Source organism: Arachis stenosperma, chromosome 1 (assembly GCF_014773155.1).
Source record: "Arachis stenosperma cultivar V10309 chromosome 1, arast.V10309.gnm1.PFL2, whole genome shotgun sequence".
Lineage (NCBI taxonomy): Eukaryota > Viridiplantae > Streptophyta > Magnoliopsida > Fabales > Fabaceae > Arachis > Arachis stenosperma.
This window is the reverse complement of record NC_080377.1, coordinates 13,955,600-14,016,547: the sequence shown is the minus strand read 5'-3', so window position 1 is coordinate 14,016,547 and position 60,948 is coordinate 13,955,600. Positions and strand designations below refer to the sequence as shown.

General features: G+C 37.3%; 7 protein-coding genes across 12 annotated transcripts; 4 read left to right on the top strand and 3 right to left on the bottom strand.

The window, feature by feature from the left end:
* Positions 1-365: 365 nt before the first annotated feature.
* LOC130963704 (pectin acetylesterase 8-like) lies at positions 366-3,902 on the top strand. Its single transcript, XM_057889809.1, has 12 exons — positions 366-621; positions 1,270-1,391; positions 1,798-1,880; positions 1,973-2,102; positions 2,198-2,277; positions 2,375-2,461; positions 2,528-2,652; positions 2,727-2,787; positions 2,862-2,915; positions 2,993-3,070; positions 3,140-3,245; positions 3,329-3,902. The coding sequence occupies exons 2-12, from the start codon at positions 1,271-1,273 to the stop codon at positions 3,598-3,600; spliced, it is 1,197 nt and encodes a 398-aa protein (XP_057745792.1). The 5' UTR covers positions 366-621; position 1,270; the 3' UTR covers positions 3,601-3,902.
* Positions 3,903-7,890: 3,988 nt separating this feature from the next.
* Positions 7,891-11,466, top strand: LOC130963681 (pectin acetylesterase 8-like). 3 transcript variants are annotated; one of them, XM_057889784.1, is made up of 13 exons: positions 7,891-8,104; positions 9,188-9,334; positions 9,458-9,540; positions 9,661-9,790; positions 9,867-9,946; positions 10,029-10,115; positions 10,196-10,320; positions 10,391-10,451; positions 10,547-10,600; positions 10,672-10,749; positions 10,828-10,933; positions 11,008-11,153; positions 11,224-11,466. In XM_057889784.1, exons 2-13 carry the CDS (start codon positions 9,211-9,213, stop codon positions 11,350-11,352), a joined length of 1,203 nt encoding a protein of 400 aa, XP_057745767.1. In that variant the 5' UTR covers positions 7,891-8,104; positions 9,188-9,210; the 3' UTR covers positions 11,353-11,466. The 3 variants fall into 3 exon arrangements, with proteins under 3 accessions (XP_057745767.1, XP_057745782.1, XP_057745775.1); XM_057889799.1 differs by lacking the exon at positions 7,891-8,104 and adding an exon at positions 8,164-8,556; XM_057889792.1 differs by lacking the exon at positions 7,891-8,104 and adding an exon at positions 8,692-8,736.
* Positions 11,467-13,090: 1,624 nt separating this feature from the next.
* Positions 13,091-15,007, top strand: LOC130941324 (pectin acetylesterase 11-like). 3 transcript variants are annotated; one of them, XR_009070618.1, is made up of 9 exons: positions 13,091-13,197; positions 13,318-13,603; positions 13,686-13,772; positions 13,853-13,977; positions 14,051-14,111; positions 14,206-14,259; positions 14,331-14,408; positions 14,486-14,802; positions 14,868-15,007. XR_009070618.1 is itself a non-coding variant. In XM_057869794.1 (8 exons), the coding sequence occupies exons 2-8, from the start codon at positions 13,412-13,414 to the stop codon at positions 14,603-14,605; spliced, it is 717 nt and encodes a 238-aa protein (XP_057725777.1). In that variant the 5' UTR covers positions 13,091-13,197; positions 13,318-13,411; the 3' UTR covers positions 14,606-15,007. The 3 variants fall into 3 exon arrangements, 1 of the variants encoding a protein (XP_057725777.1); XM_057869794.1 differs by having other exon boundaries at positions 14,486-15,007; XR_009070620.1 differs by lacking the exon at positions 13,091-13,197 and having other exon boundaries at positions 13,315-13,603.
* Positions 15,008-16,099: 1,092 nt separating this feature from the next.
* On the bottom strand, positions 16,100-21,500 carry LOC130962684 (rop guanine nucleotide exchange factor 14-like). 2 transcript variants are annotated; one of them, XM_057888872.1, is made up of 8 exons: positions 21,284-21,500; positions 20,525-20,664; positions 18,418-18,810; positions 18,150-18,304; positions 17,984-18,058; positions 17,632-17,901; positions 16,959-17,312; positions 16,100-16,572 (listed from the first exon to the last, which is right to left on the bottom strand). In XM_057888872.1, exons 2-8 carry the CDS (start codon positions 20,604-20,606, stop codon positions 16,201-16,203), a joined length of 1,701 nt encoding a protein of 566 aa, XP_057744855.1. In that variant the 5' UTR covers positions 20,607-20,664; positions 21,284-21,500; the 3' UTR covers positions 16,100-16,200. The 2 variants fall into 2 exon arrangements, with proteins under 2 accessions (XP_057744855.1, XP_057744848.1); XM_057888865.1 differs by having other exon boundaries at positions 20,525-20,667; positions 21,284-21,453.
* Positions 21,501-23,488: 1,988 nt separating this feature from the next.
* On the bottom strand, positions 23,489-24,313 carry LOC130946200 (NDR1/HIN1-like protein 12). The gene has a single exon (XM_057874877.1). It carries the CDS (start codon positions 24,206-24,208, stop codon positions 23,591-23,593), a length of 618 nt encoding a protein of 205 aa, XP_057730860.1. The 5' UTR covers positions 24,209-24,313; the 3' UTR covers positions 23,489-23,590.
* A 1,006-nt stretch (positions 24,314-25,319) lies between these two features.
* Positions 25,320-28,880, bottom strand: LOC130962961 (pentatricopeptide repeat-containing protein At1g77360, mitochondrial-like). Its single transcript, XM_057889137.1, has one exon. The coding sequence runs from the start codon at positions 28,622-28,624 to the stop codon at positions 27,149-27,151; it is 1,476 nt and encodes a 491-aa protein (XP_057745120.1). The 5' UTR covers positions 28,625-28,880; the 3' UTR covers positions 25,320-27,148.
* An 8,750-nt stretch (positions 28,881-37,630) lies between these two features.
* LOC130975738 (uncharacterized) lies at positions 37,631-38,341 on the top strand. The gene has a single exon (XM_057900482.1). It carries the CDS (start codon positions 37,631-37,633, stop codon positions 38,339-38,341), a length of 711 nt encoding a protein of 236 aa, XP_057756465.1.
* The last annotated feature ends 22,607 nt before the right edge of the window (positions 38,342-60,948 follow it).

The window sequence follows — 60,948 nt, the reverse complement described above, 5'->3', positions numbered from 1 at the left end:
ACACGACTTTACAGATGTCAATCCAGCCATAGGCTAAGAAAAGAAAAAGGATATGCCAAAATAAATAAACAAATCAAATAAGGAGAGGAGAAAAAGTAAAAAAGTGTGGCAAAAGTTCCACTCATGCTAGATTTGTAAAAGACGTTTGTGAAATCTAAGAGAAAGATGCCTAGTTTGGTATCATTATTAGCACGCAAATCCATGCAACGAAAGTCGATTCACCTTATTATATATTTAAAAAAAAATGCTAACACATTTTAAAATACATAATAAAATTATTATTAATAAATTTTTAAAATTTTTTTAATAAGCATAAAACAAGTATATTAAAAATTTAAATTTTTATATTTTTAATATAATTTTTTTAATTTATAATCATAAATTTTAATACATAAATTAACTAAACCGTGATTAGAAAAAAGGTGTTTCCAATATGTCCTTTCAACTTTAAAAACAATTAGATTAGAGAGGCCCACTTTTTAATTTGATTTTTCCAAAGGGTTGTCGGTTGCCAATGCAAAGCTAGCATGTTAGAAGGGGCATCAGGGGGCTCAACATTATTATTGCAACACACCTTAGCTTGTTCCAAGCCATTCATCACTCCATCTTCTTCCATTTCAGGTACTGACATCAACTCAGCTTCATACCCATATACTTTCTACATTTTGTTATTGCTTTTCACTTCTCCTATTTGTTGTTTTTAATTGTGTTTATTTTGGACATCTATCTGTTTGCTTCTGGAAGGAGAGTTTATGGCTATTTTTGGGAATTTTAGAATAGAGGAAATGTTGTTGGAGTTTAGCTCCCTTGTGAACAAGATGGTTGTTGATCTATAAAGTACATGCAGCTGGGTTGGAATGACATCAATGATTTGGTTTCTTATATAAGTTTTGAGGGGATGGTTGCAAGTTTATATCTTTGCTTTTTTGTGACCTTTTATTTATTGCCTCATCTATTTCCCTATGAAAATGCCATAGTTTGTGAGCTTTTCTATTTTAGGTACTATCAGTAAAAGGGTCATTGATGTGCCTCAGCTAAACTCAGTAATATAATATTTTTTTTAGTCTAATAATAGTTGACTCAGTCCATCATGATTTCTGGTATTGTTTATTGAATAAATTAATCTTTCAGGCACCAACAAGATAAAAATATAGTTCACTGATTCTAAGATTGTTATATGGATATACCCCTCCAAAAAAAGAGGGGAGAAAAAGGATTGTTATATGGATTTAAAATATATATTTCATGTTCCATGTGGATTTGATGCAGAATGAAGGGCACAACAATGGCAAAATGGTTAAGTCTTCTGGTTTTTGTAGTTCTATTGCTTAAGGCAGAAGGGGTTGATGTAGGACTCACTTATGTTCAAAGTGCTGTACCAAAAGGCGCTGGTGAGCATTTTTTCTTTCTTTTTGTTCTTTGGCTGTTAAAGGATCATCTCTATTTGTTTTTTTATTTTCACCTGTCACTATTTAAGATATCTCCACATTTATATGTCAAATAAAAGGGATCATAAGGAGTATTATTTACTGCACTAACATCTCTTAAAATTTAGTAATATCATATAGAACACCCCCGTGAGATTTATGCTGTATGACACTATATATATATCCTAGTATTTCATAATATTCGACATTAACTTCCCTTGTAAATATAACAGTGATTATAAATCAAGAGATGTCATATGTAACAAGTAATAGCACACAATATCAGAGGAAGACACATGAAGTTTATAGTTTTAGCTATATTGAATTGTTTATAACAGTTGGAAGATTGATGTTTAAACATTGTGTGCAGTTTGCTTGGATGGAAGTCCACCAGCTTACCACTTTGATAAGGGGTTTGGAGCAGGAATTAACAACTGGATTGTTCACTTTGAGGTTGCAAACTCACCAAATAAAACCGTGTTTCCTTCTTTTGATTTCTTTGATCTCTTCTTGATATTGATCTTCAAGAGACATTTTCTTTCCAGGGAGGAGGTTGGTGCAACAATGCCTCTGTTTGTCTCGATCGCAGGGACACTCGCTTAGGTTCATCTAAGAAAATGGATCAGACAGCTTCCTTTTCTGGATATTTAAGCAACAAGCAAAAATTTAACCCAGGTATATTCTTCACTAGTCACAATTTTGATTCTTTCTCCTCATTAACACAAACATTTTTTAATTTTATGGATCTTAACAAGTGCTGCATATTTCAGATTTCTACAACTGGAACAGAATCAAGGTTAGATACTGTGACGGTTCATCGTTTACCGGTGACGTGGAAGCAGTTGATCCTGTAAGTATTGCAACATTGAAAATTCTGTTCTAAGTGATAAGATTTGTTATTTTGTAATTTCCATTCTGATGAGATTTGCACATGATAAATAAATCAGAAAACCAATTTGCACTACAGAGGAGGAAGGATTTTTGTTGCTGTCATTGAAGACTTGCTGGCAAAAGGAATGAGAAATGCTCAAAATGTAAGCCACATTATTTATTTATGTTCCAAATGATTGGGATTCACTAATTGAAAATTGTAAGTACAGGCTATTCTTTCAGGATGTTCAGCAGGAGGATTGACAGCAATACTACAATGCGATCGCTTTAGATCTCTAATTCCGGCAGGAGCTAAAGCCAAATGCATTTCAGATGCTGGTTATTTCATCAATGTGTATGCTTCCTACTTGAACTTCTCTTTCTATTTATTCGATGGAAACTTGTTACCTCATTGATTGAACATAACAGAAAGGATGTCTCTGGAGCACAACACATTCAAGAATTCTACAGTCAAGTTGTTGCAACACATGTATGTTTCTCGATTGACTCCCATGAACCATTTACTCCGACAGGGTTTGATTGTGATTTTGTTGATTATCTCAGGGATCGGCGAAGAATTTGCCTGCCTCGTGCACTTCAAGACTGAGCCCAGGGCTGGTTAGTTTGTGACTCATTTATTTTTCATTTTGAGCGAGGGAGAGTCATTATTTCATGCATATGTCTTTATGATGCAGTGTTTCTTCCCAGAGAATGTGGTATCACAGATCAGGACACCAATTTTCTTTGTTAATGCAGCATATGACTCATGGCAGGTAAGATTGTTGTTATTGTGTTGTGGTGAAGAAGGAAGCGTTAATTAATTAGGATTATTGTGTGTTCAGATAAAGAACATATTGGCACCGGGTGTTGCTGATCCGCACGGGCAATGGCGCGATTGCAAGCTTGATATTAAGAAATGTTCTTCTGCTCAACTCAGTGTAATGCAAGGTGAACATACATAAGAATTGTGAGTGATGTTAAAATGTATTACTAAGAATAATAATGGTGATGATGGTGATGATGATGATCAGGGTTCAGGACGAACTTCTTGAGCGCATTGAGTGGAGTGGGGAGCACGCCAGCTCGGGGGAAGTTCATAGACGGATGCTACGCTCACTGCCAAATGGGAACCCAAGAGACATGGATGAGAGCTGACTCGCCTGTGTTGGCCAAAACAACAATCGCCAAGGCTGTCGGAGATTGGTATTATGAGAGAAGGCCATTCCATGAGATTGATTGCACTTACCCTTGCAACCCCACCTGCCACAACCGTATCTTTGATAACAACCGCTCAGATGATTAGACATTTATTAAAAGAAGACTTACGTGTAGTTGTGAAGTTGATAGTTCAAAACTGTTAGATGATTCTAACGTTTTTAAATATCAATAAAGATAACTGCACGTGAGTCACCAATTTATTATTATTGCACATTAAAGTGAACGGCAAAATATATCATTTGTAATTTATTAAACAAGTCAGCCAAGGAAAGGCGGCACTCTCCAGTCTCCACGCATAGTAATGACTAGTTGAATGTCACAACTACTTATAGTCTGCTATATATACGCTTAATAAAATGGAACAATAAATTTGGGCCTCTTCATATTCTTACTATCTTTTTTATTTTCTAACACACATGCCCTAGTCTCATGGATTTCCCATCAAAGCTAGCCCATACTTATCCATACATAGCTTATATTGGCCTCATTTCTAGGATTAAAAACTTTTTGGTTATGTTCTTTTAAAAAGTAGGTATTTACTATTTAGGGTGAATGAGGTCCCCAAGTTTTCAATGATGAGTTGATGATGAATAATAATGCAATATGTCTAGTCTGGTGAGTGAAGATTAGAGGCCACATAAGTTAAGCAACATTGCGGGGCCAGGCCACTAATCATGCTTTAATTTATTTGGACCACTTTCTACAGGCAAATCCACTTGCATTCCTTATCTTAATTAGATCCCCGTATCCAGTAAAACCTACTGTGTGTATGTTGTGGAGGAAGTGAAGCAAAATATATTTAGTGGACAACACAATTATGGTGGCAGTGCTAATCCCATTTAGTAATCTGATTAATATTATGTATGCTTCAAATGCAAATTGAGTCATAATCCTATATTATCTGGTCACTATAATTCAGTCGCTACAAGCTATATTCGAAATATTAAGTCAAAAAAATGTTAGAATTTTCATTACTCATAAATAACCAATACTCATGTTGTTACATATGACTTGGTAATATTATTCGATAACTGTCGCCTATTACTAAGAGAACAAATTTTGATCTATTACCTATAATTTGGTCAATAAAATTTATACATTGGCCCCAAAAAGTTATAACTCAACCTATGACTCAAAAATATGATAACACTTAATACAATGGCATGATGATTCTATCACACGCCATCACCAACAATTCAATGAAATTAGAATGAGATTCGCGCGATACGCAGGTGGTAAATTAATGATAATATATAATAAATATTAAAAATTGTTATGTTTTATAGAAATAAATTAAATATGTGTAAATTAAAGTTAAATTTAAAAGGTATTTTATTTAAAATAATTTGTAGTACAAAAAATTTTGATGTTGGAGTTGTACAAAGTGACATTTTTATTTGGTGGTTTAATTTTTAGATTTGTTTTAGTTGATGGATTTAGTCTTTTTATGTGACGCTCGTCTTCCTTTTTTTTATTGGTTGTTGTTAGAGTTGTTACTTTCTTTTTTTTGTCGTAGGTTCTTTATGAATTATTGAGTTTGATACACTTTCTATTGTGTTGTTTGTTCCATCTTTGTATGTATGTTCTTCTTCCGAAGATGTGTCTTAAATTTGTATGGTTTTCGTTCTCCTTAATCTCTTGATGGAGTGGTGCTTCAATGTCATTATTTTTTCTGAAATGTCATTAGATTTGAAGAAGTTGTGCCTAATAAGTTTTTTCCTTCGATCAAATAATACAAAAGTTGCTGTAACACTTTGATCTAAAACCTTTAATTGAATTCTAAACCTAAAATAAGTATTGGGTTAGTAACTAATAATTTGATAGATGATATTATAAAAAGTATATAGAGTTATTTTAATGTTGAATATTGTGATATTTGATTACATGTGCTACAAATGTAGTTATTTTTTTTATATGCTTTCTTTTGACACTTTTTACATTCAACATAGTTCTATCCAAATTTGTTATTAATTTTGTTTATAGTTGCTAAAATTGTAAAGATCTTTTCCTATTCCAATATTCAATTTATGTTATCATTAGGTATATGGTATTTGAGTAAGTATGAATGTATGATGCATGTTGTGAGTTTTTTTTTTTTCATACCTGATCATCAGATTCTCATTGCATGGCCATTAGATCTTTGATAGTTATTCAATTTCTAATCATTCTGCTATGAAAGAATGATGCTCTATTGAGTAAGTTTGAGATGTGTAATTCGGAAATAAATTTTTTGTGCTAAATTTGATGTTATTTGAAGGAATAGTGATAAGAGACTTATATAAGTAGTTTAAATAGTGTGGAATTTGAATACTTATAACGTAAAATTTATTATGATTAATAATATTATTATTATGACATTTGTAATATGGATGTTATTTATAAAAATTAATAAATTAATTGTTGGGGTTATAAATTTATTGTATTGTTTATAACGTTAAGATATAATAAATATAGGAATATGAATTCAATGTATTTGTAGGTTATAAATTTATTGTATTGTATTTTTTAGTTTTTTATTTGCATATTTTATTTTTTGCTGATTTGGAAATAATAGTTAATTTGACAAAAATTGAATGGTTAATTCTAAAATTTTGCTAAGTAAACAATATTGCTGACATGGCATTAGTAGGAGGAAAGAAATGTCTTAAAAGTAATGTGGATAAATTTATGCACCTACTTTTATATATTAAGAATAGATAGTCAAAACAAATGTTGAGAATATCACGATAACCACACTGTGATTTTCACCACAACCGTAACTTATGATTCGCTAACTGAGCATATTCGAAATATTTATTCTCTATTCAGTCTATATAAAGTAACATTAGGTTAAGAGAAAGGACATCTGAAAACTTAATACTCACTCAAGTCACTCTCACTTTTTTCTTTAAATTATTACTGATTTGAGCGTCAGAATATCTTTTGTAGGTATCCACCCTGTTTAGTGTTCTTTGAAGTCTAGCGTATACCTCATCCATGGAGAAGATAGGACAACGTCTCCCCTTCTGTGACGAACTATATATACCTTGACAGACCCCTTTAATAGCAAGAACAATATATATATATATATTGGAAATAAATACCTTCCACCACTCCAAAAGTTTTTTTTATTAAATCTAATTATAACGTTATTTATATTTTTTAATGATTATAAAAACCAACTTCACGAATAGTAATATCATCAAATGAAAATGACATACTAATCAAGAGATTGAAAAAAAAGTAAACAAATTCAAAGTATATATTAAGATGAAAAACTCAAAAACATACGTATAAAGATGAAACAAAAAAACCAATACTAAAAAAATACATACAAATTAATAGCTCAGACAATACATCTTCACAAAAATATATGACAAGAAGAAAAAATAAATAACTTCAACAACAATCCAAAAAAAACAAACACGAATAAAAAGACTAAGTTCGTGAATTAAAATAAATATAAAAATAAAAATAACAAATGAAAATATAATTTTATATAATTTTAATATAAAATTTTTTTGCATTATAAAATATTTTAAATAAAAAATATTAAATTTAATATTAATTTATATATTTTAATTAATATAATACTTATTAAAATATATTATATATTATATACTATCATTAATTTATCACTCTGCATATTACATGAGTGACACTCTAGTGCTAATTAATTAAAAGTCATTCACTCCACTTTTGAAAATAATATTCTACTGTCTATAATTTATATAAGTATATATGTTGTTTTACACCAATAATGTTATCTTTTTTCTTCTTCATTCAATGAAAAGAATAAAATCTGAACAAGCTAAGTTGTTGTTTTCATAATCAATATTATTAAGAGTATCTTAGCTTGTTGAGTGTTGACAAATATGTACATTTGTTTTGTATACATTTTATTCAAATATGCCCTTATTTAATTGTAGATTGTAGATAACAAGCAAATATGTATGGCACAAAAGTACTCAAAAGAAGCATGCATGGGTCCATGGCAAACCCACTTGCCTTCGTTTTTATTCGGCGCCGTTTACATAATAACAAGTTAATAACCCGTCAGAGCTAAGAGCAGTTATATTCTGTGCATGCTTTTTCTTTGCTTCTTCCCATACATGTTATTGTTTTATACACAAAGATAAAAGGATGCCATCAAAAAATAAAAATGTGAATAAATTTGTTTAGAACGCCCATTGAGTTTAATAAATTATATTAAAACTTTGTTAAAGGAATAAAATACACTACTGTAACAGGAAAGCATTAAATAACACAATTATTTTAGTGGTTTGTCTGTGGTAATGAATGTTGGGCACTTTTGGTTTGGGCAAAGTGAACTGAGCAGTGAGCAAAACATCACCTTTCAGTTTCACACTTGACACTATACACTCACAGTCACAGCTCAACTCATAAGAAAGAGACAAAATCCAAAACCAGAATCTAAGCCCAAACACTCCCTCCAATTCCATTAAACTTTGCCTCACAAGACCTATTTCTTCATACTGCATTAACCATTTGCTTCAATAAGCATTCAGTTCCACTCTTTCATTGTTGGAGCACTATATAAAGTCTCCACCCTCACTCACATTGCTCCACAACCCCATCTCCCATTTCAGGTCCATCTACTTGCCTACCCTTCATACAATATTCATGCTCATATATATGCTTTGCTTTCTACACAATAATACTTCTCTTTCTCTTTTTCTTTCTCTAGTTGATATTATATTAATATGGTTGAAAGGAGTTTCTTGTTTTTGTTGAATGGGGTGCACAAACATTGATAATCTTATTTATTTAGCTCCTTTGGTGGTAAACTGTCGATGAAAAGAAATGGGAAAACAAAACTATATTTGCTTTTAGCATATGTTAGGAGGTTGCATGCAGGGGCAGGGTGTGATAGTAACTCATATTATAGAAGAAATGGCTCTATCTTGTGTATTTTCCATTGGTGGCAAAAAGGTGGCAGTTGGGGTGCCTCTATTAACTTGCATTAATATCATTATCAATGGAGCCTATGTTTTCTGGGATAGTTTTTTTTCTTTTCTGTACTCAGTTGAGCTGAACTTTGGTTGGTTCTTAGATTATCATATTGATTGATATGATTTTCTTTTTCCCGTGACATACTAATAGGAATTTAAAATGTATAATCTTCATTTGCAAACAAACAATAAAAGGAAAAATATACTGTAGTTATCTTCTTGTAGGTGATTCTTCACAATATCAATATTGTCCACAATTCTCTTTCCCTGTATGTTCTTTTATTCCTTTCTTTCCTTTATATTTAATTTGTATCTGTATATCATCAATAAAAAAATTGGAAGTGTAGGTAATATTTTCTTCCTTTCTGTTTCCATGTTCTGTAATCATCAAGAAAGCTGAAGGGGGATTTCTAAAATTCCAGAACAAAAAAAAAAAAAAACAAAAAATCTTTCTGCTAAGTGCCAACTATGACGGTTCGCTATTCATATATGTTTCAAGGATGTCCTCAATGATTTTTGTTCTATATAAATTGGTTGATTCATTGGTTTCTGACATTAAAATGAGAAAATTTTGATTTTTTGGTAAAGGGTGAGCAGAAGAGAATTGCTGAAAAATGATATAAAATTCACTTTGGCCAAAATCGTTTGGTCTTATGTTAATTATATATGTGTCATGATACTTGTACTTAACTCACATTGTTTTTGTTTTCAAATGCATAGGTTTTGTTATTTGATTTTTCTGAATGGAGATATCAAGAATTTGGCAATGGTTAAATCTTCTAGTATGTGTACTGTTATTAATAAAGTCAGATGGATCTGGTTTTGTTCCAATCACTTATTTGGAGGATGCAGAGTCAAAAGGAGCCGGTAAGAAACAATGTTTTTGGTGATTGATTATAGGGATCATCTTGATCTTGAGCATTTTACTGTTTTTAATTTTCAGTAGTATTTATTTAGTTTGGAAAATTCAAGTTAAGCATTTCTGTGCAGTTTGTTTGGATGGTAGTCCTCCGGCATACCACTTCGATAAGGGATCCGGTGAAGGTGTTAACAGCTGGATTGTTCATCTTGAGGTATATCCCTTCCGAAAAAATTGAAATGTTAGGGTGCTTGGAGAATAGGAAAATGAATGCATGATTTAAGTTGAAGTGAAAGTCTCATACTTTAAAGCAGTTGTGTTTTGTTGCTAATAGGGAGGAGGATGGTGCAGTGATGTGTCTTCTTGCCTTGAACGCAAGGACACTCGCTTAGGTTCATCCAAACAAATGGATACTCAGGCTGGCTTTTATGGAATACTTAACAATCAACAGGATTATAATCCAGGTTGGTGTATCCAGAGTTACACTACACATGTTTCATATTCATATTGTGTTATGTTATGTTATGCATTTGTTTCCAGATTTCTACAACTGGAACAGAATCAAGATTAGGTACTGTGATGGATCATCATTTACTGGTGATGTGGAAGAAGTTGATCCAGTAAGTGTTTTCAAAATTTTGAATGTATTTGGAAAATCTATTACATTTTTATGACATGATATTATTTATATTGTGAAATCAGACAAACAATCTGCACTTCAGAGGAGCAAGAATTTTTGAAGCAGTCATTAAGCATTTACTTGCAAAAGGAATGGAGAATGCTGAAAAGGTAAAAGAATGACACACACATTACATTAAGGCTATTCCTATTCTATGATTCACTCACTCACTCAATTACTTATTACACAGGCTATTCTATCTGGATGCTCTGCTGGAGGATTGGCTGCTATATTGAACTGCGATCGCTTCAAATCCTTCCTACCAAATGGCGCTAGAGTGAAATGCGTGCCGGATGCTGGCTATTTTATCCATGTGTATGACTCCTTACCTAGTTTTGCTCTGCTTCTTCATACTTGATACTTGCTTAAATATGTTGTGTAACAGACCAGATGTCTCCGGAACAAAGCGCATTGAAAATTTCTACAAAGGAGTTGTTGAAACACATGTACTCTACTCTACTCTTGGCCTCCTTTAACTTTTCAATTTATTTTTCCTACTTTTCACCATAATGAGTATGATAAGAAGTGTCCATTGTTATAGGGATCAGCAAAGTATTTGTCTAAATCCTGCACTTCAAAATATGGTGCTGGCCTGGTAAGTCTATGATTGATTTGTGTAACTGTGCAAGCAAGAAGCAAGCACTGATACCTCTGCTTCTAGTGCAGTGCTTTTTCCCACAATATGTAGTACAAGATATCGCCACGCCCATTTTCGTTGTAAATGCGGCCTATGACTCATGGCAGGTGACATGATCATATTACTCTGTTACATTGCTGATCATAGTAGGAAGATCCCAACATTATCCGTGTGATTTCATTCAGATTAGAAACATTTTGATACCGGGCATGGCGGATCCACATGGCAGCTGGCAAAACTGCAGGGATGACATAAGCAATTGTACACCTGATCAACTAGATGCTGTGCAAGGTGAAAAAGAATAGAATCAATGAATGTGTGTATGAGTGTATGTTAATAATGAGTAATGTGTATGATTTGTTCAGGTTTTAGAGAGGATTTCATAAAGGCATTGAGTGGGGTGCAGAACTCTCCATCAAAAGGAATGTTCATAGATTCTTGCTACATCCACTGCCAAACGGAAATGCAAGAGTCTTGGTTCAAAACCGATGCACCTCAGCTTGCAAACACTGTATGTATTACTAACACTCACTCACTCTTTCTTTTTGCTTTGCTTTGCTTATCTTATTATTAATTTGCAGACTATTGCTAAGGCTGTTGGTGACTGGTTTTATGATCGAAAGCCTTTCCAACACATTGATTGTGCCTTCCCATGCAACCCAACTTGTGGTAAACCCGTCTTAAATGTCAAAGTCCACCCTGAATTCTAGATATATATGATCTTATATTTCATACAGTTGTGGAAATAACGCAATGTAATGAGTAATAACTGTTATTATTGTTGTAATCTTCTCTTAATGATATATCATATTTTATGTTTGTAATCATCTTATCTTTTGTAGTAATGTTTCAATCATCTTCTTGTTTTCGACCATAGCTTACAGTGATCAAGAAATTAAAGTAAGTTAGCCTTTTCAGCATCCAAATATTCCATAGTTAGCATTATTCTTTCATTTCACTAATAAAAAGACAAGCAAATACAAAACATAGGGATTAGCTATATATTTCAAAAAGAGTAAATAAACAAATCAACTCGGTGCTGCAAAATCTCTCTTCTTATAAGAGGAGAAACGCAGAAGACAAAAGGATTCCATCTGATCAAATATAGAGAGAGAAGACACAGGATATGTAATTAAATTAAATTAGTGATCCATCCATTACCACTTACCAGAGCACAATTGTATGCAACGACTAATACAATTTTAAAGTGTAATATACCGACTTAGAGGTCAATGTATTATTTCCTTTCTGTTTTGTAACGTTTCTCTTTTCTCAACTACATACATAGTATTGCTCCTTTAACTGCATTCGGTGCTTTGCAATAATTGCATGCAGCATGCATGCAACTAATAAGCAGAGAAGAAGAGAGAGGGAAGGAGGGGGTGTTTAATTACTTTGATTCTGCTTATATAACCATTGTTGAGTTGTCATGTTTGCAACATCTCCCTATATAAACAGAAACATGTTCCGTTTAATATTTATCTAACCTCAGAGATGATCAGTTTAATTTACACTTAAAAAGAAAGAGAAAAAGATTGGATTTGAGTTATAACCAGTTAAGTTTATCATTCCTGTCACATTACCATGGAATTCAACTATTTTACTGGAACCATTTTTGTATTTCAGAAAATCATTTTGCTTTTGGTCCTTTAGTTTTTTAGTCAACTCTCTAGTAATATCTTCCAAAGTATTAACCAAACTAGAGCATATTGCAGAGTATGGAATGGGTTATGGAGGCGTCCAAAGAAGGTGACATGTATAGCTTTGGGATTCTTGTTCTGGAAATGCTGACTAGACTGCATGTATTATGCATATCATCACACCATTTCTATTTTTATGCTTTTTCTACTTGATTTGATACGTCTTTCTCTTTCATTTTTTCTTTTACTTAAGGGTAAACTTGCAACAACTCTAGAATATGCTTCCAAAATGAAGTAGAGAAAGAAGTAGAGAAAGATTTGTGTGTATTCAAGTTGTGTGTAATGATTCAATATACAAGGATATTTATAAGTGGCAAGAGAATCGAAATAATAAAAACGTAATATCCTATAATAAATATTAAGATATGCTAAATAATTAGAATGAATGTTAATTTATCATAACATATTCTAACAGGCCAAAATCTTTTGGTATTATGTTAATTATGTATGTATCTTGATACTTGTACTTAACGCGCATTGTTTTTGTTTTCAAATGCATAAGTTTTGTTATTTGATTTTGCTGAATGGAGATATCAAGAATTTGGCAATGGTTAAATCTTTTAGTATGTGTACTGTTATTGGTAAAGTCAGAAGGATCTGGTTTTGTTCCAATCACTTACTTGGAGGATGCAGAGTCAAAAGGAGCTGGTAACGAACAATTGTTTTGGTGGTTGATTATAGGGATCATCTTGATCTTGAGCATTATAACTGTTTTTAATTTTCAGTTGTATTTATTTAGTTTGGGAAATTCAAGTTAAGCATGTCTGTGCAGTTTGTTTGGATGGTAGTCCACCGGCCTACCACTTCGATAAGGGATCCGGCGAAGGTGTTAACAGCTGGATTGTTTTTCTTGAGGTATATCCCTTTCCAAAAATTGAAATGTTAGGATGCTTAGAGAATAGGAAGATGAATGCATGATTTAAGTTAAAGTGAAAGGTTCATTATTTTAAAGCAATTGTGTTTTGTTGCTAATAGGGAGGAGGATGGTGCAATGATGTATCTACTTGCCTTCAACGCAAGGACACTCGCTTAGGTTCATCCAAACAAATGGATACGCAGTCTGGCTTTTATGGAATACTTAACAACCAACAAGTTTATAATCCAGGTTGGTATATCCAGAGTTACACTACACATGTTTCATATTCATATTGTGTTATGTTATGTTATGCATTTGTTTCCAGATTTCTACAACTGGAACAGAATCAAGATTAGGTACTGTGATGGATCATCATTTACTGGTGATGTGGAAGAAGTTGATCCAGTAAGTGCTTTCAAAGTTTTGAATGTATTTGGAAAATCTATTACATTTTTATGACATGATATTATTTATATTGTGAAATCAGACAAACAATCTGCACTTCAGAGGAGCAAGAATTTTTGAAGCAGTCATTAAGCATTTACTTGCAAAAGGAATGGAGAATGCTAAAAATGTAAAAGAATGACACACACATTACATTAAGGCTATTCTTATTCTATGATTCACTCACTCACTCAATTACTTATTACACAGGCTATTCTCTCTGGATGCTCTGCTGGAGGATTGGCTGCTATATTGAACTGTGATCGCTTCAAATCCTTCCTACCAAATGGCGCCAGAGTGAAATGCGTGCCGGATGCCGGCTATTTTATCAATGTGTATGACTCCTTACTTAGTTTTGCTCTGCTTCTTCATACTTGATGATACTTGCTTAAATATGTTGTGTAACAGACCAGATGTCTCCGGAACAAAGCACATTGAAAATTTCTACAAAGGAGTTGTTGAAACTCATGTACTCTACTCTACTCTTGGCCTCCTTTAACTTTTGAATTTATTTTCCCTACTTTTCACCATAATGAGTAAGATAAGAGGTGTCCATGTTATAGGGATCAGCAAAGTATTTGTCTAAATCCTGCACTTCAAAATATGGAGCTGGCCTGGTAAATCTATGATTGATTTGTGTAACTGTGCAAGCAAGAAGCAAGCACTGATACCTCTACTTCTGGTGCAGTGCTTTTTCCCACAATATGTGGTACAAGATATCGCTGCACCGATTTTTGTTGTAAATGCGGCCTATGATTCATGGCAGGTGATATGATTATATTATTCTGTTACATTGCTGATCATAGTAGGAGGATTTCAACATTATCTCGTTATGTGATTCAGATTAGAAACATTTTGGTACCGGGGATGGCGGATCCACACGGAAGCTGGAAAAACTGCAAAGAGAACTTAAGCAATTGCACACGTGATGAACTAGATGCTGTGCAAGGTGAAAAAGAATAGAATCAATGAATGTGTGTATGTTAATATGAGTAACGTGTTTGATTTGTTCAGGGTTTAGAGAGGATTTCATAAAGGCATTGAGTGGGGTGCAGAACTCTCCATCAAAAGGAATGTTCATAGATTCTTGCTACATCCACTGCCAAACGGGAATGCAAGAGCTTTGGTTCAATCCTGATGCACCTCAGCTTGCAAATACTGTATGTATTTCTAACACGCACTCGCTCTTTCTTTCTGCTTTGCTTATATTATTACTAATTTGCAGACTATTGCTAAGGCCGTTGGTGACTGGTTTTATGAACGAAAGCCTTTCCAACACATTGATTGTGCCTTCCCATGCAACCCTACTTGTGGTAAACCTGTCTTAAATGTCAAAGCCCACCCTGAAATCTAGATGATCTTCCATTTTCAATGTAATAAGTAATAAACATTATTATTATTGTTGTAATCTTCTCTTAATCATATTTCACTGATGATAAAAAGGATAGCTTAACAATAATCAAGAAACTAAAGTAAGTATTCCACAGTTAGCTGTATTCTTTCATTTCACTAATAAAAATACAAGCAAATACAAAACATATATTGGGATTGCCTGTATATTTCAAAAAGTTAATAAGCTAAGATACTTGGTACTGCAAAATGTTCTCTGCTTGTAATCACTCTCAAACTTTATATATCTGCTTATCTTCAATTAATCCTTGGGGGTTGCCTCTCATGTAGACCACCAATGTTGCCAATGTATATACTTTTTATGTACTACTTTTTTCTTTTCAAATATGAGATGATCTCTTAAAGAATAAAGTTGGCTCATATTTTTTACTTATCTAAACTATTTACGGTTATTTAAGCAATGGTTAAATTGTCTCTGTCTGATTTTAAGATCACAGATTCAAACCATGGAAATAGTCATTAATGCAATTATCAGGTTAGAGTGCATATATTACACCCTTTGAGTGCGGCCCTTCTCCGACCTTGTATAATCACTTAATCAGAAAGATCAAAGCAAACTGAACAATAGCTACGCGAAGATAGTGTTGACAAATAAAATCTTTCAGATCGTGGACCCAGTTATTCTGCATGCAGAATAGATAGAACAGCAGCAGCAGAGAACAGCAGGGAAACTTGAAAATAAGACGTTCTGATGCAGAGAAGTGTTTACATTCACTGTTTAAGATTGGACTTGCTTGTTCAGTGGAGCCATCAAAAGAAAGAATGAGCATGGAGGATGTCATCATAGAGCTAAACCTGATAAAGAATTCTTTCAGGATTGACTAGACTGCATGTATTATGCATATGATCACACTATTTTTTTATTTTTGTGCTTTTTCTACTTGATTTGCTACGTCTTTTCCTTTCATTTTTCTTTTCGTGCTTATGCCTAATTGCCTACTTGCTCCAAATACAATAACTGAGATGTTCAATATTTTATTTTAGCCTAGTCAGAAAGAAACTCTTATATACCACCATGGTACATAATAAAAGAGTTTATGAGGCAAAATCTATTAATTTGCTTGCATTAATAATAAGCATATGTTAACAACAATTATCAACATTTAGGATATACAAAATTAGGCTCCAAAAGCCTCCTATGGGGATATTCAGGGAGACACACTTTTACAAGCCTCTCTACCAATGCACCAAACTCGATTACGGCTTGGTGTGCTAGTTACAGAGTTGGCTTTGGCCTCTGCAGATGATAGCTCTAAATCAGAATTACTATCGCAACTAGATTCACAGTACTGTCCATCTGCCTTGTTCATCTTATCAATCAACGAGTGCTTGACATGTGAGCTAGCCACCCAAGATTCTGAAAGACTTGTCCCAGGAGAGTAAGAATTAATTGATGCCATGGGGGAATTCGGATTGCTTAAAGCATCCTCCTGCAGTATATCCCCTATTCTAGATAGTATGCTTAAGGCAAAACTCGCAAGAACTCTGGAATATGCTTCCAGAATGGAATGCCCAATATCCTGCAGAAAGAAGCAGCTAACATTACCACTTTAATGTTTGAAAAATTTCCACGCCATTGATAAGGAGAAACTTTTGGACCTCAACGACTCATAATTCTCTCTTTTCATTCTTGTAGGAAAAAGATCTTCATTTTATAACACAAAAAAAGATGTTTTAAGATATTTTAGTATGACATTCTAAGGTAAATTAATTTTACAGTTTGAAAAGATCTTTCAAACCAAGATCAATCTAAAAAAGATCTTTGTAGACAATAATTCAATATGACATGGATTTTACATTTTTCTTGGGGACAAATAACAGTAACATGCTTGTTATTGAAGCAGATAAATGAAAGCATATGTAGGAAACTTTCCACACTTAGAATAAGTAACATTTAGAAACTCACCTTGCCATACTGAACTTTGGCAGCATCAAGAAATGTTTGAGGAAGGTTTGGGTATCTACTTTTAAGCAGCTTTAAAAGAGTTTGTGCACGGTCCAACCACATCCCCACCTTTTCGGTACTTGGCATGGAGTCCTTCATGAAAGGCCATGAGGTTCGTAGTGGGGACTTGCCACTATCTTCTTGTGTAATTCTCATTCTTTCTTTCCATGAAAACATCGCGGCTTCTAATTTATTAACAGTCTCTAAGGCTTTATGTTCAGTTTTTAAATTAAGATACTTGAGCATTTCTTCTCCACTGCTTGATTCAGCTGTCAAAACCATGTACAATTCCTCTCCCAGGCTTGCCTTTCCAGACTGAAAATGCAGAGAGATTATTTTAGTCGATGATTCAATGAAGATTGCATTACAGTGCACAGAAAGTTTATCTAGCATTATGATTGCATATTTCTTGATCCAAGAATGAAAAAACTTGCAAATTTTCTTGTGTTACCAGATTAAGAATTAACAACCAATACTATTCCTTATAATGGAATGTTCTATTCATGTTCATACTTTATACCTAACCATAGATTGATCCTATTTTTCTGGTATCTTTAATCATCACTATTGGGAATATAGTGGTTGAGGTTAACAAAAACATATAATTCCAAGTCTCCAGAGTTCCAAGTCTCACCTTTAGAAGTGCATCTTTAATAATTGTTGGAACAGGCATTTCAAGCAAAATATTATCATTTATCGATTTGGCAGCCTTGAATATTTGGTGTACCACCCTTCCCCGATGAATCAACCTCTTTCGTTCAGTGTCTGAAAGCCCAGTACTTGGTACTTGGGGTGAGGGCAACCACCATCTTTTGCTTTGTCTTACACTCGTGCTCCTCCTTTCTGCCCGGCTTCCTCCCTCTTCATACCAAAACTCAGTATTCACCATGGATTCTAGTGTCTCCTGTCAATCAAAACATTAAGATGTCTATACAGTCTACATAGTGATTCCACAGGATGTTTATAAAATGAAGATTTTGACCTACAATAAGCATAGAGTCCAATTTCTGAAGTGCTGGAAGATTCATGTGGACATCAGAACGAGCTTTCGGGGTCATTATCTGTTCAAACACGACGACTATCTTATTGTACTGAAGTGTGATTCATATAAAATGTTAAATCATTTCCATTCCAGATCAAATGAAACAATACCTCAAAGATTCCACCATTGGCAGCATTTTGCTTTGCAGGAACCAACTCAACCATATAGTTTGTAGGAGACAGCAACCAGTCCATTTCTCTTTGCCATTTGCTCTTCCGTTCTTCAGGTAATGGTTCCAATTTCCACAACTCGCCAAACACCGTCACTGCATATTTTGGTATTAAAATCAGAGACAAATTTTTTGAAAATATATGTAAGTTTCTCAAATATAAATGGAACTGAGAGATTGAAAAAAGGTAAAAAGCATCAAAAGCAAACCTGATAGGCTAGAGATGGCATTAGACAAAGCTAAAGCTGTATTGAGGCCCTTAGTTCCTCCTGTAATATCATCACCTAGCAGCAACTTTGAGAACTTTTCTCTCATGGCTTCCACATCCGAACACTGCATAGCATAAGCAGGCTTCTCTTTGACATAAAAATGTTGAGGACTCTGAGAGAGTTCCCATTCTTCCGATCCTTGTTCGTCATCCCTTTTCATTTTCAAACATTGTGAAGAGAATGATCTGAAAGTATCTTTACTGGATGAACAACTGAAGTCATCGTCATTGAATGAATCGGTTATACATCCATCTCCTCTGCTAGTTCTGCTTTCATCTTCAGAAGATTGGTTGTCAAGAATGCAACTCTCAAGGCCATCATATGTCATAATCCCTGAAACATTCCAGTGTCAAAAGTTGTCAAACAATTAATTGGGTGGTTTGCTGGTTGTTGCTATTTAACAAAAGCTACTCAGCAGCATTTACAAAGTTATTATCAAGCTTCTTAAAAGCACGAGCTCATAAGGAGTCAGAGTTATACCAAGGTCATTATATTCAACATCAATAATTATTTAGCAGGTCAAACATCTCTGCTGGACGATTTAGAAAGCATTGACAAGGGACAAGAAAATAGAACATGTGTTAGTTATCCTGTCCTCTTCAGTCTTAAATGTTGAGAAATTGTTTATCTAAAGACATGTGAAGTAATAAAACTATAACACAAACATAAGCGGTTGGTTATAGTTAATACTTAAATATGTTTAGACAAAATAATCTTAGTACAGAGTTGTTGTATGAAATGCTTCCACGAAGACATGCCACACAATAAGGCACTCAGGTTCACAATCACACAAGAGAGCATTAGTCAAGTTTGTCGCATGCAACTCGATTTAAGAGATTGGACGCTAATCCTTTTTATCAATACGTGTTTAACCTTTTGAATAAAAATTAAATAGCACTGTGAGAACTGAGAACTTTTCATTTTAGGGAAAAGGAAAAAACATATTAAATGTTCCAACATTTACTAAAAGTTTTAATTTTATTCTCAAACTCAAAGTATAAAATCTTTTGGTGTTGAGCCCAATATTTTTAAATTAAATGTTCCAACATTTACTAAAAGTTTTTAATTTAATGTATTGATTACTCAAGCAGTAATTACCCGTATTTATTTAGAAGTAATTTATCTATTTCTGCAGCATTATACTTTATTAAAATCTATGTATTAATTTTATTTATATGTTTTTTTTTCAATTATTTTAAACCATAGAAAGTATTATAACCTTCGGATGCATAAATGAGTCCACTCCATATTTTTTTTCTTTTGGTGACTAGTCCACTCCTTCATATGATCCAATAGCTCGTAAAAGGTGGGGAAGAAAGGTACAATCCACAATCTCCATCCAAATCCAAATTCGAAAATACAGTACAGTGTATGCATAGTTTTCAATTTTTGAAAGTCCTCAATTGAATTTGTATTTGCCTGTGGCAGGGGGAGTTGCAGAGGCAGTAAGTAGGCACAACCCAATTAAATAAATGTACATTTGACCCAGAGACCAAGCTACTAACCAGTAAGTGGGGTACACACACTACACCCTTCATTCGCTTCATTCATTCTACGCTGTATACTTCTAAAATTGGCTTCTATAGATGCATCTAATCAATTGACGTGCAACATCATGAATCTTTGAAAATCTTAGGCGCTTATACTCTCCTCTTAAACTGACACTAAGCAATCATTTATTTATTTTACGTGGGAACTTAGTATAGTACTAGGTAGTGACAGTGATATATAAACTCTTTCAGTGAAATTTTCTACTATAACCATTCAAATTTTTGGGAGAGATTTCATTTATTTATTTTTGAGAAATCATACTAGAAATTTTCTACTCATATCTGTACCTTTTTTTATGTTAAAACCTAAAAGACAACTTTTTATATTTTTTCTTAATTTTCTTAATACTAGAAAAGAAAGATGTACGTGTATATGCAACATTTATCGTTACTTGATTTAATTTGGATTGTCCCGCCCTGATGATATGGTCATATTAACGATAAACATTTTTTTTGAATAATAATAATATTTTATTAAGAGGAGTATGGTAACTTACTGGCTTGGTGGTCATGATCAAAGTCAGTGCTAATTTTGGATGTCCTGGTGCAGCAAGCTAGTCTTTTCCTCATCACTAACATCCTTTTCCTTCTTCAAAGAAACGACACTGTTGCTTCAATAACTCTCCCAATGTGCCTTCTTCTTCACCAATTATATCCCAAATATATGTTATTCCAACAATTAATTGTATCCTCATATCAAATATCTAAGGCTACGCAAAATGTTTGGTTTGATCATATGCATTCATGTGAGAATATTATATTTCTACATAACGTTATTATAATAAAGCATATTAATCTTCATCATAAGGTACACAGATGTCACGTGTTATGTTAAGAAGGGATTAATTAATTATGCAATAAGCAAAGTTAGGGGAAAGTAAAATAGAAAAAGCAGTGTGTTTGAGCGGAAAAAAGGCACTACTTATGGAAAACTTTTGAAGGTAGTAATTAAAATGAGGTCAAAAAAGCCAAGAAAACAGGGATCTGCACCAACCATGTGCCCATCCCAGATTTACACGTTACAGTTACACCTTTTCCTTCTTCATTTTCTTTTTATAATAATATTTTTTATTCAAAATCAAAATGTTTCAACGGATACTAAAAAATTAAATCAAAAGAAAATGGAGAAGAAGCTCAGCTCAGACCTCAAGAGTTTCAGACTCATTAAACTTTCAAAATGGCGAAGTTATAGTAGAACACTTGGAGAGATAAATAAAGAAGCGTAAAACGTAACAAGCATTAAGAAAATTTTATACCTGAGCACACCAAAATTGTTCACTACTTCTTCAATGGCGTTTTTAATTTTCTGAAGGTGCTTTGGTTCAAGTTTCTATACGAGCTTATCGAGGATAGAGGAATGAAGAATGAAAACGAGATTGAATTGAATTCAAGAAGAAATGCAGTAATGGAGCGATGTGAGTTTGCATTTAATAGTGAGAGAAACAACAAGAGCAGCATATCAAGCATTCAAAGTTGATGTGATGTGATGTGAACGTGATGCCACCCAATGCATTCTTCTCAAATAAATCTTCATCGTCAAAGTTTCTATGGTCACGATTGTAGGAACAGCGACCGCGAGAAATCGGGCTCAAGTGGGCCCATTTTACGTTTGGGTCCGAAGTGGGCCCTATTCGTTAGGGGCCCAACGATAGCGCCGTCATTACCATTCCATGTATGATGTGTCTACATCTTAAGCTAAGTTGCCACTGACCAAAAAAAAAAAAAGCTAAGTTGCCACATATTCTCATTTGCTTGGCCCAAACAATTCAATTCATAACGTTTACATTTTACAATTTTATTTTTAGTGGCCTACACTACAAAATCAAGGAGTAGGTTTGTCTTTAGTTTTCTTATTTTAAAAAGAAAGTTAAGAATTTGAATTTGAAAAAGGGAGTGCAATAAATATGTATATCTCACTTTTGTTAGGTTATTAATGTTTTGTTATACACTTATACTTGAATTTCAATTATGCTTTCTTCATAAATAAAATAAGTGAAGATATAGCTATAGATATTTCAATAATAATGACTTTACTCTTCAAAAGTAAAAAGTCACATATAGCAATAAAATATTAAAACAAAAATGTTAGAGGATGAATAAAATTTATTATTTTGTGCTATTATTTAATCATCAATATTTAAAAGTGTAGATTAAAAATAAGTTCAAACTAAAAGAATTAAATTGATGATTAAAAATGCTGATAAAAAATAATAAAATTTGTTGGCTCTTGAGTCTTGAGTTTTTTTTATTTTAAAAATATAAGATATGATATGTTTTATGATATATTTTTAATACATGTTTCAAATGTTCGTGATATAAAAAGTTCAAGTATTATTTAGTAGTTATTAGTTTATATTTTTAAGTATTAGAATGTTAAATTTAATTTTTTGTATTTTAATTTTGTTTATTTAATTACTAGATTGGATTTTATTTTAATGAGTTTAAGATTTTTTTATTTTAATCTAATAAGATGTTATAAATACCTTTTAAATTATTATTATAGCCGTCATTGAGTGAAAACTCCCATTTTAGTTTCGTGATAAAATCATAGTGTAGATAAGTGAAGTTCTCTCTTATTACATCAAAAAAATAGGTAGAAGTATTTAATTTATCTTAAGTGAGTTTCTATCTTATTGTATCAAAAAATTAAATAAAAAAATAAAATAATTCTCTTTGTATTTAATTTTAAACTTTTTTATTTTAATTTATCTTTTCTTTTTTCAATTTCAGTAATTATCTTTTTGTTTGTCCCTCATTTCATAACAACTTTTATTTTCATTTTTTTCAATATATAATACAAGCTTGAAAGTTGAAATATTAAAATACTAATATATTAGAGATATCCAAAAAGAGGGAAATGAATTAAAAACAATATAGGTGTTACCATTAAACTTAACAACAAAGGTATTGCCAAATACCTAATACTTACCCTACAATATACTCGAGGGAGCAAAGCTTCACTAGAAAGTTTCCAAAAAGAAGCAAAAGGTGCAAATCATTGACACTTTTTCAACGTTGAAGAAAGGATCTGGATTTTACTTGTCTTTTCCTTATGGATGAATCTTTCATTATTAACTCTCAATTTGAATTTCGTAATATTTTCCCTCTTCCTTGTTTGCTTACTTGGGTGTAAGTTGAAAACAAAAATAATAATAATAAAGTTTGCCAGCTAAAATTAACTATAAAATAAATTAAATAAATAAAAGATGAACTTATTTTGTAATTTCTGCAAAATAATATATCAAACATTCTCACTTTTAAGTACAACAAAAAAAAAAATTCTTTTCAATTTTCACTCTATTTTATTGTTAGTCGACCACCCAAATTAGTTAAAATATAAAAATAAAAGGAGAAGGGTTTCATGGCGGAAATATATTATGAAACACTGAGACATGTTTGCTGAGTTACACATGAAGAAATATTAAAACATGACAATGTACTTGAAAAGCAAAGAATCTAAGAATAGATACTGAATTTTATTAGCTGAAATAATATCTACATAGGCAAGAAAAATAAGAATATGTAAGTTGAATTATGAAAGAAGGAGGAGAATAAGAAGAGATTCATTTTGATTTTGAGGTGCACCTATTTGGAATGTAGCTGCCATTCAAAGGATGGAACTTGAGTTGACAGTTCAAGCGGCACAAGAACTTAACAGATCCTACAGGCCCTATCCTCCACCGAGTCCTTGCATTTCCCTTGAAATCGAAGGCAATCTCATTCTTCTTCCAAGAATCATCTACTTTCTCCATCTGATCAGGAGTCAAAGGAATGGAAGAAGACTGAATAACATAGTTAAGATCCTTAGTACTATTCTTAGGAACCTCCAAAGAATCCGCAACGAGGACGGCTATGCCTTGGCCTTGGAAGCTGATGTTGAAGCTTATGTCAGAGAAAGTAGCATGAGCCTTGGCATTGCCATTGTGAGCCCTCACAATGACTGTGAGCTGTGTCTGGAGGAGGCCGGCGTAGTCGTTCCGCAGAAGGTCTAAATGAGCATTGGTGATGCTGATCACAGGTACTCTTGGATGGATGACCAAGTATGCAATGAAAACTACTATCCCTGCAATCACAACTGCTATGGCTATGATGGTGCATAGGATCGCTGCTAGCCAGATCAAGGGGTTCGTTCGGCCCTGCCGCCGATGGAGATCGAGTTTTCTCTTGAAAGCCGTAGGCATAGAGCATGAATCAATCAGTCTTGAGGGACTAAAACATTCTTTTTCCCACTGCTCTGCTTTCTCTCTGTTTTGTTCTGTGTTGTGGTGAAAAGAGAGCAGTTTGGCTTCAGAACATGAAGCACATAAACAATTTGGGTTCTTTAACTCTATTTACAATGGGGTTTTAGTATCTTCGTTTAATTCCTTTCCCAACTTTAAAGCATTTGATCCTGTGCGCAAATTACTATATCCCATTTCATTTTCTAGCATTTTCATATATTTTAAATTCCTAACCATGTCATAAAATAATCTTACGGTTTAAAACGATAAATTTGTTTCCACTATTTTAAGAGAAAAAGAGATAGATTAATCATTTCAATGTAAAATTCGTACATATATGAAAGAGGATTAATATACACTCTTTTCCAAATAATGAAAAAACAAGTTTATTTGTTAAGAATATATTCAAATTCTGTGAGACTATGATTCTCCTACTGTTTATATGATTAGAAACTTCAATTGCCGTATAGCAAATATTACCATGAACTGGGAATCTTGGTTTATATGTTAATTGTGAAAAGGTAAAATACCAAACTTGCATTGCTAGATGCAAAATCCTTCTTCTTACTCTGCCTTCATAGCAAATTCTGTTCTCAAGTATAAGTGGGTCCACACTTGCATGCGTAAAGCATATATTAACTAGTACATATTCCTACTTGGGCAGAATTACAATTTACAACCTTATACACACTTCTAGATTAGCAAATAACATTTTATCTTTACGACTTAGTAGTAAACACTCGCATAAAATATTTTAAAGAAATAGTAAATATACATTTCCCCCCCTTGCTTTAAAAACAAGCTTGATGCAAAAGAACGTTTTCCTATTTTCAAGTGACTGTATCCAGAGTTAAACATTCAAAATAAACATTGCAAATCTTATGCCTAGGATATGTAACGCGTATGAATCACACTCAGTTATATACTGATTCCCCCTCTTCTTTAAACCTGATTAAGCACTCTATCAAGTACAAATGTTTTATAAAAATATATATATACATGAATTTAGTTAGACCATTTTTACATAAAAAAGCAGCAATTGCTTTATCAGACGCATAAATGTTAAGGGTACAAAACTAACAGAATGATTCGCAAACTATGAGGAGCCTTAATAAGGTCTAGAAACGAATCAACTTTATCCATGAAATTTTTCACAAGTGCAGTGTAATAGAACAAACCAAGGTAACTACTAACCAATAACAGTTTGCTTGCAAGTTTGTACTACATATTCAATCATACATTACAATGATAGCTGCACGCATTAAGCGATGAATGTGTGAACTATAGAACAGAACCATAACATCGTACAAACACTGATAATTCCAGTGCATAATTTGATACTGAAAACCGAATAAACAGACCGCACTTAACATTAGTTTAGTGCACTAGTGCCTCACGCTTACATTTGGTAAAAGTAAAGCTTTTATAAGAATGATCACCGTTCCGAACATTCACAAATCACAAGAATAACTAAACAGGAAACCTTGAATAAAATGTGAGAATTCAAACATCAACCCTTGTGCCAACTGTTGACCATCTAATGCTGCTCATGCTTGTCAAATATTTGCAATGACAACTGCCTGGGCTTGGCATTTACAGCACAATCTTGTGGACGACTTTCAAAGGTAATTGAAGATCAGAAAAATGGAAGATAAAGACAAACTAACCAAAACAGAGACAAGGACTATTGTTAAGTCCTGTGGCTCCGGAGAAAGATTGCTCCTGTCAATCAATTCTTAATCTCTTCAAGAGCATGGCAAACTTGCAAAAATAAATTGATGATCTCTCCAAATTGAAGAACAATATCTAAGGTATCCACCTGGTATTGAACTTTTCCTTCTAAGTTTGCCAAACTTAAAAGAAAACAAGACCCTCAGAGTGGCATGCAGACCACTAAAGGAGCTTTTATCCTTCAACTATAAAAGTTGGATCCTCAATACCATGTTCCCCATTTGCATCACCAAGTGATAACAAAAATGACAGGACATGATACATGAGGCGTTTGCATTCAAGATCCACATATAAATAGTAAAAATTCCATATAACAAATAGTAACCAGATATGCTGCTACCCCTTTGTAAAACTTAATACTTCATGAGTATTAGATCACAGTACTTCTGCAATCTGAACTGTAATGGAAGGCAACCAAAATTGCCAAGCTTGGTAAGCTCACATATTAAAGCATTTTGAGCAAAAGAAGAGGGAGAAATTGCTGGAGAATGAAAATATAGAAACCCCACCATGGTTGTACGGGTGATACAAATAAAAAAAAGCCAGAGAACCAGAGTGTGAATAAGTGAAAGATAAAGCTGGGCAGAACTGTAAAAGCATTAGGTTTTCCCAGTGGATGGTGTTTAAGGAAGGTAGGCCTATTTGCAACCTTACTACCACAAGTGGAGAGATTATTTCCAGCATTTGAACTTGTGACTACCGCATCACAAGTCATCACCCCCTACCATTGAGGTGAAGACTTAACCTCCAGCTAAAATACTAACGTTATTTTCAAAGCAAATTATTCACTCATACAAAGCAATTCATATTATGGTAACTCCATAATATATGGAAACTCAAAATCCTCACGCACAAAGAAACTACAATTCAGGAGCCTCAATGAAGTTCATCTCAAGTAGCACTGTTGCCAACTTCAAAAATACCAACCTCATGAACATGTAGAAGACAGAAGAATCAAGAATAATGACCACCTGTAAACATTTAACATAAACATGTAATATGAATGGAAGAAAAGACTATAGACAGCAAAAATAACTCCCGATGCAAAAGAATTTCAAAGGGAAAGGCTTACTGCGAGGGAGTGAAAGGATAAAACTCATTTAACACTATCTCAGTCAGTGATGGCTATATACTGAAAAGTTCAACACAAAAAGAAAAGGTTTGTCTAAATTACAATTTGCCATGAGCTTTCCACCTCCTGGACAGACTGTCATATCTGTCCCTCGCAGTCCTACTATCTCTATAGAATGCATCCTTCAACTTTGCCATTGTGGACTCATATATCATGATCTTCCAATCCAGCATGTCTTCCGCTGACCTTTTCACCTCCGAGAGCCGGCCCAGCTGACAAAGACCAAGTAGCACCTCATTGGCAGCATCACTGAGCGGCTTAATATGATTCTCAACCATGTAAGTCCAAATCGATTGCGCTGCCTCAGGATCATCACGATCAAAGAACATTGCAATGGCCGAGGTACAGTTGGTACTGGTGGGCGGGTACTCGTTCTTCACCATCTCGTTGAAGAACCTCTCGGCCACATGAACCTTCTTGTTCCTCACCAAACACTCAAAAACAATGTTATAAGTGAGGGAGTCAGGGAAAACACCCTGAAACGCCATCTGATCGAGCAGGCGAAAGGCGTGATCTATCTGATTGTTATTGCAAAGCAAGCCAATGACAGCATTGTACATTACTAAGTTAGGCACTACCAAGGCACTCTCAAGCATGACATCCCACAAAATGACAGCATTAGCCGCATCGTTTTGCTTGATGATAATATCAAGAGCATTGGTAAAGAATTTCAAACCTGGGAAGCAGTCATGGTCCTTCATCACCTTCAAGAACTTGACAGCCTCATCAACCTGCAATGCACGAACCAATGTCATCAAGAAAGCATCGTAGGCAGCCATGTTCTTCCTATCCCAACCAATTCTAACCACCATCTCGCCGAACGTGCTCTTGGCCTTGGCGGCATTTCCTTCCTTCTCCCAGCCCTCCAGCAAAATGGCGAAAGTATCCCCGTCGGGCGGAATCTTGCCCTTGATCTTATGGAAGAACTCCAATGCGACGGTTGTCTGATTGTCCTCGCGGCAGATGGCGCTGAGGAGGGAATTGACGGCAACAACGTCGGGCTGAATGCCGTACCTGTCCATAACATCGAAGCTCATAAAGGCTTCATTGAACCTGCCAGCAGTGCAGTAGCTCTCGAAAACGGAGACAAAGGTGGGCAATGCCAGCTGCTTTTGCTGCTTCATGGACCTGATGGCGTCCCACATGTACTCAAACACCCCGTTCTTCCCCAACAGGTCCACCATCAAGTTCCAGGCATGGCCCGAGTGCTTTTGAAGCTGCCCGGCCCACCGGAAGAACTTCACGGCCGACGACGGCACGCTGTAGGACAGCCCGAGGACCTCGTGGACCTCATCGTGGGAAGGCCGGATCCCACAGTTAGTTAGGGCAGTTTCGATGTCGTTAGGAGGGGTTCGCGTCAGCAGCTCGCACAGTTTTCTCGCATTTGGGGACACGTGCACCGCGTCCCGGTGTGATGGAAATTGGTTCGGTCGTTGGGGTTTCGGAATCTTCGCTTCTTGTTGCTGTTTGTTGGAGGCAGTGCTTCTTCGGGGGTTTGACGCCAATGCCTCCATGATTGGGTTTGATTTTGGGTTTTGAGATAAACCCCAACTCGAGAGAGGATCACAGATTTCTTAGATTGAATTGGAGAAACCAATATCGAATGTTTGAATGTTGGAATTGAGATAATTTCGGGTCTCTGTAGACTGGCAGAGGCGGAAGCACAGAAGGCTGGCGACGACGATTGCGGCCAGTCCAAACTCGCCGGTAACTGGGAACACTGCAAAATAAGCACAACTTTTTTCCGATTCCGTTTCTTTTTCTTTTTCTTTTTTTATATCAAATATATAAAATACGAGAATTTTAAGACCTTTTGACCTGCCGGCATTTAAATTTTTTAAAAATTTAAAAATATATTTAAATTTTCGATCTTTTTAAAATTTAGACATATTGATCTTATGTTCATTTGGGTTTGATAGACTGCACTAATCTGTCTCATAGAATTTTTGAAAAAATTAAAAATTTAAATATATTTTCTTAATCTTTAAGAATATAAATATCTATGAGCCAAAAAGTCAAAGACGTATTTATTATTTTTTTAATTTCTTCTAAAAATTATTATATGGCGCTTTAGTTACTTTGTCCTAATTAATTTTCTATGTTCTAAAAAAGTAAAAGGTTAAATATATTTATTATTTTAATATTTTGTTTATATATTTTTTTTTTTAATTAATCACCATTTGAACCGTCATGATTAAAGAAGGCTCTACTAGAATTTTTAAACAGAAAAAAAGATTTGGTGCAACGTAATACTAAAAGAGTTAGAATTAGATCTAACGTTGACTTGAATCAAGTAAATAAAGACATAGAGATTGCTACTCCATGTGTTGAGAAGAATCAACCAACCAATACAAATATGTTCATCAGACAAATATATGTCCTGATAATTTGATGGAGAAGACGGTAAACCAGGAGGTCGACCGTGAAAAAAAAATAAAGTAGACTCTCGAGACCAAATCCCCAGTGAAAATGATAACCAAAATGGAAAGAACCAAGAAATTGAAAGTGATCCTTGAGGAAATCAAGCTCCTCCTAATTTTGGGCCTTGGATATTAGTCGAACGCCATATTAGGCAAAAAAATATCCTGAATAATTAAGGAAAGATCGAAGATATGATTGATCAAGATCTTCCTATAAATCACGAAAGAGATGATGAGGGAGATATGCCCATTAATGCTAACGGCTCGCGAAATATCTTGCACGAGGAAGAAACGGACACTCCGTCTAAGAATTCCATGCATGAGAATGTCATCGTGGCCTTGAATATTTCTAATGGGCCTGGTCCTTGAAAAGCCCATGTTGTGAACAATAAAAGGTAATCTACTAAAAAAAATATTACAGGTTGGAGCCGGTAAAAACTCACAAAGTAGTAAAAAGGGCCTTCATAACAAAACTGATGCCCACAGTACTGAGAAAGGGGTGAAACCCACCTCTAAACCTAATAGCAAGGTTCCACCTCCCTCTCTTGAAGGTTCCAAGATCCCTATTCCTGTGACTCCAAAGAAGAAATCTCCAAAAGCAAAAGACATGAAAGGGGTAGTGATAAATTATATGTGACATCTTCAAAAGGAACAATATAAAGCTTATGATGCTATGAAGCAAGCCTTTCTGGTTAGGAAAGTTTTGCAGTAAAGAATAATCATTTACTATTAATGCAAGTTCCTCTGGCTCTCAGCTGACTCTCGTGGGGACCTTAATGCCGGAAAATACCTTAGAAGACCTACAGATGTGATTATGCTTGATTCTAGTGACAAGAAAGAAAAAAGAGGGATAATTCCCTGGGTAAGAAACACGACAAGTCAGGGCCTCATGCCCAGGTTTGATTTAGTCATTGGTGACTTCTTTCCTTTTAGTTTGTTATCATGAATGTTATTGTTGGAATTGCCGGGGTGCCGATAGCAAAACTTTCCACTCTCTCATCAAAGACCTCAGAAAGGAGTATGATGCTAATTTCATGATTTTGCTAGAACCTCAAATTAGTGAGTGCATGGTTTACAGATCAAAAATAAAATTGGTTCTGATAGCTCCTTCATTGTCGAAGCCAATGGACATTCTGGTGGTGTCTGGTGCCTTTGGGACTCTGGTACATGGAATTGATGTCTAAGAGCAAAATTGCCAGTTGGTTCATCTCTAGGTTATTGGTGTTGATTTGATTCCTCGGCTCCTCTCTATGGTTTATGGAAGCCCCAAACGCATCAGTAGAAGGAATCTCTGGAACAAGCTGTGATCCCTGGATGGAAATATAAACCTTCCTTAGTGTTTATTAGGTAACTTTAATGGTATCCTCCATGCCTATGAGCGTCAAGGGGATTCTGTGAATGCTACGCATAATGCGTGCTCTGACTTCCAAAGATGCGTCTCTGAGTGCGAGCTGGTTGATCTGGATTTTGTTGGTTGGTCGTTCACTTAGAAAAGGGGGAATTTTGTCGAGAGATTGGATCGAGACTCGAGTAATTTAGATTAGCAATTAACTTTCCTGGAAGGGATCTTGAAGCATTTGCCGACCATACCCCCCATCTGCCTGCAACCTTATGCTACTTCTATACATAACAGGAATCAGCGAACTTTTCAATTTGTGGCGGCTTGGCTGTCACACCCGAATTTCAATAATTTGGTCATGAATTTCCGGGATGTCTCTTCCTCTTGGACTAGTGGTACTGTGAGTTTCAAGAATTCTCTTAGGTAGCGTTTGTTTTGAGGTACTGAGACAGAGACTGAGAGACTGAAACTCAGTATTGTATTTGTTAGTTCAGAGAAGGGTACTAAAATTTCTGTCTCTGTCTCTAAAATTTCAGTATTTCAGTACCTCCAAAACGTAGGGACACAGGAGACTGAAATTTTTAGAGATGAAGACTAAAACTTTAATAACATTTTATACCTAAAATACTTTCATTTCAATTAATTAATTTCAATTTTACCCTTTGTGAAAATTAAATTAGAGTTTCATTTTTGTTTCAATTCCTGTCTCCCATTTTACACCAAACAGAATACTGAGATTTATTTCAATCCCTGTCTCTTAGTCTCTGTCTCTCAGTCTCAGTCTTTCCGTCTCTGTCTCTCCACCAAACGCTACCTTAGAGACTAGAATACTAATGTGTTTGGGTACATTTTCAAGAACAAAAGAACTATATTAAGAAGACTTCAAGGCATTGCTTTCAAATTGGCTACTAGCAATAATTATTTCCTTGAGAATCTTCAAAAACAGCTCTGGAGTGAATATAAAGAGGTGTTGGCCCATAAAGAATTTTTATGGTACCAAAAATCTAGGTGCAAGTAAATCGCGGTTGGAGATTGTAACATGAAATACTTTCACGGATCAACTATAGTTAGAAGAAGATGGAATAAAGTATCTTCTCTGATCTTGTTGATGACCTTTAATATGGGAAGTCTTAAAGTGCCAGAGAGAGATGGCATTCAACCCATTTTTTATCAAAGCCAGTGGGATTATGTTGGAATGGATTTGTATTCTCTGGTGCAACATATTGTATTGGATTCAAGGAAGGTTTGATAGATTAATGAACCTTATCACTCTGATTGTAACAGCCCATACCACCCGCTAGCACGATATTGTCTGCTTTGGCACACAAGATCTCATGGTTTTGCTTTTGACGATAGAGATGATAGGCGAAACCCCCCACACTCACTCGTTAAAACACGTCATGATAGGGAGAGGTATCCACACCCTTATAAGGCATGCTTCTTTTCCCTCTCCAACTGATGTGGGACCTTACAATCCACCCCCCTAAGGGAGCCCAGCGCCCTCGCTGACACATCGATCCGGACTCCGCCTCTGATATCATCTGTAACAGTCCAGACCACCCACTAGCACGATATTGTCCGCTTTAGCACATAAGGCCTCACGATTTTGCCTTTGACGTTAGGGATGATAACCGAAACCCCCCACACTCACTCGTCGAAATGCGTCATGCTAGGGAGAGGTATCCACACACTTATAAGGCATGCTTCGTTTTCCTCCCCAACCGATGTGGAACCTTACACTGATCTCTAAAATTGACCCTGTTACTAGGGTCAGACAAATGCGTCCTATTAGTCGTTGTAATATTTTTTATAAAGTGGTTACCAGGATTCATGCTAATCAATTGCGCAGGCTTATGAATAAGATTGTCCAGCCTACCGAATGCAGTTTTGTCTTCGGCAGACATAGTTCTAATAATATCATTATTGCTCAAGAGATGATTTATTTCATGGGAAATAAAAAAGCTCAAAAGATTGGATGGCTATTAAGATTAACCTTCAAAAAGCCTATAATAGGCTTAAGAAAAGTTTTGTGGAAGACACCCTTAAAGACATCGGGTTCCTTTCCTATACCATTAATCTCATTCTTCACTGCATTTCTAATGTTAGAATGAGAGTCTTATAAAATAGTGAGGATCTTAATGAATTCACTCCTGCGAGAGGTATTAGACAAGGAGACCCTATTTCTCCTTATATTTTTGTCCTTTGTATTGAAAGGCTCTCTCAACTCATCAATGCAGCTGTCGGTCACGGATTTTAGAAGCCCATCCATATAAAAGGAGATGGGTCGAAGTTATCTCATATGTGCTTTGCGGATGACCACATTCTTTTTTCAGAAGCTAACCTTGATCAAGCAAAGGTCATTAATAAATGTCTTGCTACGTTTTGTGCTGATAGGAGATAGACACTGAAGGTTAAGCACTTGCTCAAATTCATATTCACTGTCATTTGCTACTCCCTCTGCCATGACAATCTCTTCCTTTCCGACTCCAGCTCTACCCTCCTCCTCCCTCCTACCATCCTCTACTACAAATTTTTCTGTCATTGGAGTTAGCCATGGCCTTGTTTGCATCATAGTCGGCCACTACTATCACTCCCTCGTCATCTGCAACCCTTTTTTTCTACCGCTATGTTAGCTTCTTGCGACCCTGCCACTATTGCTTTCTCTACACTGCCATTATTGCTGTCTCTTTTGATCCTCTCAATCAATATTACAAGGTTGTCAGAGTCTTTTGTTGCATGGTTGATGATAAAAAAAATTATCAAATCAAAACAAAATTTTTAAGATTTAGTTCTTTGATTGAATTAGTCTTTCATAATTTTATAACATTATTGTGTTGCTTGTAGTATTTGTACTGGGGATAGAAAAGGGACAAGAAAAATTAGGGTTTAAAAAAGGTAAAGATTTTAAGTAGTTTTTTAGGGTTTGGATAATTTCGTCATATGGAGCATATCTTTTATGGGTACAATTTTAATTTCATTTTTTTAGTAAATTTATCAGTGTTTAAAACTTTCTGTCAATTTCTATAATTTTATTAAATTTGTAATTAAATTTTTATATTTATAGTTTCTAATTGACTTCTTACATCATTTTAAATTTTATAATTAAATTTTATTGTAAAAAAAATAGAATAAATTAAATATAATATTCTAAAAACAAAAAGATGTACAGATTTAAAATTTTAACTTTTAAATATGGGTATTTTAAATTTGAAAAAGAATAGTCTCTATTAATTTTAATATTTTTAGTATGATAAAAATTTTATTATAAATTTTATAAAATTATAAAGATTGTTGGAGGGACGGATCTACTTGTATTGGTGTGGGATCAAGCGTCCCACTATAATTTAAATTTTTTTTTAGTCGGACATGATAATAATATTTATTTGTCCTCATTAAATTATTTACTTTGACTCCACAACAATATGTTACTTGACTTTTAGAATTTGATATTCAATTTGAAAACTTTGTATTAGATGTGTGTTATAATGATCTATTTTCAAATTTAAATGAGATTAGTGTTCTTCCTTAAAAATTGATTCGAAAAAATATTATTTATTGATGTTTCTTCTTTTAAAATTAGTTTTAGTTTTTTCTATAATAACTGCAGTAATTGAAAAAAACTTTTTAAACTATAAATATCATCAATAGCTAATAATTGTATGGGATGTAAATTTTTAAATGATCATTTAGTGACATATATATATATATATATATATATATATATATATATATATATATATATATATATAAAAGAAAGAGATATTTCGATTATATTGTTAAGAAAAGAATTATTCAATTTTTTAAATATAAAACTTAAAAAAATAAAATTCTAAATTATACATTATTATTTAAATTAATATTTTAGTATTTTAATTTGATAACTAGACATTTTAAAGATTAATCATATTTAACAATAATTATTATTATTATTATTATTATTATTATTATTATTATTATTATTATTATATATAAAATATAACCATTCGTATAAGTACAAAATATATATTAAAAAAAATAAATAATATATATAATTATATATAAATACATAATAAATATTTTATAATTAATTTTTTATGTATATGTTACGGCCCAGCCCAGCTGAGTAGAGTTACCGCTCGACCCGCAACTAATCGGCCTACATGGTCGGGTCAGCGCTTACGAATCGCTCGGTCCCCGGCTCGAACACATGTTCTTGCTGCCAGCTGCTTGACAACTATGGGAAGCGAAGCTTCCTGGAAGGAGGCCTTCCCTTGTGGGGCCCGCCCCATTGACAAGGTATATAAGGGGAGGGTCCTACCCCTCCCCTAAGGTACGTCATCACAACTTTTCTCCCTTACCACCTGTACACCACACTGACTTGGGCGTCGAAGTGTCTTTACAGGTGACACCCCCTCTCCACACCAAGAACTCGGAAAGTCGGTTGCTCCAGCTCCATCTCCGCAATACTGAACCAGGCAGAAACCCCACCTTACCATCTGATGATCGAGGGAATCACGTTGGAAGAGAATTTCTCAATGAAGTTGCATTACAAGTATAGCTCTACCAATAACAATCCTTTAGGATCAAATTTAGAAAGGATTTGGTTGTCACAAGTTCAATCCCAATAAAGTAACCGAAGTATTCAAACCTCGGGTCGTCTCACAAGGAATGGGCAAACATGTGCCTCAACATTGGTTAGAAATCCGGGGTTGTAAGTCATGGGCAAGAAAGTAAACTAGGAATCTTAGCAAACAAGTAATCTAAATTGCAAGGAATTAATTCAAATAACTGAGTAAGATGTGAGCAATTTCAAACTAAGAAGACAACATTCAATTTAATTCTACTCTCAACTAAACAAGAACTATAACTAAAGCAAGACAATTAAGAATTTGGGTTTTCAAATATGAATAATAAAAGCAACTATTGGCTAGGCATGGGAATTGGGGTCACTATCCTTGTCTAATAACCATATCTTGACAATTATGAGGAACCAAACCCATGAAGTCTACTTCTATACTTGAAGTATGTTAAATGGTTTGGTCAACATCTACCCATAAGGTCTGACCTCACTACTAATTAACCTAGTAGTAGGCTAGTGTCAATGGCTATCAAATTGACCACTAAGGGTTCCCAAATCATCAAATTCATTAGACCCAACGACTCAAGTTTACCCAATTCCCTTGGCCTAAGCCAAGAGTAGAAAGAACTACTCCATAATTAAGGTAAATAATTCATCAAACACATGGTAAGCATTAACAAAAGACATGTTCAATTTGCAATTGGATTGAAATTAACAAATACCCACTAATAAATATCAATTTACAATCACTCAAACAACACAATTAAGCATAGAAATCATCAATGTAACATCAACAAGTCAAGATTCACAACATTCATGTAATGGGTATAAAGTGACAATTGACAAAAATCTATAAACTAACACAAGATCTAAGCAAAAGTATACTGAGGAATTCAAATTAAACAATCAAAACTAGTAATTAACAAAATCCAATTCGGATTCAACAAGGGAAGATCAAATTAAAGCTAGATCTAGAGAAGAACAAGGGTTTCTCTCTCTAGAAGAACAAAGAACCAAAAAACTAGAAAATGTGTCTTAGTGTCAAAATGATTGATCCCCCCTTCTCCCTAGCATCCTTGGGTCTTTTCCATGCAGAAACAGCTGAAATTGGGCCTAATGAGCCTCAGAAATTGCCAGGCACGATTTCTTTTAATGAGGTCACGTACAGCTTCCCGCGCGTGCGTGCCATGCGTGCGTGCGTGCCGATTGCCTTTGTGATCCATGCGTGTGCGTCAAGTGCGCGTGCGCGTTGGTTAGAATTCTTTGGCCTACGCGGATGCGTCCATCCTTGGGCGCCGCTTCCAACTATCCACATCCACGCGTGCGCGTGATGTGTGCGTGCGCATCGGTGCTGCAGTTCCCAAAATCCAAATCTTCATGTTCCTTCCTCTTATGCATGCTTTCTTTCTCTCTTCTAGGCCATTCTCACCCTATTAATTTTGAAATCACTCAACAAATACGTCACGGCATCGAATGGCAATAAAGAGGATTAAAATATAGTAATTCTAAGGCAAAATAAGCATGTTTTCTATCATGGAGCAATATTAGGAAGTGAACACAAAACCATGTATTTCTTGTGAATAAGTGCGAGAAATATTGACAAAACCCCCAAATTAAGCACAAGATAAACCACAAAATTGGGGTTTATCACCATCCGAGGGATCTCCCCGAATTGTCCGGTCCTCGAGCTTCCAAACATTGGTACTGTCTGTGGGAATGCCTAAATGGACTGCATACTAGGTCCAGTAGAGCCTGGCGGTGGTGTCGAGCCCAGGGGGCAGCCTTCGTGGCTTCCTCCCGAGAGAGCATAAGGTCCCCTCTGTGACGACCCGAGCCGTCTTCACGATCCCAAGAGAGACGCCCCTTTGGGGGAACAGGTAGCGATAGCACCAGAATAATGTAGGAATTGCGTCATAGGGTGCAGAACCTGGAACGCCAGCTGGCAGATCAGGAACATCGTCAACGAACTCTCGAACCAAACTATTCCCGGTCTCTTGAGCGACGTGGAAGAACTCCTTAGAGAAGTTGCTCCCGGCGCACGCCCAGCCCGCGATTTGAATCTGAAAGTACCTGGGAGGATCGGGATCGTCCAAGAAGATGGCGTGACCCCGTGATATACACCCGGCCTCAAGGGAGACGCGCCACTGAGCGAGATCGGGAAGACGACGGAGAAAGGCCGAAGGGAACGCGATGACCCGTGATAATGGGCGCAACCCCGTTCCATCATTCCGTCCTCGAGGTCCGACTACCAAAGCACTTTGATAAGCCAACGGACATGAGGTACGATGGAACTCAAGACCCCCAAGAGCATCTAACGGTCTTTGAGGCCAGAATGAACTTGGAGGGGGTAGGCGACGAGGTGAGGTGTCGCGCCTTCCCGGTCACTCTAGCAAGATCTGCGATACGGTGGTTTAACAGCCTCCCGCAGGGTTCTGTTGCCAAATTTTCAGATATTAGCCGCGCTTTCTTAGCCCAATTTACCACCCGCATTGCAAAGGTGAAACACCCGATCAACCTACTTGGGGTGACACAGAGGTCTGGAGAGCCGACCAGAAAATACCTAGACAGGTTGAACGACGAATGTTTGGAGATTGACGACCTAACCGATTCGGTGGCCAGTCTGTGCTTAACGAATGGACTTCTGAATGAGGATTTTAAAAAGCATCTCACCACGAAGCCGGTGTGGACGATGCAAGAAATCCAAAGCGTGGCTAGGGAATATATCAACGATGAAAAAGTCAGTCAAGTGGTGGCTGCCAACAAGCGGCAGCCTGCCTACAATCAACCTCGGCAGCACGGTGGCGAGGAAATGCTAAAAGATCACGCCAGAGACGGCGGGCCAACCAAAATATTCAAGTTGTTTCCCTGTGTTGGGAAATTCACCAACTACACCCCCTCGCCGTCCCCATCGTAGAAGTTTATCAACAGATAGCTGAGAAGGAAATTCTGTCGAAGCCCTGACCTCTAAAGGACAGAACCAGGAGGAACAAGAACCTCTATTGTGATTATCACAAGGGCTATGGACATAAAACACAGGATTGTTTTGACCTAACGGACGCGCTAGAGCAAGTGATCAGGGATGGAAAGCTAGCCGAATTCTCCCACCTCATCAGGGAGCCGAGGAGACGGGATCACGACCGCGAAGGGGAAGACAAGAGCCGCGCAGTAAAGCGACGTCAAGATCCAGAGGATAACGCACGGCCTTACCATAGTAAACATGGTAATAGGGAGAGACGTGGCTTCAAGGTCGAGATTGGCACACAAGAAGGACGCCAAAGTCTTGGTAATATCCTCATCCCCCGCGCGAGGCTCCTAGAGGGTTCTGTCCATATCATTCGGTCCAGAGGACCAGTGGTTCGATGAGGTCGCGGAGAACCCTCCCATGATCACCACGGCCAGAGTGGGAACCGGCCTGATTAAGCGGATCCTCGTAGACACTGGCGCCGACTCAAATATCATGTTCCGCAATGTGTTCGATGCTTTGGGTCTCCAGGATGCTGATTTAAGGACTCACCAGCACGGTGTAGTAGGGTTGGGTAACCACTTTATCAAGCTCGACGGGATAATCTCCCTACCGGTCTCCGTAGGACTAGGACAGGGGTGAAGGTCGGTAATGGTGGAGTTCGTGGTTCTGCGAGACTCCACGGCCTACAACGTCATCCTGGGAAGAAAGACTATCAACGATCTCGGGGCAGTGATCAGTACAAAGATGTTGATAATGAAGTTCATTGCTGATGACGGATCCATGGGATCCATAAAGGGAGACTTGGAAACGGCAGTCGCCTACGACAATGCCAGTCTCTCCTTAAGGAAGAATTCCAAGGAGGCATCGGGAATGTTCCTCGCCGACCTGGATGCAAGGGTCAACGACAACCCTAGACCCGAGCCAGAAAGGAACTTGGAAAGGTTCAGGGTTGGCAACTCAGAGGAGAAGTTCACTTTCGTGAACAGAAACCTCCCACACGACCTGAAGGAACCTCTAATGAAAATGATCAGAGCTAACGGCGACCTATTTGCCTGGATGCCGGCCGACATACCAGGGATAGACCCTCAGCTCATGTCACATCATTTGGCCATTAAGGCAGAAGCCAAGCCAATAGCTCAGAGGAGAAGGAAAATGTCACAAGAAAGGGTAGAGGAAGTGGCCAGGCAGATGGCCAGCCTTCTTGAAACGGGATTTATCTGAGAACTCGATTACTTGACTTGGCTGTCGAACATAGTTCTGGTCAGAAAGCACAATGGGAAACGGAGGATGTGCGTGGATTATTCCGATCTTAACAAAGCATGTCCTAAGGACTCCTACCCCCTCCCCAACATAGATGCGCTCGTTGATGCGGTGGCGGGATATCGGTATCTAAGTTTCATGGACGCTTATTCTGGCTACAATCAGATACCGATGCACCGGCCAGACGAGGAAAAAACGGCGTTCATAATGCCAGGGGGAATATACTGCTACAAAGTAATGCCGTTCGGGCTGAAGAATGCTGGGGCCACATACCAAAGGTTGATGAACAAGATATTCGGCAACCTTATAGGAAAAACAGTGGAAGTATACATAGATGATATTCTAGTAAAGACCACCCGACCTGAGGAGCTCATAAGCGATCTAGAGAATGTGTTCGCTTCCCTTCGGCAACATGGCATAAGGCTCAATCCACTTAAGTGTGCCTTTGCCATGGAAGCAGGAAAATTCCTGGGGTTTATGATAACCCAAATAGGGGTGGAGGCCAACCCGGAAAAGTGTGAAGCAATACTCCAAATGAAGAGTCCAGGATGCATTAAAGACGTTCAGAGGTTGGCAGGAAGGCTCACTGCGCTGTCTCGTTTTCTCAGGGCGTCGACTGCTAAAGCCCTACCATTTTTTAACTTGATGAGGAAGGGGATAGCGTTTGAATGGACGCCGGCATGTGAAGAGGCGTCTAAGCATTTTAAGGAAGTACTCGTAACACCACCCGTCCTCAGGAAGCCCAAGGACGGGGAACCACTATACCTGTACTTGGCCATAACGGATGAAGCGACAGCGGCAGTCCTGGTATGAGAAGAAGGAAAGACCCAACAACCAATCTAGTTTGTGAGCAAAGCACTAAAAGAAGCGAAACTAAGGTACAGCAAGTTAGAGAAGCTAGCACTCGCGCTCCTGACCTCTTCCCGCAGATTACGACAGTACTTCCAAGGTCATCAAGTAGTCGTGAGGACAGACCAGGAAATCTGCCAGGTGCTCTAGAAACCCGACATAGCGGGAAGAATAACGACCTGGGCTATCGAGCTATCTCAATATGACTTGAAGTATGAACCCAGGCACGCGATCAAAGCGCAGGCCATGGACAACTTATTGGTAGAAGTAACGGGAGACCCAACCGAGACACCGAGCAAACGATGGAAGCTCCATGTAGATGGAGCCTCCAACCAGACGTTCGGCAGAGCTGGGATAATCTTGGAAAGCCCGACTGGAGTCGTTTATGAATAATCGATCAAGTTCGAATTTCTGATGTCAAACAATCAAGTGGAGTACGATGCCCTTCTGGGTAACTTAATCCTGGCTAAGGAAGTTGGAGCCACATGACTAGAAGTGTGCAGTGACTCGCAGGTCGTTACTTCTCAAATCAATGGGACCGACCAAGCCAGAAACTCACTGTTACAAAAGTATCTGGAGAAGGTCAAAGAGTTAAGCAAACAATTCGAGGAGGTCACGATCCAACACGTTTTGAGAGAAAGGAACACACGGGCAGACCTCCTGTCCAAGCTAGCAAGCACAAAACCAGGGATGGGCAACCGGACTCTCATTCAAAGTTTGGTAAAGGAACCAGCGGTGGTCTTGCAGCTGACCCAATCAGAACCTTCTTGGATAGACCCGATCATTGATTTTCTGGAGAAGGCAAGGCTCCCCAGCGACGAGAAGGTGGCCAAAACGATAAGGCGGAAAGCGGCCAAGTATGCAATCATACAGGGCTAGTTGTTTAAAAAAGGACTTTGCCGACCACTGCTAAAATGCCTGCGCCCCGACCAAACGGAGTACGTCCTTCGGGAAGTCCACGAAGGATGCTGTGGTCACCACATCAGAGGGAAGGCCCTAACTAGGAAGCTCATCAGAGCTGGATACTACTGGCCTTCCATGATTACGGACTCTAAAGAGTTCGTGAGAAGGTGGAAAAGATGCTAGGGAAACTCCAACTTCCACAAAGCGCCAGCAACTGAACTCAGCCTCCTCACGCCTTCCCGACCTTTCGCACAATGGGGAATTGACCTAGTAGGACCCTTCCCGGTTGGACCAGGGCAAGTCAAGTACCTAATAGTGGCAGAGCCGTTGGCCAGCATATCCTCATCCAATTGTCGAAAGTTCATGTGGAGTCACGTAATAGCAAGATTTGGAATCTCAGAAGTCGTGATCTCAGATAACGGGACTCAGTTCGCTGATAAAAAATTCGGAGAATTCCTAGCCGGATTGGGCATAAAGCAAAAGTTCTCGTCAGTTGAGCATCCCCAAACCAACGGACAAGTAGAGGCCGCGAACAAGGTCATCTTGCAAGGCCTAAAGAAGCGACTTGACCAAAAGAAAGGAGCATGGGCAGATGAGCTAGCCTCGGTTCTCTGATCCTACCGCTCAACCCAACAGTTGGCCACCGAGAAAACACCTTTCCGACTCACCTATGGGGTGGATGCTATGATACCCGTAGAAATCGGTGAGCCGAGCCCGCGACTACTATTTGAGGGAATTGAAGAGGTCATGGAAAAGGATTTGGTGGATGAGGCCAGGGAGATGGCCCATTTATCAGAAACAGCACTAAAGCAAAGAATGGCATTACATTACAATGCCAAGGTGCTCAAGAGAGAGTTCGAGCGGGACGACATGGTCCTAAGGTGCAATGATATTGGGGTCCTGATCCCCAGGGAAGGAAAGCTGACGGCTAACTAGGAAGGCCCTTACAGGGTGAAAGAGGTGACTGGTAAGGGCGCCTACAAGTTAGAACGGTTAGACGGCAAGGAAATCCCGAGAACGTGGAACGCGAATAATCTGAGAAGATTCTACTCGTAGAATAGACTCGCCAATTTAGTAAGAGCACTTTATGACAATTCACTTGCCAATTTTTACTTGTCATATTTGCTATCATGTTACATTCAAATCAGTTACCAATGCTACTCGCCACCCCTTTATTATTATTTGCTTTTCACACAGCTTGTTATTAAGGCACCATAACGAATAAACGGTCTCGGGGCTGATCACCCCGGGGATCACAAAAGCAACAAATGCCCTAACGTGCGGCTGTTAAAACGGTAAAGGCCATAACCTGGCTTCGCGAGTTACCAACTAAACGACGAAACATTCATGAACAAATAAGTTAATGCCAGCAAACGGTAAACAAAATAACGAAAAGTAAACGCCGACAAGACGGAAAATAAACACTGTCACCAAACCAACGGCGAACAAATTCAAACAGTTTGACAAGATTATAAGGAAGGAATACAAGTCACAAAAGTACATGAGTTTCAAATACACATAAGTCACTTCTTCGGTATATCAACAATTTTGCCATCTCTAATGGTCTTGAAAACGCCAACGGTGGAGGTGTCAAACTCGGGGGCAAGGAGCTTTACTTATGCCTTTAGAGCCTCCTCGGTCATCAAGATAACATTTCTTCCCTGCTTAACGGTGTCCTTATACTTCTTCTTGAACTCAGCAGCTTCATTCTGAGCAGTCTTCGCTGAAGAGAGAGCCTCATCACGCTCCTTCTCTAATGTGACCACCCGACCCTGAGCAACATTAAGCTGACCTTCCAAAGTAAGCTCCCGCTCAGTGAGATGTGCCACGGAAGCATCAACAGTCTTCACCTTCTCCTCAGCAGCCTCGGCTTCCTTCTTAGCGGCCTTAGCCTTTTCCTCGGCCGTCTTGGCCCTCTCCTTGGCAGCAGCCAATTGCTCCCAAAGCAGTTTCACTTCATCCTTATACTTGGAGTTGGCCTTGACTGAAGACTCAAGCTTCGTTTCCAGAGTCTGTGCCCCCGCCAAAGCGGATTCCGCCTTCCTCGCAACCGCGGCACCTCGAAGCAAGCAGCGATACATCCACCTCGCCTGCGAGGCAAGGTCCCCACCATAGAAGAAGTCCTCCGTGCCGGGAAGTAGCTGGGAATCGATAAAGTTCCCGGCATCAAAGTTCTTATCCATAACGGTGAGAACCCCCTCCGGGCTGGAAGACGGTCTCTTTTTCCTTGGTTCCTCAATTATTTCAAATTCAAGACTGGCAAGAGATTTCTTTTTCTTTGGATTATCGCCTTCCTTCCCAGCCCCGTCAGGTCGTGAGCCTGAGCCATCCCCCGCCTCTAGCCGAGGACCCAAAGAGACATTGGCCTCGGGCCCCTCCTCCTGGGCTGACTGGGATTGGACCTCCAGCTCAACGACGTTGTTGGCAGCGGTCTCTTAAGTAGGGGTAATGGAATCATCATCACTACCAGCCAAAAAGGTGTTATACAAACCCTCAAGTCCGGTCACCTCAGCAGACATTGACACTGCAGCGAAACACAGAAAACAACTAAGCATCAAATCGGACAGATAAACCAAAACAACATGCTGGTGCCCGAAATTGTGATCATCAACAATGGCTCCAAAGACTTGGTGCTCTCAAACATGAATCACACTTAGTCATAACTCCGCACAACTAACCAGCAAGTGTACTGGGTCGTCCAAGTAATACTTTACGTGAGTAAGGGTCGATCCCACAGAGATTGTTGGTATGAAGCAAGCTATGGTCATCTTATAAATCCCAGTCAGGCGGATTCAACTATATTAAGAGATTATTGGATTTTCAAATAATAATAATAAATTTAAACAGAAAATAAAGATAGAGTTACTCATGTAATTCAATGATGGGAATTTCAGATAAGTGTATGGAGGTGCTGTGTTCCTTTCGAATCTCTGCTTTTCTACTTCTTTTATCCAATCTTTGTCACTCCTTTCTATGGCAAGCTGTATGTAGGGCATCACCATTTTCAATGGCTACATCCCATCCTCTCAGTGAAAATGGTCCAAATGCTCTGTCACAGCACGGCTAATCATCTGCCGGTTCTCGATCATGTTGGAATAGAATCCCTTGATTCTTTTGCATTTGTCATCACGCCCAGCAATCGCGAGTTTGAAGCTCGTCACAGTCATTCAATCCCGGAATCCTACTCGGAATACCACAGATAATGTTAGACTTTTCGGATTCCCATAAATGCCGCCATCAATTCTAGCTTATACCACGAAGATTCTGATTAAGGAATCCAAGAGATATGCGCCCGGTCTAAGGTAGAACAGAAGTGGTTGTCAGTCATGCGTTCATAGGTGAGAATGGTGATGAGTGTCATGGATCATCACATTCATCATGTTGAAGTGCAACGAATATCTTAGAATAGGAATAAGTCGAATTGAATAGAAAATAGTAGTAATTGCATTGAAACTTGATGTACAGCAGAGCTCCACACCCTTAATCTATGGTATGCAAAAACTCCACCGTTGAAAATACACAAGTGATGAAGGTTCAGGCATAGCCGAGAGGCTAGCCCCCAAAACGTGATCACAAGATCAAAAATACAATCCAGGATGAAAATATAATAGTAAAAAGTCCTATTTATACTAGACTAGCTACTAGGGTTTACAGAAGTAAGTAATTGATGCAGAAATCCACTTCTAGGGCCCACATGGTGTGTGCTTGGGCTGAGCTTGATCTATCCACGAGCTGAGGCTTCTCTTGGAGTTGAACGCCAAGTTGTAACGTGATTTGGGCGTTCAACTCTGGTTCGTGACGTGTTTCTGGCGTTTGACTCCAGAATACAGCATGGAACTGGCGTTGAGCGCCAGTTTACGTCATCTAATTACGAATAAAGTATTAATTATTATATATTTCTGGAAAGCTATGGATGTCTACTTTCCAACGCCGTTGAGAGCGCACCATTTGGAGTTCTGTAGCTCCAGAAAATTCATTTTGAGTGCAGGGAGGTCAGATTCCAACAGCATCAGCAGTGCTTTGTCAGCCTCGTATCAGAGTTTTGCTCAGGTCCCTCAATTTCAGCCAGAAAATATCTGAAATCACAGAAAAACACACAAACTCATAGTAAAGTCCAAAAATGTGAATTTAGCATAAAAACTAATGAAAACATCCCTAAAAGTAACTAGATCATACTAAAAACTACCTAAAAACAATGCGAAAAAGCGTATAAATTATCCGCTCATCACAACACCAAACTTAAATTATTGCTTGTCCCCAAGCAACTGAAGATTAATTTAGATAAAAAGAAGAGAATATACTATAAATCCCAAAATATCAATGAATATTAATTCTAATTAGATGAGCGGGACTTGTAGCTTTTTGCTTCTGAACAATTTTGGCATCTCACTTTTTTCCTTTGAAGTTTAGAATGATTGGCTTCTATAGGAACTTAGAATTTCAGATAGTGTTATTGATTCTCCTAGTTAAGTTTGTTGATTCTTGAATACAACTACTTTTATGAGTCTTGGCCGTGGCCCTAAGCATTTTGTTTTCCAGTATTACCACCGGATACACAAATGCCACAGACACATGACTGGGTGAACCTTTTCAGATTGTGACTCAGCTTTGCTAGAGTCCCCAATTAGAGGTGTCCAGAGCTCTTAAGCACACTCTTTTTGCTTTGGATCACGACTTTAACCACTCAGTCTCAAGCTTTTCACTTGGACCTGCATGCCACAAGCACATGGTTAGGGACAGCTTGATTTAGCCGCTTAGGCCTGGATTTTATTTCTTTGGGCCCTCCTATCCATTGATGCTCAAAGCCTTGGATCCTTTTTACCCTTGCCTTTTGGTTTTAAGGGCTATTGGCTTTTTCTGCTTGCTTTTTTTTTCTTTCTAAATTTTTTTTCGCAAGTTTTTGCTATTCACTGCTTTTTCTTGCTTCAAGAATCAATTTTATGATTTTTCAGATCATCAATAACATTTCTCTTTTTCATCATTCTTTCAAGAGCCAACAATTTTAACATTCATAAACAATAAGATAAAAAATATGCACTGTTTAAGCATTCCTTCAGAAAACAAAAAGTATTGTCACCACATCAATATAATTAAAATAAATTCAAGGACAATTTTTGAAATTTATGTACTTCTTGTTCTTTTGAATTAAAAACATTTTTCATTTAAGAGAGGTGAAAGATTTATGGAATTTATTCATAGCTTTAAGACATAGTTACTATATACTAATGATCATGAAGTAGAGACATAAAACATAGATAAAAATGAAAAATAGAAAAAATAAGAACAAGGAATGAATCCACCTTAGTGGTGTCTTCTTCTTGAAGAACCAATGATGTCCTTAAGCTCTTCTATGTCCCTTCCTTGCCCTTATTGCTACTCCCTCATTGCTCTTTGATCTTCTCTAATTTCATGGAGAATGATGGAGTGCTCTTGATGTTCCACTCTTAATTGATCCACATTGTAACTCAAATCTTCTAAGGAAGTGTTGAGTTGTTCCCAATAGTTGTTGGGAGGAAAGTGCATCCCTTGAGGCATCTCCTGGATTTCTTGGTGATAAGCTTCCTCATGCGTCTCTTGGGTTCCATGAGTGGGCTCTCTTGTTTGCTCCATCCTTTTCTTAGTGATGGGCTTATCCTCCTCAATGAGGATGTCTCCTTCTATGATAACTCCAGCTGAGTAACATAGATGGAAAATAAGATGAGGAAAAGCTAGCCTTGCCAAAGTAGAGGGCTTATCGGCTATTTTGTAGAATTCATGGGAGATGACTTCATGAATTTCTACTTCCTCTCCAATCATGATGCTATGGATCATGATGGCCCGATCCACAGTAACTTCGGATCGGTTGCTAGTAGGGATGATGGAGCGTTGGATGAATTCCAACCATCCTCTAGCCACAGGCTTGAGGTCTAGTCTTCTTAGTTGAACCAGCTTGCCTTTGGAGTCTCTTTTTCATTGAGCTCCTTCCACACATATGTCCATAAGGACTTGGTCCAACCTTTGATTAAAGTTGACCCTTCTAGTGTAGGGGTGTGCATCTCCTTGAATCATGGGCAAGTTGAACGCCAACCTCACATTTTCCGGACTAAAATCTAAGTATTTCCCCCAAACCATTGTAAGATAATTCTTTGGGTTCGGGTTCTTACTTTGATCATGGTTCCTAGTGATCCATGCATTGGCATAGAACTCTTGAACCATTAAGATTCCGACTTGTTGGATGGGGTTGGTTAGAACTTCCCAACCTCTTCTTTGGATCTCATGTCGGATCTCCGGATACTCATTTTTCTTGAGCTTGAAAGGGACCTCGGGGATCACCTTTTTCTTGGCCACAACAGCATAGAAGTGGTCTTGATGGGCTTTGGAGATGAATCTTTCCATCTCCCATGACTCGGAGGTGGAAGCTTTTGTCTTCCCTTTCCCTTTTCTAGAGGATTCTCCGGCCTTAGGTGCCATCAATGGTTATGGAAAAACAAAAAAAAAAGCTATGCTTTTACCACACCAAACTTAGAATATTGCTCGCCCTCGAGCAAGAGATGAAAGAAGAGAAGAAGAAGAAGAAGAAAATATGGAGGAGAGGGGGAGAGGTGTATTCGGCCAAGAAGGAGAAGAAAGGTTTGTGTTATGTGAAAATGAAGAAGAATTGAGGGGTTTATATAGTGAGGGGAGAGGGAGTAGGTTCGGCCTATTTAGGGTGGGTTTGGGTGGGAAAGAAATTTGAATTTTGAAGGTAGGTGGGGTTTATGGGGAATAGTGGATGGATGTGAGTGGTGAAGGGGGTGATTGTTAAGAGAGATTGAGGTGATTGGTGAACGGTTTTGGGGAAGAGTGTTTATTGGAAAGAGAGGATGAATGTTGAGAAGAGGGGAGAATATGGTAGGTGGGGATCCTGTGGGGTCCACAGATCCTGAGGTGTCAAGGATTTACATCCCTGCACCAATTAGGCATGTAAAATGCCTTTCCATGCAATTCTGGCATTTAAATGCCGAAGTGATGCATGTTCTGGGCATTCAACGCCCATGTGCAGCATGTTTCTGGCATTGAACGTCAGTTCCATGCTTGTTTCTGGCATTCAGCGCCAGCTCTCCTCAGGGTGCATTCCTGGCGTTTGAACGCCGGGATGTTGCTTGTTTCTGGCGTTCAGCGCCAGATCCATGCTCTGTTCTGGCGTTGAACGCCAGCCAGATGCTCCTTACTGGCGTTTAAACGCCAATAAGTCCTTCCTCCAGGATGTGATTTTTCTTTTGCTATTTTTTTATTCTGTTTTTAATTTTAATATTTTTTTCGTGACTCCACATGATCATGAACCTAATAAAACATAAAAGAATAATAAAATAAAAAAATAAAATTAGATGAATAAAAAATGGGTTGCCTCCCAATAAGCGCTTCTTTAATATCAATAGCTTGACAGTGGGCTCTCATAGAGCCTCACGGGTGATCAGGTCAATGTTGAATAGTCCCAACACCAAACTTAGAGTTTGGTTGTGGCCTCCCAACACCAAACTTAGAGTTTGATTGTGGGGGCTCTGTTTGACTCTGTACTGAGAGAAGCTCTGCATGCTTACTCTCCCTTGTTACAGAAGGATAGCCGTGTGCCTTAAACACAAGGTAGTCCCCATTCAATTGAAGGACTAATTCTCCTCTGTTAACATCTATCACAGCTTCTGCTGTTGCTAGGAAAGGTCTTCCAAGGATGATGCATTCATCCTCCTCCTTCCTAGTGTCTAAGATTATGAAATCAACAGGAATGTAAAGGCCTTTAACATTTACCAACACGTCCTCTACTAATCCATAAGCTTGTCTTACTGACTTGTTTGCCAATTGTAATGAGAATAAGGCAGGCTGTACCTCAATGATCCCCAGCTTCTCCATTACAGAGAGTGGCATAAGATTTATGCCTGACCCTAGGTCACACAGAGCTTTTTCAAAGGTCATGGTGCCTATGGTACAGGGTATTAAGAATTTCCCAAGATCTTGTTTCTGTTGAGGTAAAGTTTGCTGAACCCATGTATCAAGTTCACTAATGAGCAAGGGAGGTTCACCTTCCCAAGTCTCATTACAAAATAACTTGGCATTCAGCTTCATGATGGCTTCTAGATAATGAGCAACTTGCTCTCCAGTTACATCTTCATCCTCTTCAGAGGAAGAATAATCTTCAGAGCTCATGAATGGCAGAAGGAGATTTAATGGAATCTTTATGGTCTCTATATAAGCCTCAGATTCCTTTGGATCCTCAATAGGGAACTCCTTCCTGCTTGAGAGACGTCCCATGAGATCTTCCTCATTGGGATTCGCGTCCTCTCCCTCCTCCTTGCATTCGGCCATATTGATTAGATCAATGGCCTTGCACTCTCTTTTTGGATTTTCTTCAGTATTGCTTGGGAGAGGACTAGGGGGTTTCAATGATTTTCTTACTCAGCTGGCCCGCTTGTGCCTCCAGATTTCTAATGGAGGACCTTGTTTCATTCATGAAACTTAAAGTGGCCTTAGATAGATCAGAGACTAAGTTTGCTAAGTTAGAGGTATTCTGTTCATAATTCTCTGTCTGTTGCTAAGAAAATGATGGATAAGGCTTGATATTACTGAGCCTATTTCTTCCACCATTATTAAAGCCTTGTTGAGGCTTTTGTTGATCCTTCCATGAGAAATTCAGATGATTTCTCTATGATGAATTATAGGTGTTTCCATAAGGTTCACCCATGTAATTTACCTCTGCCATTACAGGATTTTCAGGATCATAAGCTTCTTCTTCAGAAGATGCCTCTTTAGTACTGTTGGATGCATTTTGCCATCCATTCAGACTTTGAGAAATCATGTTAACTTGCTGAGTCAACACTTTGTTCTGAGCCAATATGGCATTCAGAGCATCAATTTCAAGAACTCCCTTCCTCTGAGGCATCCCATTATTCACGAAATTCCTCTCAGAAGTGTACATGAATTGGTTATTTGCAACCATGTCAATGATTCCTGAGCTTAATATCTAATATGGTCCACTCTGAAAACATGTCAGAAGGACACTTTTTGGTCATCTGCTTGTATCTTTCCCAAGCTTCATAAAGGGATTCACCATATTTTTGCTTGAAGGTCTGAACATCCACTCTAAGCTTGCTCAGCTTTTGAGGAGGAAAGAATTTATCCAAGAAGGCCGTGACCAGCTTATCCCAGGAGTCCAAGCTATCTTTAGGTTGTGAGTCTAACCATGTTCTAGCTCTGCCTCTTACAGCAAAAGGGAAAAGCATGAGCCTGTAGACTTCAGGATCTACTCCATTCGTCTTAACAGTCTCACAAATCTGCAAGAACTTAGTTAAAAACTGGTAAGGATCTTCAGATGGAAGTCCATGAAACTTGCAGTTCTGTTGTATTAGAGAAACAAATTGAGGTTTCAGCTCAAAATTGTTTGCTCCAATGGCAGGAATTGAGATGCTTCTTCCATCAAACTTGGACGTGGGTTTAGTAAAATCACCAAGCATCCTCCTTGCATTATTGTTGTTGGGTTCGGCTACCATCTCCTTCTCTTGTTCGAAAATTTCAAAAAGGTTGCCTCTGGATTGTTGTAATTTAGCTTCTCTTAGTTTTCTCTTCAGAGTCCTTTCAGGTTCAGGATCAGCTTCAACAAGAGTGCTTTTTTCCTTGTTCCTGCTCATATGAAAGAGAAGAGAACAAGAAAAGAAGAGGAATCATCTATGTCACAGTAAAGAGGATCCTTATTATTAGTAGAAGAAGAAAAGAATAAAGAAAGGAGAATCCAAACACAAGAGTAAGGATAGAGGCAGTGATTGGAGATGAAGAGAGGTGAAGAGAAGTGTTAGTAAATGAATAAATAAATAGAAGAAGATGAGAGAGAGAATTCAAAAATTAATTTTGAAAAGGAGTTAATGATTTTCGAAAATTAAAGATGAGATAGAATTAAAATTAAAATTTAAAACAATTAGTTAATTAAAAAGAATTTTCTTGAAAAAGAGGGAGGTATTTTTGAAAATTAGAGAGGGAAAAGTTGTTAGGTGGTTTTGAAAAATATAAGAAACAAACAAAAAGTCAAATAGTTAGTTGAAAAAGATTTGAAAATCAAATTTGAAAAGATAAGAAGATAAGAAGTTAGAAAAGATATTTTAAAATCAAATTTTTGAAAAAGATAAAATTTTGAAAAAGATATGATATAAAAGATAAGATAAGATAGATTTAATTTTTAAAATTAAAATTAATTACTTGACTAACAAGAAACTAAAAGATATGATTCTAGAATTTAAAGATTGAATCTTTTTTAACAAGAAAGTAACAAACTTCAAATTTTTGAATCAATCACATTAATTATTAGCATAATTTTCGAAAATAAAGATAAAATTAAGGAAAAGTTTTTTGAAAAATGTTTTTGTATTTTCGAAAATCATAAGATTAAAATGAAAAAGATTTGATTTTTGAAAAAGTTTTGAAAAGATAGGATTTTTAAAATTGAAAATTTGACTTGACTTGTAAGAAACAACTAATTTTAAAAATTTTTGACTAAGTCAACTCAAATTTTCGAAAATTATGAGAAAATTAAGGAAAAGATATTTTTATTTTTGAATTTTTAATTATGAGAGAGAAAAACATAAAAATGACTCACAACATGAAAATTATGAATCAAAACATATGATGCATGCAAGAACACTATGAATGTCAAGATGAACACCAAGAACACTTTGAAGATCATGATGAACATCAAGAGCATATTTTTGAAAAAAATTTTATGCAAAGAAAACATGCAAGACACCAAACTTAGAAATCTTTAATGTATAGACACTATGAATGCAAAAATGCATATGAAAAATAATAAAAGACACACAACAAGAAAATATCAAGATCAAACAAGAAGACTTACCAAGAACAACTTGATGATCATGAAGAACACCATGAATGCATGAATTTTCGAAAAATGCAAGAAATATATATTTTTTTAAAACATGCAATTAACACCAAACTTTAGAAAAACGAAAATAAAGACAAATTTTTTATTTTTATGATTTTATGATTTTTTTTTGTATTTTTATTATTTTTTTCGAAAATATTCTTTAGAAAAATGAAAATAAAGACAAATTTTTGAAAGATTTTTGAAAAGAAAATAAAAAGAAAATTACGTAATCTGAGCAACAAGATGAACCGTCAGTTGTCCATACTCGAACAATCCCCGGCAACAGTGCCAAAAACTTGGTGCACGAAATTGTGATCATCAACAATGGCTCCAAAGACTTGGTGCTCTCAAACGTGAATCACACTTAGTCACAATTCCGCACAACTAACCAGCAAGTGTACTGGGTCGTCCAAGTAATTCCTTACGTGAGTAAGGGTCGATCCCACAAAGATTGTTGGTATGAAGCAAGCTTTGGTCATCTTATAAATCCCAGTCAGGCGGATTCAACTATATTAAGAGATTATTGGATTTTTGAATAATAATAATAAATTTAAACAGAAAATAAAGATAGAGTTACTCATGTAATTCAATGATGGGAATTTCAGATAAGTGTATGGAGGTGATGTGTTCCTTCCGAATCTCTGCTTTCCTACTGCTTTTATCCAATCTTTGTCACTCCTTTCTATGCCAAGCTGTATGTAGAGCATCACTGTTGTCAATGGCTACATCCCATCCTCTTACTGAAAATGGTCCAAATGCTCTGTCACAGCACGGCTAATCATCTGTCAGTTCTCGATCATGTTGGAATAGAATCCCTTGATTCTTTTGCGTTTGTCATCACGCCCAGCAATCGCGAGTTTGAAGCTCGTCACATTCATTCAATCCTGGAATCCTACTCGGAATACCACAGACAAGGTTAGACTTTCCGGATTCCCATGAATGCCGCCATCAATTCTAGCTTATACCACGAAGATTCTGATTAAGGAATCCAAGAGATATGCGCCCGGTCTAAGGTAGAACGGAAGTGGTTGTCAGTCACGCGTTCATAGGTGAGAATGATGATGAGTGTCACGGATCATCACATTCATCATGTTGAATTGCAACAAATATCTTAGAATAGGAATAAGTCGAATTGAATAGAAAATAGTAGTAAATTGCATTGAAACTTGAGGTACAGCAGAGCTCCACACCCTTAATCTATGGTGTGCAGAAACTCCACCGTTGAAAATACATAAGTGATGAAGGTTTAGGCATGGCCGAGAGACCAGCCCCCAAAACGTGATCACAGGATCAAAAAAACAATCCAGCATGAAAATATAATAGTAAAAAGTCCTATTTATACTAGACTAGCTACTAGGGTTTACAGAAGTAAGTAATTGATGCAGAAATCCACTTCCAGGGTCCACTTGGTGTGTGCTTGGGCTGAGCTTGATCTATCCACGAGTTGAGGCTTCTCTTGGAGTTGAACGCCAAGTTGTAACGTGTTTTGGGCATTCAACTCTAGTTCGTGACGTGTTTCCGGCGTTTGACTCCAGAATGCAGCATAGAACTGGCATTGAGCGCCAGTTTATGTCGTCTAATTACGAATATAGTATGGACTATTATATATTGCTGGAAAGCTCTGGATATCTACTTTCCAACGCCGTTGAGAGCGCGCCATTTGGAATTCTGTAGCTCCAGAAAATTCATTTTGAGTGTAGGGAGGTCAGATTCCAACAGCATCAGCAGTCCTTTGTCAGCCTCCTATCAGAGTTTTGCTCAGGTCCCTCAATTTCAGCCAGAAAATACCTGAAATCACAGAAAAACACACAAACTCATAGTAAAGTCCAGAAATATGAATTTAGCATAAAAACTAATGAAAACATCCCTAAAAGTAACTAGATCATACTAAAAACTACCTAAAAACAATGCCAAAAAGCGTATAAATTATCGGCTCATCACATGCAAGGAAAAACAAATCGCTAGACAAGCTAGACAATTACTCACAAATATAATTCCTGGCCACATCCCGATCACCCATGAGAAGATGAGGGTTGACAAGGTTTTTCCCGAAAACGGCCAACAAGACGTCGGTAACCTTCTTGTTTTCGAGAGACAACCTTTTGTATGTTATCTTGGTAAAAGCATTGGCCCCTGCCCCGAAACTCCAATACGTCGGTATGCGACGTACCCCCTCTAGAGTCAACCAAAGATTTTCCAGCCTTGGGCCGCCCGAAAGGACATATAACCTTTTCTAGCCTTCCCCTCCTTCGAGGGTTTTGTCAGATTAAAAAGGAAAAGAAATACTTCAATGGAGATCGGCAGCTCCAAGTACTCGCATACCATCTCGAAATAGCAGATGGAAGCCCAGCTGTTCGGATGCAGTTGGGACGGCGCTACGTCACAACGATTAAGTAGCGCCATCTGGAAATGGGAGAAGGGAAGGCGAACTCCCAGGAGAGTAAACATGGCCTTATACAACCACATCCAATCAGGAATCCCGGGAGAGTGCAGATTTATTTCGTATATACGCTCGTTATCGGCAGGAACGAAGGCTGCGTAATTAGCTTCCTCGTCGGTTCCTCCGCAAAGGTAGTCAGCCTGTCGGAACTCCTCACGTTCCTCTAGGGACATTTGGTTTGGGGCCTCCTTTACGTCTGACATCACCCAGGCGTATCGGTCATATGGAGCCGGCCTCACGACCCTTACAACACGACCCTGATCCATACCTACAGTGGGGCACCACTCAAAATCAGTCTATAAGGCCGGGAGGTCAGACACACTACTAGAAAACTACGACACTACTAGGAAACTACAGATTGCCTATCCATCAGTCATAATCCTCTAAACAAGAAGGCCGAAAAAGCAAAATCCTAAAATAGTAACCCCCCTACAGTACCTACCTAATGCTAAAACACAAGAGGATACGCAATCCACATCAAGCAGTTCATACCAAACTCGCATGCAAAGCCAAAAATAAACACCAATACTGAGGAAAAATATAGGGAGCTTACCAGGATAAGGAAGATAATGGAAAGGGATTGAAGAACTTATAAGAATTTGGATGAAGCAGGGGTCTGCGATGGAGGTTTTTGCAAGGGAGAGGAGAAAACAATGAAAATGCAATGGAACTGCGGCAAAACCAAATGGAAATTGTAAAGAAAACCAACCTTGAGAAGCGCAAAAGGCAATGGTATAATGGTATTTTCTCGCAGGGTTTTGAACTGCCATTAAAGGCATTAAATGCTCGACGCGAAAAATGAGGCCACGAAGGACGCACCCAACAACGAACAGGTTTATGCACGCTTAGGAGGCGCGTCCTCATCACGAGGGACTGGCAAGACGACGGCTAGGCATAAGGAGAAAGGGAACGCGCCACCTATGGCGCTTACATCCGCATCTGGCGCGTTGGGGGCACTGTTATGGCCCAGCCCAGCTGAGCAGAGTTACCGTGCGACCTGCAACTAACCGGCCTACACGGCCAGGTCAGCGCTTACGAATCGCCCGGTCCCCGGCCCGAACACGTGTCCTTGCTGCCAGCTGCTTGACAGCTGTGGGAAGTGAAGCTTCCTGGAAAGAGGCCTTCTCTTGCGGGGCCCGCCCCACTGACACGGTATATACGGGGAGGGTCCTACCCCTCCCCCAAGGTACGTCATCACAACTTTTCTCCCTTACCACCTGTACACCACATTGACTTGGGCATCAGAGTGTCTTTACAGGTGACACCTCCTCTCCACACCAAGAACTCAGGAAGTCGGTTGCTCTAGCTCCATCTCCGCAACACTGAACCAGACAGAAACCCCACCTTACCATCCGAGGGATCTCCCCAAACCGTTCGGTACCCGAGCTACCGAACAGTATATATAATATTTTTTTATAAAATTTATATTTTGCTTCATTATCAATTTTTTTAAAATCTATCACTATAATTTAACACCTAAGATACAGAGAATGATACGCCAATAGCTACCACATTCTCCAACATGCGTATATGTAGGGGTGGCAATGGGTAGGGTAGGGTATGGTTTGGAGTCAACCCTAACCCTACCCGTGGGTTGAGATTTTTATATAAACTCAACCCTACCCTATCCGTGGGTTGAGAATATCTCAATTCTAACCCTACCCGCTCTTAACCCGTGGGTACCCGATCCTACCCGCGGGTTACAAAAAAAGATACAATATTTATAGATAACTTGATGATAATTTAAAATAGAACTGACTTTTATGTAAAAAAAAGTTTATTAAATTATCAATTAATGATCTTCTTTTAATAACTAAGAATCTTTTGCATTTAGTGAGAAGTTTTGGTTCAACATCCACTTAGAATATATTTTTATATAAGTATATAACATATACATATATAGGGTGCGGGTTGGTCGGGTAGGGTTGAGGTTCAACGCGCACCCTACCCGACCCGCAGAAAAACCCTACCCGCTGCGGATCGGGTTGACAACCCTACCTGACCGGGTAAGATCGGGTTGGATACCTGCGAGTAGGGTACATATTGCCACCCCTACGTATATGTTGCATAACCAATTGTGAAGCAGTAACTTGACTAACTTCTCATCTTATTCTTAAGTTCATCCTATGTTGATTTGACACTTTTGTGTTAATTACTTGTTAGTAACAACCAACGCAAATATATCTTTCATTATTTTCTTCCCTTCAATATATACGCATTCATTCCTCGTAACCTGTAGAATTCAAGAAACCATAAATCAAAATACATCTATCATGGACACATTAACAATAGATATTCTACATCTGTATATCACAAATAAAGAACTACTTATGCTTTCTCCTCATATCATAAAATGCATCAAAAGCAAGGAATGTTTCAATAGGGCTAACTCTTGAGTTCGTTTCTCTATTCCAACTTGCTTCCCGGAAATGGTTAATTATTAAGGTACGGAAACCATTAGTGGGGAGATTAAGGAATATGTTAGTGGTAAAACCATGGGTATTATATTCTCCACAACCAAAACCATCTTTGGCCTTAAGTGGTCGACATTACCACTCCAACTCCACACTACATCAACGCAAAAGAGAAACAAATGACTATTCCCTTCAATATATATGCAACTAATTAATTAAATTAAAGTCATAATAATGTCACGGTGGATCGATAATGCCACTTGTCTGGTGAAATCATTGTTCCAAACAAGTTTGAGAATTCTTTTTTTCTTTTCTAAAAGAAATTATTTACTAATTAGCTCAAAATATAAAATATCATAAATAATAAACCTTTTTAATAGAATATATAAAGCTTTTAATTTTAACATATTAAATGCAATAATATATTTAAAAAAGAAAAAAAAATTTGTCAATCGATTAAAAAAAATTTTAAACTTTTTAATCATATATATAAATTTTGATATTATATTATAAAATTATTTATTTATAAAATTTAAACTATAAAAATATATAAATAATTAAATCGATTAGCTAAATCTAATAATACTATGTAGTTTATGATCATCTCATTATTATTATAATTGTTGATGTTGTTGAACTTGATCAAGTTGTTGTAGAAAATAGAAATAAGCATCATTCATGATTGCAAAACACAGAAAAGTTCGTTGCAGCCTAGATAGTTGTTATCCTAACTAGCTATTGGCCTCTTGCTACTTTATTCCCTATTACAATAGGTGCTTAATATTTATGCTGCTTTAGGAGATATTTTATTTTATTTTTTAAATAATTACATTATAAAAATAAAATTATCGGTGTTAAACACATTTTTAAACCATATACAAAGATTTTCAAGTGAGAGAGAGATTGAATTAATAAAAATCATTTTTGGTGTTTAATCATTCTAATTATATATAGTACACTAAATTTAAAAGATTATTTTAATTTTTATTCTGTCCTATAGTAACAGAATAGAACTAATTAAATAGAAGTTGCAAAAATAAGGAATATAAATGTTAAGTCTAAATTGATTTTGGGTTTATAAATGATGACAAATATTTCTTTAGGTTAAAAGTCTAATGCTATTTAATGGGTGTTTTAATTGTTGCAGGCCCAATTATCAAGTTTCATGTTGCACCAGCTCAAACCAGTATAAGCTACTTAGTGCTAAATTGCTCCTTAGTGTTCCAGGTGTAATAAACAAGTCCAATGCTTCCTAAAGCACCGTTCAACAAATTGAATAGCTATATATTTGCTAAATGTTAAAAGAGGACAGCTGGATCATGCAAGCACAGGTGTGGTTCTGTAAAAGCTAGAAAGGAGACAAGGATATTTTCACTCTGCCTATTTCAATGGCAGCAACTATTCTTACTAGAAAGAAAGAATGAGAATCTTCGTGCAGTCAATCGACTATAACATCTGGAAGATCATCCTCAACGGACCAGACGTTTCCACAAAACAAAATGCTGATGGAGAAGTTGTGGCAAAAGAAGACAACGAGTGGACGGAAGAAGAAAAGAAAAAAGTTGAACTCAATGACAAGGCTATCAACCTGATGCACTGTGCAATCAGTTTTGAAGAATTCAAAAAAGTGCCAAGGTGCAAGACGGCTAAAGAAATATAGGACAAGCTCAGACTCACTCATGAAGACACTAAGCAAGTGAGGGAGACCAGAATTGACATGCTGATGAAGGAGTATGAAATGTTCAGCATGAAGGAGGATGAGAGTATCGATCAAATGTTCGAAAGGTTCTCAATAATCATCAACAATCTGGATGCCATGAGAAGGAGCTATTCTAAAGAAACCTTAGTGAGGAAGATCCTAAGGAGTCTTATCAAGAAATGGGAAGTAAAAAGCACAGCCATCTCTGAAAGGAATGATTTGATCAAAATCATCTAAGATGAGCTAAGAGGCAAGCTGCTGGCCTATGAAACCACTCACATGTCTCAACACAAAGATGACAAAAAGAAAAGTATAGCACTAAAATCAAGAATGACAGCAAAGGAAGAAGAATCTGATGACAGTTTCTCAGATGAAGAAATGGTGCTTTTTGCAAGAAAAATGAAAAGATTACTGAGATTCAAAAGCAAGGGCAAAGGAAGCTCTTCATGCAAAGATGTCAAGAAGGATCAAGTCAAGTTCACATGCCATCACTGCAAGGAACCAGATCACTTCAAGTCAGATTGCCCTCAACTAAAGAAAGGCGAAAAATCCAGGAAAGAAAAAAAGAAGGTGATGATGGCAACATGGAAAGACTTGGAGAACGACACCAGCTCTGAGAGCTCAGACTAAGAAGCTCAGCTATGCCTGATGGCTGATCATGATAAAGATGAGGTAGATCTCTCTGACTTATCTATTGATGAACTGCATTACATTATCAAAGACATTACTGTGGACTCTAAGAAACTCTTGGATAAGTATGCTAAATGTAAGAAAGAAAATGAGGCATTGATGTTGGGATTTTTGCTAGTAAAGAATTTCGTAAAAATATAGTCGCGTTGTGAGTATAGATTCTAAACCAACAGAAAATCCCTTCGTACAAACGTTTTGGTTGTCACAAGTAACAAAACCCAATAAATTTATAAACCAAAGTATTCAAACCTCGGTCGTCTTCTCAAGGAATTGCAGGGAAGTATGATTTATTATTGGTTATGGAAAAACAGCGTTTGGGTTTGAAAAAGGTTTTAAGTAAGAGAAATAGATTGCAAGAATTAATAAATTAATAACTAATAAAATTCTTGGCAAGATACGAAAACTGGAAGTCCTATCCCAGTTATCCTTATCAATTGTGATGAGAGTTGGATTTTTCTCCCACTAAGTTAACCTCTAACTATAAAGGTAAGTCAAGTGAATGGAATAAGTTTGGTTCCTCAGGTCCTAGTCTTTCCTTGGAAAAGGCTAGAGTTATTGGAACTCGAGTTAATTCTTGAAGAATTCCAATTTTCAGTTGACAATGAGTTTGACAACTCAAGAGTTACCAATTAATCAATTAAAGCCAAGAATATAAAAAGCTAGATAAAAATCATAGATCTAAAAATACCTCAAATTATATTATTTAAGAAAATTCTAACATGAATGGTGCATAAGCCAAATAGGCAACATAAGTAATACAAGCATCAAAGTATCTGAAAGTAAAAGAGAAATACAAAGTAAAAGAGAAATACAAAGTAAAAGGAATATTGAACCTGATATGAAGATGAGATAAATCCTAATCTTAATAGAAATCCTAATCCTAAATCCTAAGAGAGAGGAAAGAGCCTCTCTCTCTCTAAAAACTACATCTAAACTATGAAAAGTGAAAATTACTCTCTATCTGATTGTCATCCTCCGCATGAATGCATTCGCTCACTTCATAACTTCTAATATGTGCCTCTTGGATTTGGATCTGGGCCAAAAGGGCCCAAAAATTGCTGGAAACGAGATCTGTAAATTCTGCAGATCGCGCACGTCACGCATCCGCGTGGGTGACGCGGTCGCGTCATCTGGAGTGTTGCTCTTCCACGCGGTCGCGTCAGTCATGCGCCGCGTCAGTTGTATTTCGCAAGTCACGCGTTCGCGTCATCTATGCGCTCGCGTCGATTCTCTTTTGTGCGAACCACACGTTTGCGTCGTCATTGCGGACGCGTCACTGCCAGTTGCTCCAAAACTCCAATTTGTACTTTCCTTCTATTTTTGTATGTTTCCTTTCCATCCTTTAAATCATTCATGCCCTATAAAACCTGAAAGTACTCAACACACAAATCACGGCATCGAATGGTAATAAAGGATAAT

Coding starts and splice junctions, on each gene's coding strand:
- LOC130963704 (XM_057889809.1), top strand. CDS start 1,271: ATGAAGGGCACAACAATGGCAAAATGGTTAAGTCTTCTGGTTTTTGTA. Junction 2,278..2,374: donor ACGTGGAAGCAGTTGATCCT/GTAAGTATTGCA, acceptor TAAATAAATCAG/AAAACCAATTTGCACTACAG. Junction 2,788..2,861: donor GTCAAGTTGTTGCAACACAT/GTATGTTTCTCG, acceptor TGATTATCTCAG/GGATCGGCGAAGAATTTGCC.
- LOC130963681 (XM_057889784.1), top strand. CDS start 9,211: ATGGAGATATCAAGAATTTGGCAATGGTTAAATCTTCTAGTATGTGTA. Junction 9,947..10,028: donor ATGTGGAAGAAGTTGATCCA/GTAAGTGTTTTC, acceptor TTGTGAAATCAG/ACAAACAATCTGCACTTCAG. Junction 10,934..11,007: donor TCAACTAGATGCTGTGCAAG/GTGAAAAAGAAT, acceptor TGATTTGTTCAG/GTTTTAGAGAGGATTTCATA.
- LOC130941324 (XM_057869794.1), top strand. CDS start 13,412: ATGGAATACTTAACAACCAACAAGTTTATAATCCAGGTTGGTATATCC. Junction 13,773..13,852: donor GAATGGAGAATGCTAAAAAT/GTAAAAGAATGA, acceptor CTTATTACACAG/GCTATTCTCTCTGGATGCTC. Junction 13,978..14,050: donor GCCGGCTATTTTATCAATGT/GTATGACTCCTT, acceptor GTTGTGTAACAG/ACCAGATGTCTCCGGAACAA.
- LOC130962684 (XM_057888872.1), bottom strand. CDS start 20,606: ATGTTAGTGATGAGGAAAAGACTAGCTTGCTGCACCAGGACATCCAAA. Junction 18,811..20,524: donor TGATCATGACCACCAAGCCA/GTAAGTTACCAT, acceptor GGAATGTTTCAG/GGATTATGACATATGATGGC. Junction 17,902..17,983: donor AATTGGACTCTATGCTTATT/GTAGGTCAAAAT, acceptor TTTGATTGACAG/GAGACACTAGAATCCATGGT.
- LOC130946200 (XM_057874877.1), bottom strand. CDS start 24,208: ATGCCTACGGCTTTCAAGAGAAAACTCGATCTCCATCGGCGGCAGGGC.
- LOC130962961 (XM_057889137.1), bottom strand. CDS start 28,624: ATGGAGGCATTGGCGTCAAACCCCCGAAGAAGCACTGCCTCCAACAAA.
- LOC130975738 (XM_057900482.1), top strand. CDS start 37,631: ATGGGCGCAACCCCGTTCCATCATTCCGTCCTCGAGGTCCGACTACCA.